We start from the raw sequence: 72,089 nt of genomic DNA, 5'->3' as shown, positions 1-72,089 counted from the left end.
CTTAACCGGCTGAGTGACCCAGGCTCCCCTAGAGGTGCCTTTCTTAGGGGTTCCTTGCACAGTTCCCACAATGGAAGGAGGCTAAAGAAAGTCAACTGGCGAATCTGGAAGGGAAATGGTTATGACCCAGGAGAGTAGAGATTGTCCAACACATTGGTGCCACGTTCAGGGTGTACGCAGCCCGTATGGTGACAAGGTATAGGTGCCCTGTGGTTGAATATAGTGTTCTGCTGGTCACTGTCTTTAAATTCTTAATAGTTTTTGAACAAAAAGCCAATACTTTTGGCCCCACATTTTTATTTAGTACTGGGCCCCACAAATGATGTTCCCTGCCCTGAGCACACGGTCTGCAGCCCTAAATGGGAAAACCATGCTAGATGCAGGGAGAGACTGACTGAGGATTGATCCCTGAGCCCCCTCAGTCTGGACGTGGTGCCACCAAAGCACATCGGCCACGTCAGATCAGGCTGCGTTAGCACCTGGCAATTGAGGACCTGTGACTTTCTCTTTTTGCAGTTCAATTATCTCAGTAAATGTGAAAATAGAAATGACAGCCCCACTTCCCCTAAACCTTAACACCTTGTGTGTGGCCTTCATGCTAAAGGTGGAGGAGGAAGACGGAGAAATGTGTTAAGGGTGGGGTGGAGCCAGGAAGTGGTCGGTGGATAGAGACGGTTGGGGAGGCTGGCTCCGGGAAGTCCAAGAGGGGAAATGTGTGGGTTGCTCTGACTTGCCAAAAATTCCATCACAATTTTCCACATCTCCCGTTGTTACATCTGCTTTATACCCGGCGCAAGGCTTCAAGAGGCAGGAAACAGCAACATTCAAGCATTAGTGGAGAATTTTTTAAGTACCTGGATTTAAGCTAGTCAGTGTATTATCTACTTGGTCAATTTTAATATATATATATTTTTCTGCTTGGCCTCATTACCATATTGCAACAGGATTGTTTTTTACTAGTTTGCACATGTTATCATGGATTTGGTTTTGCACGGTTTTTATGTGAAACTGAATTCTGGGAGCCAACTAACCAACCTGCGTGTCTACTTTTGGAACACAACTTGTTTGTAAGCTGGGACCGCGCGTGTTTAAAATTAGCAGAATACTGTATTATTGCGAAGTCCCGAAGATAGTTACAGAGCAAGAATGCCCTAAATATATCTTTAGGAGAATTACAGAGGTAACCAGTCTCCATAAGGGCCACAGTAATTGGCAACACTGACGACAGGGGAAATTTTAGGTACACAGTGGCTTTATGCAGTTTTCGTGCTGGCACCAGCTCTGGTGTCTATTTTGACAGCAGGGAAAACCAAGACCTCAGATGGAGATTCCTTGGCTGCTTTAAAGGTGGAGAGTATGAGCGAGTGGAAGGAGTCATCATGCCCCTGTCTTTGGGAAGCCAAGGATACCTCCTTGCTTGGACAGCCCTCTTCTTTACCACTCTGATCTCTGTTTTTATTTGTTTTTGTTTTTACTGGTGTGTCCAGACTAAGGTTTTTTGAAAGTAATCTGTATATAGTTTTTCTTTCTTATATCTTCCCTTTGCCCAGCTTCTTGTCTGAGCTGGGGTCAGCCCTGTCCTCATTTTCCCCTGGGAAGGATGCAGCAGGCAGCTGAGTAGAGTTAGTCTCTCTAAGTCTGATTGACTCTATCTTCCTATGCTCCTAAGCCTATGCTCCTAAGTCAGATCCAGATAGTCTGGAACAAACTCAAAGCAAGAAGGATTTCCCCAGGGTAGACAAGGTCTCCTGGGCCTGGAGAAAGTTGACCTATTTAGTAGGCTGAACCTGCTGGGGCACAAACAGGAAATGGCTTTCTTTTGCCTTCTGTCTTTAAACATACTCAGTTGAATTTCCATTCCTGACTCCTTGCCATCTCAGACTTACTTTTACTTTGAGGGTTGGGAGAATCCAGTGCCATTTAATTTAAAATGCCAAACCCTTCCCAGGGGCACCTGGGTGGCTTAGTTGGTTAAGGTCTGACTCTTGATTTCAACTTGGGTTGTGATCTCAACAGTTTGTGAGTTCGAGCCCCACATTGGGCTCTGCACTGACAGTGCAGGGCCTGCTTGGGATTCTCTCTCTCCCCTCTCTCTGTGCCTCTATCCCACTTGTTCTCTCTCTCTCTCTCTCTAAATAAATAAATAAACTTTAAAAAACTTAAAAAATAAGGGGCGCCTGGGTGGCTCAGTCAGTTAAGCATCTGACTTTGGCTCATGATCTTCTGGTTCACGAGGTTGAGCCCCATGTCCTGCTCTGTGCTGACAGCTCAGAGCCTGGAGCCTGCTTCAGATTCTGTGTCTCCCTCTCTCTCTGGTCCTCCCCCGTTCATGTTCCCTCTTTCTCAACAATAAATAAATATTAAAACAAAATTTGAAAGAAATAAACAAATAAATAAATAAAACTTAAAAAAAATGTCAACTCCTCTCCAGATTTAATCCTAAATCTCTCCCCTCCTCCAAAGGAAGCATGTTAAGGAGGGAGGGAGGAAAGGGTGTGGCTACTTTCTTCTTTGCTCTGCCCCCTTGTCCTCCCCACCAGTCTGCCCCAGAGGCAAGGAAAGGCCACCTCCCCGGAGTCACTGCAGTAGTTCTCAGTGAGCTCTCCCTCTTTCATCTGGGTGTGGACAGAATGTGTAAGGCTGCTTTAGCCTTCTCTTAGTTCGATGCCCTGAGGATGAGTATGTGGAAAGGAAGGCGGGAGACAAGGAGGGAGATGCACACACACAGGGCTCCCTGTGGGGGTCTGAAAGCAGAGAAACTTGCTTCAAGCTGCTTGGCATCCTGCGCCCTCTGGAGATGAGGCTGTGCTCTAAATATGTCCTTAGGAGAATTACAGAAGTACCCAATCTCCTCCGGGTTTGAGCCCTTTCTCTGAGAGGCAGAACTGGCACCGGGAGGCCACAAACCAGACCTGGTTGTAGAACGATGCCTTGTTGAGCGTGGTGCTGTAAACAATTTGAACTTCATTCTGGTTCGTGGTCAACCCAGTGCTCTTTAGAGTCTGGCCCTAGAGGGACCCACTCATGTCCACTCACTGGATTCCGGATGCCTGGAGCCAATGACCCAGCTTGGAAACCCAGACCACGGGCTGTCTTGACCCACATGTCCACTCCCTGAGGCGCCCTTGGAATAGATGGTACAAAGAAGCCCAGTCCCGAAGAGGCCATTTGAAGGCAGAGGACAAGAGCTGGTTCCCCACCACTTACATACGCTGGTGCTTTGTAGGCTGGGAAGGAGGAGGACATTCCAGCAGGGAGAGCTCATGTTCTTCACCAGCCAGGAAGATTTGGGGCTAGGAGCCAGCAATTAATTTATCGCTTAAAAAAAAAAATCAAGTGGCTTTTCTTTGAGTAGTTGAGTTGCTGAGAGAAAAAAATTAAAAGGTCAAAGTAAGAGTTTATCAAGTTATCTTTTTTCTCATATCATCTCTCATCCATCCTTTCAAACATCTATTTTTGTGGTCGTCGTCACCATTATTGACAGTCACTGCTTTTAGCTAATGGATTTGTTTATCGATTCCTTAAAACCAGGCATCCGCCACCTGCCTGTGATAGGGACTTAAGGCAAAACCAAACAAAGCATCAAAAAATAAAAATGAAAAGTTAAAAAGCCTCTCTGTCCTGGATGCCTCCAAAGCTGGAGGGAAGAAAACATATGACTCTCAGAAGCACACTCACCTTGGCCACAAGCATACATGTCCTAAATCCTGGCTACTCCACTTCTTGAATTAGAGGTTATTTATTGACTAGCACCTCACCGTGATAGGGATGAACTGGTCCAGTGGCCACTAACCCTGCACCCCCAACTTCCCATCAAAGGGAGATTGGGGATGGAGAGCATTGAATCAGAACTACAGCCACCCTGCCTGGACAACAGACAGAGACACTGCTAAAGGCTGATTGTATGTGTATTTGTATATGTGTGTGGGTATGTGAGTGTGGATGTATGTGTCTGTGTTATGTATGCAAAGGTGTATGAGTAAGTATGTGCATGTTATGTGTAATGTGTGTGCATATGTGTATGAATATATGTGTGATATATGGATATAGGTATGCACGTATTTTGTGCATGGATATGTATGTGTGCATGCATTATGTGTGTGTGTGTGTGTGTGTGTGTGTGTGAAAGATATGATGACCCGCTTCGGGAAGAGGTGTGTGGTGGAGAGCTAAATGCTTCTCAGTCCTGTGTCACAAAAATGCAGCCTGGAGCAAAGCTGTGGAGGCATTCTGGCCAATAGAGAAGACTGGCCCATACCAATAGTGAACAGTGGAACCACACCAAGAGGGAAGACAGGAATCACACCAATAGTGAAGTCTGGAACCACGCCAATAGCAGCAACGTTTTCTCTTTTTCTGTGGCATTAGACCTGGTGACTTCTGAGAACATGATTACTTCTCTCTATGCAGCGGGTGTCCTTGAGGGGCCAACATCAGCCCCCAGTGCTCCTGGAGGGCCCCTGAGCCCGAGCACTCTGTAGTCCATAAAGCACAGCAGGGAACCTGGGTGGGAAACCCTGGCTGAGAGGGGCTGCCTGCCCAAGAGGTCTGGTGGAGGATCTGCTGTGCAAGGGGCCATGAACCCAGGGCAGGGAGAGAGGGGTCAGAAAGCATTTGTAGGCCTCAAAAGGCTGCCACCCGATGGGGCAAAGGAACACTGGGGCTGCCGGAACCGTCAACTTTGCTCCCCGTTCACTGTCTGAAACTGCCTGACTCATAAGTCACTTGGACACAATAACACCTGCCATAATGCTATGGGGGAGGGGCCCTCCCAAATTCAGTGTAAAACACAGGGTTGGGTTACAAGGAATAATCAAGTGGTCTGAGTAGCCTGTGCAGCCAACTAACAGGTGAACCCGCCCGGATTTATACACCGCCCGGATTTATGCACCCAGGGTGCATTCCTGAGTTGAAGGAAGGGCTAACATTTCTGACACCCTGGCCCAGTGGTGGCCTGGGAGGGGCAGAGAGCTCAGTTCCTCACAGGGACTTCTGTGGGATCACCACAATTTCCTGTAGGAGCCCCGGAGCTGCCCCAGAGTCTCTGTCTCTGAGAAACAGTAAGATTCTACTTTGTGTTTGCTCCCTCAACACATCACTCATGAGGAGTGAGAAAGGAGCTTACATCCTCACAGAGACCGTTTTCCCTCCATGAGACGAAACAGATACGGCATCTGATTTCTGAAAGGCATATCACAGTATGGGCCGTGAGAGCGATGAGTCAGCCTGCTATCATGGGGCAGTCCTGCTTCATAATTTGGTGACTTCGGTCAGGTGAAGTGACCTGTGGGCAGGCCTGAGTGAGTCATTAGTGGTGTCCCCTGTGTGTCCCCTTCCAAGCAAGAGGCTGTCTGCTTGCCTTTGTAGCCTGCAGGGACATCATGAAATTAAGGAGCCCAAAGCATAGCAGGTCCAGTGAGGGGTGTGTGTGAGAGGGGGAGAGACACCAAAAGATGGAGAGAGGATGGATGAAAATGGATGTGACATGTTGGGCACAGGTCCTGGCATGTAGGATATGCTAAGGACATTGAATGCCTGAGGACTTTTTCTTTTACGTTTATTTATCATGAGGGGGAGGGGGGGGGAGAGAGAGAGAGAGAGAGAGAGAGAGAGAGAGAGAGAGAGAGAGAGAATGCCATTCAGGCTCTGTCCTACACTGTCAGAGTGGAGCCTGACACGGGGCTCTAACCCACAAACAGTGAAATCACGACCTGAGACGAAATCAAGAGCTAGGCACTCAACTGACTGAGCTATCCAGGCACCCCAAATGCCTGAGGACTTTTGTAGGTTTGGTTTTCAGGCTGAACTTTGGCCTTCCCCAAACATCAACTGGCTGAGCAAAGTGAAATGAAGTTGTTTATACTGGTGCCATATAATCACAACTCCGGGCACCTGTGTGGCTCAGTCAATTAAGCATCTGACTCCTGATTTCAGTTCAGGTCATGATCTCGAGGTTCATGAGTTTGAGCCCTCAGTTGGGCTCTGTGCTGACAGCTTGGAGCCTGCTTGGGATTCTCTCTTTCCTTCTCTCTCTCCCCCTCTCCCACTTGCTCTCTCTCTCTCAAAATAAATAAACATTAAAAAAAAAACACTTTGTTTAAAAAAAAAATTACAACTCAACTTCCTCCTACCCTTCCTGAAGAAAGAGGGAAAGAGTTTGATTCTTAAACTCTCAAACTAAAAGAGTTTGATTTTTAAAATTCCCACTCCAAATTTGATTCAATTTAAAAGACATTTCAAAACGACTTTGACAGTATTTACTCCTTTTGTAATAATTTTACAACCTTAAGACTTTAATTAAAAGACGCTGAACAGCCAAAGCAATCTTGATAAAGAAAAAACAAAGTTGGAGGCATCACACTTCTTGATTTCAAACTCTATGATAAAGCTACAGTAATCAAAACTGCATGGTATTGCCAAAAAAAATCCCCAGGTCCATAGATCAATGGAACAGAATAGACAGCCCAGAAATAAAAACCCATGCATATATGGTGAGTAAATTTATGACATAGGAGGCAAGAATACACAGTGGGGAAAGGACAGTCTCTTCAACAAGGGGTTGGGAAAACTGGGTAGCCACATGCAAAAGAATAACATTTGACCTCTGTCTTACACCATACCCCAAAATAAACTCAAAATGAATGAAAGATTTGAGCATAAGACCTGAAGTAATCAAACTCCTAGAAGAAAATATAGGTGATATGCTCCTTGACATTGGTCTTGGCAATGATTTTCTGGATTTGACGGCAAAAGCAAAGGTAATAGAAGCAAAAAAATAAACAAGTGGGACCACATCAAACTAAAAAGCTTCTGAACAGTAAAGGAAACTATCAACAAAATGGACATTGAGAGCTTATTTGGAGGTTCTAGGGAAGCAGAGAAGCACAGCTACTCATATACCCTTGACCCAAGAATGGCCCTCCTCTATCAAGGAAGTCTGTCCACTTCAGGAGGGATACACATGGAGTAGTGAGGGAGGAAGGGAACATCTGCGCAGCTGACCAGATCAGTCAAATTAACCCTGGTGACCAACGTCACTGGGGCGACAGATGTCACAGCAAGATTGCCCTCACACCCATATCAACAAAACAAAAAGGTAACCTACAGAATGGGAGGAAATATTTGTAAATCATATATCTGATAAAGGATTAATATCCAAAAAATATATAGAACTCATGTAACATACAATCTAATTAAAAATGGGTAGAGGATCTCAATAGACATTTTTCCAAAGAAGACATACAGATGGAAAATAGGTATATGAAAAGGTGTTCAGCATCACTAATCATCAGGGAAATTCAAATCGAAACCACAATGAGACATCAGCTTACACCTGTCAGAATGGCTCTTATCAAAAAACAAGAAAAAACAAATGTTGTGGAGCATATGGAGAAAAGGGAACATTTGTGCACTATTAGTGGGAATATAAATTGGTGCAGCCACTATGGAAAACAGATGCGGCGCCTGGGTGGCTCAGTCGGTTAAGCGTCCCACTTCGGCTCAGGTCATGATCTCACAGTTTGTGAGTTCGAGCCCTGCATCAGGCACTGTGCTGACAGCTTGGAGCCTGGAGCCTGCTTTGGATTCTGTGTCTCCTTCTCTCTCTGCCCCTTCCCAACTTGTGCTCTGTCTCTCTATGTCTCTCAAAAAATAAATAAATAAATTTTTTTTTCTTTAAATAAAAAAAATAATTAAAAATTAAAAATAGAACTATCATATGATCCAGCAATTCCACTTCTGGATATTTATCTGAAGAAAACAAAAACACTGTCATGAAAAGATATATGCACCCCCATATTCATTGTAGCATTATTTACAATAGTCTACATATGGAAACAATCCACCTATCAATGGATTAATGGGAAAAGTAAATGTGGTGTATACACACACATACATACACTCACGCATACAGGAATATTATTCAGTCATATAAAAGAAGGAAATTCTGCCATTTTCATCAACATGGATGGACCTTGAAGACATCATGCCAAGTGAAATAAGTCAGACAGAGAAAAGCAAATACCATATGATATCACTTGTTGAATCTAAAAACAAAACAAGACAAAACAAAACCCAAAAAACTGAGCTTACGATTCAGAGAACAGATGAGTGTTGCCAGAAGCAGAGGGTGGGAGATAGGCAAAATGGGTAAAGGGGGTCAAAAGATACAAAGTTCCAGTTATAAAATAAGCCATGGGGATGTAATGTACAACATGATGACTATAGTTAATAATACTGTATTGTATGTTCGCAAGTTGCTAAGAGAGTAGATAGTAAAAGTTCTTATCACAATTGGGGTGCCTGGGTGGCTCAGTTCGTTAAGCGCCCCACTTCAGCTCAGGTCATGATCTCACAGTCCATGAGTTACAGCTACGTGTCAGGCTCTGTGCTGATGGCTCAGGGCCTGGAGCCTGCTTTGGATTCTGTGTCTCCCTCCCTCTCTGCCCCTCCCCTACTCATGCTCTGTCTCTCTCTGTCTCAAAAATAAATAAAAACATTAAAAAAAAAAGTTCTTATCACAAGAAAAAAGTTTTATAACTATACATGGTGACAGATGTTAACTAGACTCATTGGAGTAACCATTTCATATTACATCCAAATATTGAGTCATTTTTTTTGTATGCTTAAAGCTAATAAGATGTTATATGCAATTATACCTCAATAAAAAAAAAATAAAATAGGAAACAGAAAAAATACTTCAATCAACTCCAATACAGGATTTGCAGTTATAGTATACTGATTTATGATAATTATGGAATCATTGAATTTAAATGATATATTTGAGATACAACTGCCTTGAGTGGAAATCAAAGGAGTTTTCAACTGTGCCTCCTTTGAGCTAGTTGGTCTCCTTTTTCTTTTTCTTTGCTTTTTTTTTGGGGGGGGGATTAGCTTTTTTAAGTTTATTTTGTGAGAGACAGAGGGCATGAGTGAGGAAGGGACAGAGAGAGAGGGAGAGAATCCCAAGCAGGCCCCATACTGTCAGCTCAGAGCCCCGCGCAGAGCTTGAACTCACTAACCATGAAATCATGATCAGAGCAGAAACCAAGAGTCGGACAGTTAACTGAATGAGCCACCCAGATGACCCACTTGCTGTCCTTTGTTACGAGATTGGTTCAAGGAGCCTACACCCAAAAGTGGTGTGGCAGTTTTTCAGTCTGTCATCGGTTCTAAACGGGGATCTCATGTACTTTTCAAAGTCTATCAGCAGGAAATAGACAGGGACAGTTTAGAGAGGTGTGGAAATCACGAGGAGGAGTGTGGCTCCCAGGGCTGTTATGGAAACCTGGAAGAAGAAGAGAAGAGGTATAGAGATGGCTTCCTCGAGAAGAGCTGGATCCTCTGGTTGAGGGATACAGCTTACTCAAAGTGACCTTGCCCAGAGGGAGCTAGTGGAAGAAATCCCCTGACCCACCTCCTGCTGAGGCTCCCCATCAGTTGAACCCACCTGAGCCCAGAGGAGGAAAGAGAATTTGGTGTGTCCATCTGGGTCAGCCCTTGGGTAGAAAGCAGGAGGAAGCGCAGAAGATAGATCTGGAAGGTCATCTGCGAGAGGAAGATTTTCCAATTTTAGATAGGTATCTTTGGAATAGAGAAGTCAATGACCTCTCTTCAGGTGTGTAAAATATAAAGGAAATGACATCTAAAGAAGAATTAAAACCCAAATGTATGGTAAATGGAAGAGTTGTAAAAATGTAACATTGGACTTCTAAGGCTAAAGTGTTATTTTATCCCCAAATAGTTTTTAATGTAATAGAAACAAAAATATAATCACATAAAATCCACATCATCATGTCAGTTAAGCTGCCCTATGATCTGGGTACACACTGCAGGGGGCTGTGTGTGAGCTAAGTGCCTCTGACACTCAGGATGAGGGGAGGTCAAGACAACTGCTGACTAGTACTCAGTACTAGTACTAGTACTAGTACTAGTACTTAGGATCATGGTTGTTCTGCAGATATTAGATAAGAAGGAGAAACTTTGAAGGCACATGGTTGAGCCAGCTTTCTCGGGGGCAAGAAGTGAAAACATGGAGTCTTCTTCAGTGCCTCACTAGGGTGGGGGTCTGTGATTAGGAAAGTTTCTGAGACTTGCTTGCCCTTTTGACACCTGCTGGCCAAGACTTCCTGTGACCTAATGCTGAGCCAGCCCAAGTTATGGCTACAACCAAAGGGTAAAGAAGGTAACAGGGAAAAAACAGGAAAGGGAAGAGAAACCAAATAGCCAGGAGACCCGGGCCAAAGCAGAACCATGAGCAGATGCAAAGAGACAACAAGATTATCTACACGGAGAAACAGGGGCCAGAAAAATGGGGAAGTGGAAAACAGGGAGATGATATATTGAGACTGTGGGTTTGGATGGTAAGCGTGTTTATTTTAACAACTGCTGATAGGTTGGGTTTTGCCATTAGAACAAATGCTCGCTGCCCTTTGAAATACTGATCAACTCTCCAATGATAGAAATGACTTTCAACTCACTTTTTTAAAGCTTATTTATTTATTTGACAGAGAGAGAGAGAGCGAGCAGAAGAAGGACAGAGAGAGAAGGAGAGAGGGACCCAAGCAGGCTCTGTGCAATCAGCACAGAGCCCAATGTGGGACTCGATCTCGGTTGGTGAGAGTTTGATTTCACAGTTCAAAATCAAGGTGTCAGACACTTAACCGACTGAGCCACCCAGGCACCCCTCAACTCACTATTTTTGAAATGAAAATATATTTTACTAATGAATTCTAAAGATTTAAAAAAAAATTTTTTTTAACGTTTATTTATTTTTGAGACAGAGAGAGACAGAGCATGAACGGGGGAGGGTCAGAGAAAGGGAAACACAGAATCCAAAGCAGGCTTCAGGCTCTGAACTGTCAGCACAGAGCCCGATGTGGGGCTAGAACTCATGAACCAGGAGATCATGACCTGAGCTGAAGTCGGCCGCCTAACCGACTGAGCCACCCAGGCGCCCCTCTAAAGATTTTTTTAAATAAGGGGTGCCTGGGTGGCTCAGTTGGTTAAGCATCCGACTTCGGCTCAGGTCATGATCTCCTGGTTCGTGAGTTCTAGCCCCACATCGGGCTCTGTGCTGACAGTTCAGAGCCTGAAGCCTGCTTTGGATTCTGTGTCTCCTTCTCTCTCTGCCCCTCATGCTCTCTCTCTCTCAAAAATAAATAAACATTTAAAAAATATTTTAAAATGTGATGAAGCAAATAAAAGTATGGTTTTAGAAATAACCCTCAAACTTTTAATTCTGCTTGAGAGTGGAAGTGAATAGTATTCACTTGAAAATGTGTCTGAATTGAACCCTGGTGGATTTCCAGGCCAAGATCATGGGGGCCCAAGGAGTGAGTAGTGAGACCAAGCACAGATGAAGAACGACAGTGTCGGGGCTGGAAAGGTGGGCCTTGTACCGTGTAAACAGAAGACTTTCTCTCTTCACTTCATGGAAGAGTGTAATGAAATGTAGGCAAAGATGCTTCAGGTGTAGGAGGTACTATCTTTTGTCATATTGCATTTAGAGTTTTTATTAAAAAATCAGTTCAGTTATCTTGCCAACAGGAAAACCAAGGAACATTTAGCAGGTAAGCAGATCTGAACTGTAACACAGGCAATGATTTATGAGAGAAAACTGTATATGAGAAGATGTTCTTCCTGGTATTTGTTTTCTAGGGGAGTGGTTGTTGAATGACCAGGCATTGTGAAATTAGAAATTCTTATGCCATATGCTACAATGTCTAGCTTCAAATCAGTCAACCTCGTATCAGGTGTTCTGAGGCAATATAAGACAAGTAGTTTATAATCTAGTTAGAGAGCAATATGGAGGAATCGATGAGAAAATAACACAAGGCAGGATTTAACAAAAGACTGAATTGTGTAGTTCTGGCTGTTGGCATGACAAGAATTCAGAGAAAGGCCCATGTGGTGTTGACAGGTCTCAAGGAATTTGGGAAAGATGCCAGCTAGGCCTGGAAGGATGGAGAGAATAGGAGCACCACAAGAGAGAGAATATGCCATTTGGGGGGTGGGGGCAGTGGGACCATGGGCACAGAGGAAGGAGTACAAACCAAATATACTGAGCACAGGGCTGACTGAGGGTTCTGAGTGAGGGGGCTGAGGGGTCAGTGTCTGGGATCTGAAAACATCATTTAGCCGTCTGGAATAGTTAGTACTAATTCTCAAAAACCATTGGTTTCTGAAATATTTGGGTCACATGAGAAAGAAGCTCTTTGTGAATTCAGCCCCATGAGGTACCACCTGAGAATCATTCAGATGCCAGCTCCATTCTTCCTGGAAGCTAGTGGGGATGCTTAACAATAATGACACTATCTCCCACTGATGAGAATGTTGATGCTAATAATAGCAATTGGGATTGGCAATTGTTGACATATCTTGGATTATAATTAAAAAAAAATCACAACCAAGGAGCTTTCAAATAGCCACAGACAGTTTCTTCCCTGGTGAATTCATCAAAATATTTGTGGAAGAAATAATACACAAGGTCTTCCAGAAAATTGAAGTGAAGGGAATATTCTAAACCCAATCTATGAGGTCAGCATTACCCTAATACCAAAACCAGGAAAGCACACAAGAAAAGAAACTACAGACTAATATCTCTCATGAACATAGATGTAAAAATTCTTAACAACATTTAGCAAATTGAATCGAACAATATACTGAAAGGATATTACATCACGACCAAGTGGAATTTAACCCAAGAATTCAGGATTGATTTAACATTCAAAAACCACTCAACCAGTGTGGCTCGGTCAGTTAATTGTCCACTCTTGATTTTGGCTCAGGCCACAATTTCATGGTTTGTGAGATGGAGCCTGACAGCGCGGAATCTGCTTGGGTTTCTCTCTCCCTCTCTCTCTGCCCCTCTCCCACATGCTCACGCTCTCTCTCTTTCTCTCTCTCAAAATAAATAAAAAAACATTTTAAAAAACCCACTCAAACATTATCCATATCAACAGACTAAAAAGAAAAACTGTATGATAGCCTTAATAGACATAGAACAAGCATTTGATAAAAACCTAACCTCTCTATTCCTGACTAAAAACTCTCAGCAAAGTAAGAACAGAAGGAAACTTCCTCAATGTGATAAATGGCATCTATGAAAAACCCACAGCTGACATCACACTTGAATGGTTGATGATCAATGCTCTCTCCCTATGGTCAGGAATAGACAAGGAAGTCTGCTCTCATTCCTCTATTCAACTTTGCGCTGGAGACAATGGGGAACTGCAGTGGTTTGTTCCAACCACCACTTGGTTTGCCCAGTTCTCCAGAATCCCTCACATGGTTTTGAGAAACTGTGTCACTTCTAAACATCTGGCAGTTTGTGCCCTTTGTGGGGGGTGGAGTTGGACTAAGGTGTGGATCTTGGGAGCTTTAACTACAAAAACAACAAAGAATTAAAGAGTGTTTTCATACAATTTAATTGTGGTTTTAAAAATCCAGGAAGAGGGACACCTGAGTGGCTCAGTCGGTTAAGCGTCTGACTTCGGCTCAGGTCATGATCTCTCAGTTCGTGAGTTCGAGCCTCATGTTCGGCTCTGTGCTGACAGCTCAGAGCCTGGAGCCTGCTGTAGATTCTGTGTCTCCCTCTGCCTGCCCCTTGGCCGTTTGCACTCTGTCTCTTGCGTTGTCTCAAAAATAAACAAATGTATTTTTTTTAATTTTATATAAATTTAAATTTATATTTTTATTTTAAATAAAAAAATTTTTTTAAAAATCCAGGAAGAATGAACAGATGGTAATTGCATTAGCTCTTGTTATCATCAGTAACCATAGGCCTAGTGGTCCCACACCTGAACCCCTTCCAGGGTGTGGGACCCCCTTCTCTCTAGCTGAAAATGCCAGATCCTCATTCTCCAAGTCTTCTTTGCTGCTAGGGCCTGAGTACAGACTATGGGCTTCATCCCCCGCCAATGGCCCCAGCCCATATTTTGACACAGGAGGGCATTGCAGACAGGAGGCTGGCAGAGGAGGCAGTAGCTACCTACCTTGCCCAGCCATAGAGGAGATAGGTGTGTGTGCTACTGAGCAGTGAGCTGGCTTGCCTGCAGTGATCTAGGCACTGCCTTGTCCTTGGTTCCTTCTGGATTTTGACTGTCTGCCAGCTCAGCCTTGCTACCTGAGTGGAATAACTCCACTCTGTGGCAAGAACTCTTCTTGCAAATTTCTCTCCATCATACAGTGTCCTTGCTCCAATTCAATCCCTTCATTTGAAGCAGTGTGTCTATGGCACACGTGTAAGTTTGTTGTTTAGCATCCATCCAGAGTTGGTACTGGACCTAGCACAGGAAGATGCCAGAAAGTATATGAACGAAGCATTTCTCATAAAAACAGCAATGTGGGTACGTGTGTATGAACACCATGAAAGATTATATATTCATTTTTAAATGGTATAGGTCCCATCTCAATTCATGGAATTTCATAAAATGAGCCAAGACTTTTACAGATGAAAGTGCTGTTAAAATCAGCACTGCTTCAGAAATGAGGACTTTCGAGGTCCAGAATGACTGCATGCTTCACCTGAATTTCACTTAGTATGATTGCTACCATGCTCCACTGCCTCTCCCTTTGCTAAGGGCATTTATTTGACAAACATAGTTATACTATGAAAAGTTTTCAATAAAAAAATTCCTTGATCATTTGAAATAATTAGAATTCTCATTTGCTGCTCATGGGAAAGGAAATTGTTACAAAGATTATTTGCAGTATCTACTAAGCCATATCATATCCTATGACCCAGAAATTCCATTCCTGGTATAATCCAACAGAGATGTGTACATATGTGCACCAATATGTACAATGTTCATGGAAACTTAATTCAATAGAGCCAAAAGGCCCTGGGAACAACCTAGATGTTCAGCGGCAGAGTGAATACATGTGGTACATTCTCACAATGGGAAACTATACAGCATTGAAAACGGACCACTGCTGTAGGACACAAAAATGAATGTCACCAAAGGAGACACAACAGAAATACAATGTGCATGATTGCATTTGCAAAAACTTCAGGATGAGTCTCTGGTGTTAGAAGCCACAACAGTGGTAACTTTTGGGGAGTAGAAGGGGTTGGCCATGGGCATAAAACAGGGGCTTTTAAGTGCCAATCATGGTCTGTCTTTTGACCTGGATTATTAATATGTTTACTTTGTAAAAATTCATCTGACTGTACACTTATGATTCTTATACTTTCTTGTATGTGTGTTAAGCTTTAATAAAATATTTTAAAAATCTCTGAAAACTTAGGTAAACAAGGACAGTTAATTTATTTTACAGATAAGGAAACTGAGGCCAAAAAGTTATAAGACTTAAAGATGAAGTCCTTAATCAGTCAAACTGAAGTTCCCAAAGTCCACACACTGAAGCATGTGCCTTTGGTCCATGGATGCCCACTCTGGCCCCACCAGGGCCTTATTCCCAGGTATCTGTAATGATTTTAGACATACTTCTTTTTTTATAGATTTTTAAAAATGTTTACTGATTTTTGAGAGAGAGGAAAAAAAAAGTGTGAGTGGGGGAAGGGCAGAGAGAGAGGGAGAAAGAGAATCCCAAGCAGACTCTTGGGATTCTCAGCAGAGAGCCCGATGGAGGGGCTAGAACTCACCAACCATGACTTCACAACCTGAGCCAAAGTTGAATACTTAACTGACTAAGCCATCCAGGCACCCCAATTTTAGACATGCTTCTCATACCTTTGGGGATCCATCACTTTAGTCCACAACATATTAGAAACAACCAAAAAAATCTTCCAAATATATGGATGTGCTGGAAGAGATGTCTAAACCAACTTTGTAATGGCAGAAATGAAAATCAGAAGGCCAGAACTCAAACTGCATATTGGTGTGGGGCCACTTAGTACAGGGAAAATGCCTTATCCACCAGTTATAACTCATGAGAACTTGCTTGTGTTAGAGCAAAGTACAAATGTTCAGATGTTTAATTCTCTGACAATTCCCAATCCTCGTGAAAAGTTCAGATTCTTACTGCAAGTAGGTGGAACCAAATAGAACATTTCAGAAAGAGCTCCACAAGAGTCTCAGGGGGTTGCTGAGGCAAGAGGCCAGAAGTCACTCTGTACACAGGTCCAGGGATTGGGCTCAAAGGAGCTGAGGTAGGAATGAAGCCAGGCTGGGGTGGGGGGGGCTGCCCTCCAAGAGCCGGATGGAGGGCAGGGCAGCTGGGCGTGGTCACAACCCTACCAAGTCCCAGTGAGAGTTAAAGGAAGGACAGAGATCAGTCATAGTGCATCCTAAGTAGTTTGAGACTTTATAGAATGAACGGTTTTCTAAAACACTGAGAGCACAATCATGTGTTCCATTTCTTGCTCTTTGGAACAATGGCAGGTGGAAGCCTCATCAGCAAGCCTGGTTTCCCCAGACAAGGCAGGGAGTGGGGGCTTATGTACAAAAATTATTTGCAGTATCTACTAAACCATATCCCAGGGAAGAAGGTGGCTGACACTATCCTTTTGTTCAGATTAGGTCTCCCTCACTGGGCTGGCCATGGGCTCTTCTGGCCCTGCCCCCTGTCCCCAGGGCTGAGGCAGTCTCTAGGAGCTGGACTGGTTGATTCACTTGCCCTGTCTTGTGAGGACACAGAGGACGCAGAGTGAAGGGTGCCTTGGAGGAAGACCCAGCTTCTCAGAGTCTTATGAGGATTTCTTTCTGAGCTTAGAAAATGAACATCTCTGAGCTTCCATACCATCTCTGTTTTATTCCACAAGCAACTGTCCCCAGAGGTTTTGGACTGACTTTTTCCAGTACTTTCTCAAAGTGCAAGTACAGCTAGTGGAAACAAAATGTCACACGTGAATAAAAACAAAAATCAACAACATAGCCCAGAGTTAGGAACCATGTGCTACAGGGCTTTTGGGGGGGGGGGGTGCGGATAGAAGCAGGCAGACAATTTAAGAAGGCAGGTGTTGTCACAGTGTGGGGATTAGCAAATTTGAGGTTTAGGGAGAGCAAAATACGGAGGGAATCTCAGAGATGGGAGAATTATAGTAATTATAATTATTTTCTTTCTCTCTGGTATGCACAGAGTAAAATAATAATTCATTTTAAGTAATGGGTGGGTCCTCTGGTGAGAGGAGGGAGGGACCAGAGCTCTGAGAGGGGAATGTTCACCAGGGTTGGTTACAGGGATGAGGAAAATACTATCCTGGGAGCATGATCCTGGGACTCAGAATTAAAGGTAAGCACCCCACTGTTTAAGAAAACCTTTGTCAGCCTTTTGGGGCCATATTTGTAATGTTAAATTAGTGTTTACATAACAGGCGTAGATTTAAGAAGTAATTCCAGCCACTATAAGCACTGTTCAAACTATTTTCCCTCATTCAGACTTTGCACAGCGATATTAACTGCTGAGGTCAAACTTCAAGGGAGATGGCTTGAGCCTCCGTCCACCAGGTGTGGCTGTGCAAGAGGCACCAAACCTGACTCGAGGGCTTGCCATTCACACGGGGGTGACATAAAAAGTGCATCATGGAGTTGGGCTGTACCCTACCTGCGAAAGTGTATGTGGGCAGCTGTGGCAGGCCTTCGGCACTGCCTGGAAGTTTCTTGCAGGTTCCTTCTCAGCCCTTTCTCATGATACTGTTAAACACTGGCTTTTCCAAAGTTTCCTAAGAGTTGTCACTTCACCTAGAAGGTGACACTACCTTCCCTTCACTGAGAAAACCCAGCCTCAGAGATGGAAATCACAATAACTTCCTGCTACTTAATCCAAAACTGTATCTCTACCTCACCTGCCTTTCCCTGTTCCTCCCCCCTTCAGCTTCAGGGGAAGCTGAAGCCCTCTTCACCTCACCCATGCTCATTATCTGATGCCTTCTTAGGAGTAGGACCTCAGTAATAGGGGAGTCCCTCGGACCACACTTGTGGTCAAGGTCTTCTGCACTGAACAAGGAGTCTATGGAGACAGGGATATGTGTCCACCTGGGTCCATGCCACCTCTCTTGTAGCACATACTCTGGGTACTAGGGACCCCAGAATCTCCTGTCCAGATGGCCCTGTGGGCTTTTCCCCCAGGTCCAAGTATAGACCCCCAGCCGGAGGCATGGTAAGGAGGAAGCTGTTCATGAGGTAGGGCAGAAGACAGATGAAGTTGAGTATTTGGGTTTCCACATGTGTGCACATATTGCCTCACAATGCCCAGTGCAGCAAGGGGTGAAAAGGAGCAGGTTAAAGGCTCTCCTCAGGTTACCATGTCTGGGGCAGAACTCTAAGGGATCTGAGAATACTAAATCCAGCTCTGGCCTTCTGAGTTATGAAGGCATGTTTGCCAAGATAGAGGGTTGAATGTATTCTGTTTTACAGTATAGTACTTGATTTGTACATTTAAATCTCAAGACATATGGTATGGAGGCTTTCATGTGTATTCTTGCCCTGGACCCTGCAAAGGTTAGGGTCGGGCTTATTTTCAATCACATTTTTTCCTGCTTTCCATGCATCTGTCAGGGGAAAAATAAGCAAACAACTGTGTGAACAAAGCTCCCTCCCTCTCAGCCCCCATCGCCTGGCTCTCTCCTTCTACACAATGATTGTTTAAATAATGAGGCACTCAGCAGATCATCCCTGCGGGTCTGCAGTGCTTGCAAAACAGTGACGAAGAAGAAACTGTCTCTGCCCAAATGTGGTACAACCCACAGGCATTTACCACACTGTGTAGTAAGATCTGTGATGGAGGAAACCAGTTGCTGTGAATGCCTCCTTATCTGACATCTCGCTTGGCTTAAAGAGTGGAAACAGAGATTAGAGAAGGCTCCCGATAGATGGAACAACAGGGAGAAGTTCACCTCCCACCCAGTCCACGTGAACCCTGATCTCACACTCCGGAGAGGACGACAGTGACCTCCGAGGGGCTCCAGCACCTTCTCATGGCAGTGGGTTTCTCTGGGGCCGCACATCCCCACAGTTCAGAAATGCACTGCACACTCTACTGCCTGTTGTGGTGGCTGTACCTTGGGGAAGTTGAGGGTCTTGACTGTAGCTTCAAGGTTTTGTCACATCACCAAGGAGTCCCCGCATCACCTGGAGCAGTGAGCAGTGACTATCACACTTCACACAAGTTCCCAAGAGAAGATGGGCAGTGAGTCTTCTGTCCAGTAGTGTGATTCCAGATATCCACTGTGTTTCTTGAGATTTTTCGAGATGGTAACATGGGTGCATCAAACGACATGGGATAGCTTAACAAGTATATTATGCATTTTTAATCATTAAGTGTTAACTGGGATCAAGACTCTGGCTGAGGCTGCTTCCCTGCCAGGCCCCAATGAGGGCATGAACGCTCCGGTGGGGGCTCCAGCAGCTTTTGCCAAAGGAAGTGTGGCACTGGTGAAGGACACAGGAACGGCAGGTCCCAGCAAGGATGCTGGAGAGGAAATACACGAGGGCTCATATTGCAGCAGAGATGAGACGTGCCCCGCAACTTCTCAGGAATAACTAGGGAGGGGACTTGGGAAAGGCCCCGCCTCAACACGCAAGCTAGCAGGTCATGGGTCATCGGTGTAAATTTATCTTTAGCAGTAGGCATGGGAGCACAAGTTATACACGCAGCAGATGCATACAGTCTCTACATGTGCCAACACTGCAGTGCTGGGTGCTGCCCAGGTGGACATAGGAGAGGTTTCTCCCCAGCCCAAAGCTCCTGCTCCCTGGAGTGGACATGCTCCCACCTTCCACTCACTCTCCTTGCTGTTATCTGTTGGTGCTCTGCCGCTCAGTCCTTGATGACTCTGACAAATGAGTTTATATGCAGCTGAGAAGACAAATACAAGGTCTCTCTCATGGGGCGCCTGGGTGGCTCAGTCGGTTGAGCATCCGACTTCGGCTCAGGTCATGATCTCGCGGTCCATGAGTTTGAGCCCCGTGTCGAGCTCTGTGCTGACAGCTCAGAGCCTGGAGCCTGTTTCAGATTCTGTGTCTCCCTCTTTCTCTGACCCTCCCCTGTTCATGCTCTCTCTCTCTCTGTCTCAAAAATAATAAAATGTTAAAAAAAAAATTAAGGTCTCTCTCCTATCTCTATCCTTGTCTCCATCCTCAGGGCTTGGCATAAAACACACAATCAACAGGTCCTACATGACCGAGACTGGTAGAAACATGGAACAAGATGTTTTAACCAGACCACAGGGATACAGGAGGCTGAAAAAAAAAATATGAAGGGTGGGTGGGAGTAAATGTGACCAGAGGAGGATGGCTAGGAGAAAAGCTGCTTCCAAGCATAAGCAGGTGCTGTATATGTCAAGGCCCAAGGGAGGAGGGAGCCAACTGGTCAGTTTTAATGGACAGAAGGGAAAACTGAATGGAAATGTGGAGACCTGGGCAAGAGGCAAGGCTGGAGACACGGATGGGCAGGTCTCTGAAGGACTCTGAAACCATGTTATGGACACTGGACTTCATTGTATGAAACATAAGAAGCCACTGAAGGGATTCAAGTAGAGGGTGTGATCTAAAGATGCACATCTGTATTGTCAAAGAGACCACCTGGAACCCCAAATGGTGACTGGTTTTGAGGGACCAAAGGTGGAAGCAGGGAGACAAATAAGGTGATGTGGGAGTCTGAGAGAGAGATGGTGGTTGGTGTAGGGTTATGGTGTGAAGGTGGATGAAGGAGAGGAGTCAAAGGTGGCTACCTGGTTTTTGGTTTGAACAACTGGTAGATAATGTGGCATTTACTGATAGGAAAGACTGAAGAAGAACATATTTTAGAGGATCAAGGAGGATGATAAATTCTGTTTTTGCTATACTGAGTGTGAGATCCTGTAAGCATCTTGAGTTTATATCTGGGTGGGGAATTTTATATCTGGCTATGCATCTTTGGAGAAAGATCTACGTAGAAGAAGCAAAGCTGAAAGTGGTCTATATTTGGATGGTACCTGAGGCTTGATGAGTTGGAGAAAGGGCTGGGGTAAGTCCAGACTGAGGAGGACAGAGAGACTTTGACCAAGCATCAAGAACACTGAGTGTCTCAGGAGCGAGCAGGGAGATCGTGGCTCATTATTAGAATCACCTGGAAAACTTTAAATATATGTATCTGCTGGGGGAATAGCACTATATGACCTGCACTGGGAAAAACTGGTGGTAGGACTAGATAGAAACCATTTGGTAGAGGATGATAACTGTAAGAGAGAGAACAAGTGGTTAAGAAAGAGGAAAATAAAAGGTTGGTGTGTTCCAGATCCCCAGGGAAGGGCTTCAGGAAGAAGGGCTCAGCCAAGATCAGGACCTAATTCACCACGGGAAGACAGATGGCAGTGCATCCACTTGCTTGACTCCTTAAAAGTACAGATTGGTATTTGAACTCAATAAACATTTACCAAGGGATTATACGAAGGAGCCCAACAGAGCCTGCAGTGGTCAAAGCCCTCAGAGAAGGATGCGTAGGGGTGAGAAAAGGGGAGGAGGAGGGGAAGGAGGGTGCACTAGATGGCAGAAAGCTTTTTGCTGGAAGTAGCATCTGAACGGAGGCAAGGAGCTAAGCATTCCTAGGAGAGGAAGAAATGAAAGCGAAAGTATGATGAGTTAGAACAACCTCCAGTTTAGGAAATAGAGTTAGTCCCTGGATGGAGCACAGGGAATTAAGTGTTTGGAACTAAGCAAGAGAAGGGGGGCAGAGCCCAGTTATATACCAAGGTAAAAATTCTTTGGCTTTCCTCCTGTAGGTAAAAGGGCCTTGAAGAATACAAGAAATCAATGGCATGATTAGAGTTATGATTCAGATAGCCCATTCTGGCAGCCGGTGTGAAGGAAGGCTTGGAGTCAGGGAGGATTAGGAAAAGATGGAAGCCCAAACTTCCATCAGGAGGCTGTTGCAGGGACCCAGATGAAGGAGGATGGAGTCATCAGGGTAGGAGTAAAGGAAAGAAGTGAGCTGAGGGGGTGGGACAGTAGAGAGAGGGGCCTTGGGTCAACACCCAGTTTCTGGCTTTGGTGACTGGTTGGAGGGGTCAGTCACTGAGATAAAGAATAAGGAAGACTAGATTTAGAGGACAATAGGGTAACAACTGGGGCACGGGAGAGAACATTTTAACACCAGGAGGGCATTCCTTTCTCCAAAGGAGAAAAGATGTCAGTAACATTATAGCTAGTTTCCCTAACTGTTCTCTCTTAAATCTACCTTGTTCTGCAGCCTATTTCCTTCAAATACCCAGATTCATACATGTACATTTCCTGTTTTAGAACACGGTAGCTTCAACTAGTTACTGCAGGGCATTTGTTCATTTGAATTACTTCATTAAAAACAAAATTTGTACCAACGACTTGCAAGGCAGTATGACCCAGGAAAGGTAAGTGAATAAAAGATAACTAGCCTTCACCTCATAGAACTTACATTCTAGTAGGAGCCAAAAAAGACATGGTTTAACCAACTCCTTACAATCCATATAGTATATGGCAAATAACGGGGGAGAGGGGATTGAAATTCATAATTAGGTTTTAGCAGATCCGTGAATTCCCTGAAATCCACTCGTAAAATTCTGTCTACACCTGTATACATTTGGTGGGGGTAGGGAAGGGACTTACATTCTCAAAGGGATCTGGGGGTCCTAAAAGGTTAAAAACCACTCTACCCTTCCAGTCCATTTGGACACCAGTGAATATACACAAATTTCTTCCACATGAGAAGGCAGAGACCAAGGGGAATGCCAGCACCACTGTTCAGTCTGTTCAGTCCACTCCGAACAACCCTACCTCTACTCTCAAATATTAATGTTATTATTATTATCGATTATTAATTATTCTTCTGACGTGAGAAAAGGCAACACGGTTATTAATAGAACAACCCAGTGTTTGAAAAAAGATGGAGATCTTCTGTTCCTCAGTCACTGCGGATTTCCAAGCACGTGCCCCGGTTCAGAGCGCCGGAGTAGCAGCACACCGCCTGGCTGACACCATCCAGCCCCCACGGAAGGGACTGCTCCGACCTCCGCCTTTTAGATTTGGCCGAAAGAGGTCCGCGAAGGCGCTGGGAATCCAGGCCAGATTTTCACACATGAAGGCGGAAGTAAGAGCGAGCCGGAAGTTCCAAAACCCACACAGAGAAGGTGGGGGGTGGGGGTGGAGGAAGACTCGGTAGGGATGGCGGCTCAAATTCCAATTGTGGCCACCACTTCCACTCCGGGGATAGCCCGGAACAGCAAGAAGAGGCCAGCTAGTCCTTCCCACAACGGCAGCAGCGCTGGGGGTTACACCGCCAGTAAGAAGAAAAAAGTGGCTGGCGCCAGCTTTACGCAGGTATGCTGTGGCTCGCCTAGCTTGCGCGTGCGCGGGGCCGTGCGGGGCGGAGCGAAGGCGCGTGCGCAGGGCGGGGCCGAGCGAGGGCGCAGGCGGCCAGGCGCTGATGGCTCGGCGAAGGTGCGGGACCTTGCTGTCTTGCCTCCGGTGGATGCGGATCTCATTTGCGGTGCAAATGAAACATTTTTTTCCCTAGTGTGGACAAGTGGGATTTGGTTCAAGCACCAACTGCATTGCGTTGTCCTTGAGAGCAGGAGGGTGGGGTTGTTAATACCGATTTAGTAGCCTGATCATCCCATCGTCGAGGTCGCATTTAGATGGAGATTCAGGACTTTGCTCTTTCAGTCAACGTGTCTCACCTTCGTCCTTTCTTTGGACGTTTACCGAGTGTCTGTGAGGTGCAAAGCGCCCTAATGTCCTACATGTAGGAATACCAAGAATGACTTCCTTCATCCTCAGAAAAGTACTTTGTTGACTCTGTTTCTTCGTCCCAAAGTGGGTTTGGTCTTTCCCAGTGGAGTTGTTGAAAGGATTCAATGAGGTCATGGTCGGAAAGCCCTGAGCACAGTGCCTGGCACAGGTTTCACGGTATCTGGGCAATCTAGGTTCCACAATTCCAGCAAAGGATTTTCTGCAGAGGAGTGTTTTGGTTAGATTAGTATTTTGGTTAGATTAGTATTTTTCTTAGCTTCTGCTTTTTTATTTAAAGCAATAAGAGGGAAAAGATAGAGTGTTTTTCTTTGTCCTCTACAGCACATAGCGTGGCATCATTCACCAAGAACCAAGAGCGACCTTCTAGAGATGTTAAGTGTCCGTTGCATTTTGTAGCTGTAATGGGTAGTCCTCCCCCCTACCCTTTTTAAATACTTTATTGAGATAGGACTGACATGCAGTAAAATGCACAAACCTTGAGAGTACAGATCAATGACTTTTTATATATGTATATATCTATGTGGCCAGATCAAGAGAATTTCCAAGAGCCCCTGAAAATTCCCCAGTGACCCTCTCCAGTCAGTACCCTCCCTGTCACAGGTAACCACACATTGATTCTGTTTCTTCGTCCCAAAGTGGGTTTGGTCTTTCCCAATGGAGTTGTTCAAAGGATTCAATGAGGTCATGGTCAGTGTTCTGATATCTCTTACCATAGATTGACTTTGCTTTTTGAACAGAATATAAATGGAATAAATAGAACATACTATTTTGTGTTTAAGTTTCTCTGTGAAACTGTTTTTGAGAGTCATTCATTCATTCATATTATCTGTATCAAGTATCTGGTACATTGTGTAAACATACCACAACTGATGGACATTTGAGTTTACATTTGATTGGCTTTTATGGATAAGCTGCTCTAAACATTCCTATAGAAGTCTGTGCAGACACAGGTTTTCATTTCTCTTAGGTAAATGGGTAATAGTGGAATTAATTGCTGGATCCACTATTTAGATACACTTTTACCTCAGAAACTGTTAAACGGCATTTCCCAAAGTAGTTGCACTATTGTGTATTCTTGCCAGTAAAGAATGAGAGTTCCAGTTGTTCTATGCTCTCAACAATACTTGGCATCATCTATCTTTAATTTTAGCCATTCTGGTGGCTGTGTACAGGTATCTCGTTGTAGGTCAGAAGTCCTGGTACAGTGTGACTGACGTTTGGTTCTCTGCTCAGGGTATCACAAAGCTGAAATCAAAGGGTTGACTGGGCTGGTCTCATTCCTTGCCACACAGCCTCGTCCATCTTCAAAGCCAGCTGTGGAGAATCTCTTGCATCCAATCCCTGTCACATACAGATGTTTCTGACTTCTCTTGACACTGAGCTCTGAACCCAGATTTAAGGATATATATGATTGGGGCAGGCCCACCTGGATAGTCTCCTTTGTGTGAGGTTGGCTGACTTGAGACCTAAATTATATCTGCAAAACCCCTTCACAGTGATACCTATATTAGCGTTTGCTTGAATAACTGGTAGAAGGGGTATGAACACTAGAAGCCAGGAATCTGAAGGGCCTTCTTAACAATTCTACCTGTCACATTTATGAAACAATTAGGAAAATACAGTAATTTCTAACCATGTACCAAAGTTGGTTATAGGTATTCTGTGGTATTGGTGCCCTAAGGTGGTGAGAGACAGGAAGATGAGGACTCATGCAGGGACAGTAGTCACAGAAGGAAAGGTGGGGAGGCAGAGGGATTTGAGGTGGATTCTGAGGGGTGGTGGGTCTGAATGGGGAGCGCCTTCAAGGGCTGGAGCTGTGCACACATATCAGATTGCTTAAGGTTTTATCAGTGGGAAATGAGTGCTCTTTATATAAACAATTGTATTTCTTGAGTTGAAAGGGACTTTACAGATCTTTCAGTATCTAAATTTCCTAAATTCAATAGTTTCAGCTATTTTGTTTCTTACAAAAAAGCAGTGTCTGTAAAACTTTCATGGGATTTAAAAATTTACAAGGGACATTTATATACGACATTAGAATGCTTTTTGAAATTGGTTAAAATAACTTGATATTGTGGATTCTTAAGGTGGGTTTTACTTTCTAGAATGTGCATGCTGTTTCTCAAGTAAAATTGTGTACGTAGATGAAATTTAAAGGGCTTTATGTTTGGAAGTCTTCAGGAGTTGAACAGAATATGTTTTAATGTTTTTGTTTATTTTTATTTTTTGAAAGAGACAGAAACAGAGACAGAGTGTGTGGGGGGGAGGGGCAGAGAGAGAGGGAGAGAGAATCCAAAGCAGGCTCTAGGCTCTGAGCTGTCAGCACAGAACCTGCTGTGGGGCTTGAACTTGTGAACTGTGAGATCATGATCTGAGCCAAAGTTGGACACTTAACCTACCCAAGTGTCCCAAGGATATTTTTGATATTCTGAGCAAAGCATTTATAGAAATTCCTTTATGTCAGTCCTAGGAAATAGTATTAAATAGTTTAATAGTACTAAAATAATTTCATTATTTCATCAAAGTGAATCTTTAATTCAGCAGAAATTACTGTTCGTGCTTGCTAAATTGTACAACTGGATTTGTATTTTCCGTGTAAAATACGGGTGTTGATCAATAATGACATAATCTGGAAAGTGCTATTTCCCTTTCACTCTGGTTATGATACATTGAAATAATTAGTGTTAACTTAGGTTGGCGAACAGATACACTTGCTAAAGTGAAAAAAATCATTATAAATAATAATAATTAGTATCTATTGAGATTTACTGTATCCCAGGCAATGTGTGCTGAGCACTTTCTAAGTACTATCTTATTTAATTATTATTATTATTATTTAAGTTTATTTATTTTGAGAGAGAGCAAGCACGAGTTGGGGAGGGGGAGAGAGAGAGAGGGAGAGAGAGAGAGGGAGAGAGAGAGGGAGAGAGAGAGAGGGAGAGAGAGAGAGAGAGAGGGAGAGAGGGAGAGAGAGGGAGAGAGAATTCCAAGCAGGCTCTACACTGTTAGTGTAGAGCTCCATGCAGTGCTCCAACCCACAAACCTCGAGATCATGACCTAAGCCGAAATCAGGAGTCGGACGCTTAACCAAATGAGCCACCCAGCGCCCCTAATTATTATTATTTTTTTTAAGATTTTATTTTTTAAATTATCTCTACACCTAACTTGGGGCTTGAACTTCCTACCCCAAGGTCAAGAGTCGCATGCTCCACTGCCTGAGCCAGCCAGGTCCCCTACCTCATTTAATTCTTAAAATAAACCTCTGTGAATTGTTATTCTCCAGATAAAAAGACAGGATCATAGAGAGAGAGAGAGAGGAGTAACTTTCCCGAGATCACACAAACTACACACAGTAGTCAGGATTGGAACCCAGGTGGATTGTCCAGAGTCCACATTCTCTTTTCTTGACTGCCTCTCTTGATATCACTCTTATCACTCTTCTACCTTGGAAGATAGAATTAAATATTTGATAGAACCAAATCCATGATACAGAGAAATGCTTTTGGGGGGGTTGATTAGATCAGTATACGGCATTGTAGACTTTCCAGATGCATATTGAAGTTGGTAGAATCTACAGAGAAACCTAATTGTCCTGTCGCCTGAGTGTTACACAATAGACTGATATGTGATGGTTAAGCAGTGAACACAACATCTAACTAAATATGTTAAGCAGCAGCAGTTGCTTGCTCCTTGAGAAGGTTATTATTATGCAGAGTGTAGTTGATCATAGACTCTTCTGCAGTTGGAGGCACCAGAGAATGCTAGACTGATTTGTTCGTCCAAAAAGTAATCATTCTACCCCGACTTTAAAAGAAAATCATGATAATGTTAGATTTAGAAGTTCCTTTTTTCTATTTTTAAAGTGGACATAAAAAGTCACCCACTTCTTCCCCGACAGCTTGTGTTTTCTACGTGGAGATACAGTTTTTCATCATTGTCCTTGATGTATGACATTGTGGACCCTGCTTTCACTTAGCGTTATTTCATGAATCTCTCTGTGTTGACAGACTTCTCAAGGGATTGAGTGCTCTTATTTAATCGACTTGATTGAATAGTTAGCTTGCTTCTCACACTTGAGCTATTTTCAGTAACCCTACCACAACGCTATAGTTTTGGTTTAGGCTCAGCGATTTGATTCTAGAATACCGTTAGATGGATGTAACTGAGGATTTGGGTTTTCAGTGATAAGACATTTGTCTCTCTTCTTTGTGACCACGTTATCCTGAAGTCTGGGTCAGTTATGCAGGCTGCCCTCCAGAGAGATGTAGCTGTTATTGGGCGAGCAGAGGCCTTATGGACTGCAGGCCTGTGTTGCCTTGGTACGGCCAGGTATCTCCTCCCTGGGCCTTAGGTCAGCTCTTCTCGAGCTGCACAGAGGGGCAGCCCTGAGTGCTAAGTATTACTTCTTTCTTCTTCGTAGGGTGTTCATGTCTCAGGGATGGGATGGCTCATCTCATGAAGTCTCTTGGTGTTAACATGGTTTAGTAATGTGGAAACTGCACATCACTCAAAATGTTATTTGATTGTGTTCCAGCCTCACAGACTTGATCCTCCCTTTGACTGCAGGCCGCTCCCTCTGATCGCATCACTAATAGGCACCAGGCTCTGGGCATGGCTGAAGCCCTGGGGAGGGAAGAATGAGAGCGCAGTCCCGGGGAGGCTGGGGTGAGGGAGGAGAGAAGGGCAGAACACCCAGTTGTGGGCCCGGAGTGGGGGTGTTCTCTTGGAGCCTGGTGTGAGAGGGAGGAGAGCCATGAGTTTGCCAGGCAGGAGGCAGCTCTGGAGCCATGTGGCTCGGGTCTCGCTGGGATGGCTTCCTTTCTCTGCGCCTTCCTCAGCCTGGCTCCTCACTGGCCCTGCTGACAAGGGAAGGACAGAGGATGGAGGGACCAAATGAGCAGGTGGGGTCCGCTTTGAAAATCAGGGCCTGAGCACAGCACCTCCGTTCCCTTGTTGCCCCTTCTCTGTGGTGCCGCCTGGAACGGCGGCGATGCAGACTTCTCGCCCACCCTTCCCCCCCCCCCCCCCACCCCCCCACCCAAGCAGATGCACCTGTCTGACGGTGCCTCCGCTCCCCTGGCAGAGCTCCCAGACCTTCCCACCTGCACACACTTGCTGAGGTACCTGCTTTTCTCGGTGGCCTCCCCAATCTCAGCGAGGCCTCTCTGCCCGCCAGCGTTCCCGTTTCTCCCTGGGGCCTGGGAACAGCCTGCATCAAAGAGCGCCCCGTATTCCTTCCCAGGATTTCACTGTGCACACAGCACCTGATTCCACTAGGAATCAGGAAAGAGGCATGCAGAGAAAGGGAGAGATGCCATCTTTCTGCAGTTCCTGCAGGGGAGGAAAGCCTTAAGGCTATTAACCTGAGGCTGGTGGCTGCCAGCTGAGCGTGTTCTGTGGATGGTTCTGTAATCATTGGGGGGGGTGGGGGGGGGGCTTGGGGCCTGCTTTTCCATGTCCCTCTGGGATCTCTCCTTGCTGCCTTAGCAGCTCCGTTTGTTTATTCTCTCCCAGGTGGAGACATTACATAAGTAGTCATTTTCTTAATGAAAAACCCCAACAGTATGCTTTTCTGTTTTGATGTGATGCTCCCTGCATGGTTCTTGGGGCTGTTTTCCTGTCTCTCACGTACTTTAGGCCTTCCTGTAGGTCCAGCCTCCTGAAAGTCCATGCCCATCAGCCTGCTCCTCATGGAGTAGTCCCGTAGCCACCCTGGTTCTAAGCTTCTTGAGAAAAGTACCCCTTTGCTTCTTCTGACAGCAGTGGGTTTTCTTAGACCTGTTCATCTCATGTGTCTTCCAGCCAGTGGGCTAGGCTTCCTCCTTTGCCTTTTGAAAGAGCAGGTGACTGTCACTCTTCCTGACCTGCATGCCAGCTATAGCTTCCTCTCGAGGTCCGTGGAGCCCCTGGCTCATTCGCCGTCAGGTTAGCAGCTGGCTGTACCCCAGGGGAGAGATCTCTCTTGGCCACTGTAGTTTTTAAAAATTTTATTTATTATTATTATTTTTAATATTTATTCATTTATTTTGAGAGAGAGAGTGTGTGCACTTGAGCAGTGCAAGTGGGGGAAGTGCGGAGAGAGAGGGAAAGAGAAAATTCCAAGCAGACTCTGAGCTGTCAGTGCAGAGCCCCATGCAGGGCTCGAACTCACGAGTTCTGAGATATGACCTGAGCTGAAATCAAGAGTCAGATGTGTAACCGACTGAGCCACCCAGGTACCCCTGTTTTGTTTTGTTTTGTTTTGTTTTACTGCTCTAAATATTTCAGTGTGGATGTCCTAAAACCAAAGGCATTCTCCGACACATAACAATAGTACAGCCATCCAATTTAGGGCATTCACAATGAAGCAACACTGACACCGATACATAGAACATACGCTTGTCTTTGATCTGGTCCAGGGTCCAGTCTAGGATCACACATTGTGTTTAGTTGTCATATGTTGTTAGCCTCCTTTTATGTAGAGCAGTTCTTCGGTCTTTATCTTTCACGACCTGACACTGTTGATGCGTACTGGTCACTTATTTTATAGCATATTCCTCAGTTTGGGCTTGTCTGATATTTCCTCGTGATTAGATATGCGTAATACATTTTTGGCAGGAGTACAGAAGTGACACTGTCCCCTTCTCAGTGCATCACATCCTGGCACACGATGGCCACATGTTCTGTTACTGACAGTGTTAGCTTGGAGCACTTAGTCAGATGGTGTCTGCAGGGTTTCTCCACTGTTTGTATTAAGGTATCCCGTGGGGAGATACTTCGAGACTAGCTTTTTTTTTTTTTTTTTTGAGACTAGCTTTACTCATTCATCCATGTTTATTTGTTAACTGCTTTATTGAGTTATAATCCACATACCATAAAAGTCACCCTCTTAAGTGTACTCATCAGTGGTTTATAGGATATTCACTGAGTTGTGCCACCATCTAATTTTAGAATATTTCCATGACCCTGAAAAGAAACCCTCTTCCTCTTAGATGTCTCTCCCCATTCCCCCAACCTCCCAGCCCCTGACCATCTCTGATCTTAGTCCCTTCACGTAAATGGAATCATACAATATGCAGCCTTTTGTGTGTGTTTCTTTCAGTCACCATAATATTTTCAAGGCTTATCCGTGGTGTAGGATATATCAGTACTTCACTCCCTTCTATGGTTGAATAACACTCCATTGATGGACAGGTAGGTTGTTTGCACTTCTTGGCTATTATGAAAAATGCTTCTATGAACATGCACGTTTTTGCACAGACTTATTTTTTTTTTTTTAATTCTCTTGGGTATACACTTAATAGTTGAATTACTGGGTCATAGGATAATCCTCTTCACCATTTTGAGGAAATACCAAACTATGTTTCAAAGTGGCCATACCCTTTTACATTCTCATAAGCAGCATATGAGGGCTACGGTGTCTCCACATCCTCGCCAGCACGTTATGTCTTTGATTGTGGCCATCCTGTATGTTGCCATGTGAGTGTGAAGCGGTATCTCATTGTGGTTTTGATTTACATTTCCCTAATCACCAATGATGTTGACCATTTGTAGGTCTTCTTCAAAGAAATGTTTATTGAAATCCTTGACCCATTTTAAAATGGAATTGTCTTTTTGTTGTTGAGTGATAACAATTCTTTATATATTCTAGATCAGTGTTATTTGTTTTTTTTTTTTGCTCAAAGTGTCCTTAGCTAGTGGGGACCTCTTCAAATTGGCTTCTGTGTCCTTTAATATACCCCCATCAGTTTTTGAGTGCTGTTATGGACTGAATTTATGTCCCTTTAAGATTTTTTTTTTTTTCAAGAGAGAGCAACAGAGACAGCACAAGCAGGAGAGGGGTAGAGAGAGGAGGATAGTCTCAAGTAGGCTCTGTACGGTCAGTGCAGAGCCCAATGTGGGGTTTGAACTCACAAAACTGTGGGATCATGACCTTCTTTGAAATCAAAAGTCAGATGCTTAACTGACTGACCCACTCAGGTGCCCCTCCCTTCAAGATTTATAGGGAGTTCTAACCCTAGTACACCTCAGAATGTAACTGTATTTGGAGATAGGGACATCACAGAGGTGACTAAGGTTAAATGAAGTCATAAAGGTGGAGCCCTAATCCCTTACGACCATTGTCCCTATGGGAGGAAGAGACACCAAGGAGGGGAGTGTACAGAGGAAAGGCCATGTGAGGACACAGCAAGAAGACAGGCATCTACAAGCCAAGGAGCGCAGCCTCAGGAGAACCCTGCAGACATCTTGCCCTGGACTTGTAGTTTCCAGACTGTGAGGAAATAAATTTCTGTTGTTTAACCCACCCAATCTGTGGCATTTTGTTATGGCAGCCCTAGCAAACTGATACAACTCTTTTCTTACTTTTCTCGAACCACAGGCTCATCTTGTACTTTTCTGCCCCAGCCCTAGAACCAGCTATTTTTTTAAGGATCAGTAGTTCTAGGAGAATAACTTTCAAAAACCAGGATCTGAACACAGGTGTGCCTGTTGTTTTCCGGCCCTCTCAGTGGAGAGAGTTAGCAACTATTGGTGTGTTTGTGTATGTGTGTGTTCTTCCCCCTTACTCTCTGTATCTCTTTCTCGATCTATGCTGTGTTAAAACCATGAGTCCACATTGCTAACCTCTGATTTCAGCCCCGTAGCACAGGCTTCATTGTAGCCTTCCGTCATTCCTCATCTCCTCCTTCTTAGACTATGTATATAGGAGTTTCAGAATTCTTAACCTGCACCCTTGTGAGAAAAAAACCTACCAATTGTTTATGGTCATTTTTGCCTTTAGCCTTAGGTTATATTGCTAAAATACTGTGTTCAGAGGTCACTGGAATTCTCTCTCCCTTCCTCCCCTTCAGTGTGGTTATGTTTGTCATTCAAAATACAGTTAGGGGGGCGCCTGGGTGGCGCAGTCGGTTAAGCGTCCGACTTCAGCCAGGTCACGATCTCGCGGTCTGTGAGTTCGAGCCCCGCGTCGGGCTCTGGGCTGATGGCTCAGAGCCTGGAGCCTGTTTCCGATTCTGTGTCTCCCTCTCTCTCTGCCCCTGCCCCGTTCATGCTCTGTCTCTCTCTGTCCCCAAAATAAATAAACGTTGGAAAAAAAAAAAATTTAAAAAAAAAATACAGTTAGGTTGATTTGTTTTCGTTTGTAGTCCATTTTCCCTACCTGCTGCCCATCCTTGTTGGTTTTATTACTATTATTATTACTTTTTGTTTTTAGTATGTGAAACTTTAACATGGTTCAGAAGGTCAAAACTCTACACAAAGCTGTACTCAGAGAAGTTTTACTCCTGTCTGCCCTTCCCATCTCCTTGTCCTTTCTACCCGGTTCCCCATGCCCCATAGGTAACCTGGCCCTGTCATTTCTGAGTCATCCTTCCTGTGTTTCCTTGTGTTCGGCCACTGCATTCCCCCCAGAGAGGATTCCTTACAATAAACTCCTGAGCATGTGCATCTTAAGATATGGATGCTGGCACTGAGTTACTCTGTGCTGTCTTGTTTCTTAACTCTAGCCAACTAGGTAATCAGTTAGCTGTTATTTGGAACCTACTCTGTGCCAGGCACTGGGTTAGATGCAGGGGACGGAAGACTGAGCCATACAGTGAAGCAGGCAGGGTGTGTCCCTGCTCTGCCTTCTCACTCTGTGAGTCTCGTCTCTCATCTGCTCACCTGTCTCTTGGTCTCTCCTTCTTCTGGTCTGTTGTTCCCTATATCATAAAGCTGCTGTTTTTTCATCGACTAAGACATAAACACGAACTATCCATCATTTATCTAATTTATAATAGATATTAGTCTTACAAATAGTCAACACAAAATGACATTGACAACTGGCTAAACCTATACAAGGTAACATTGATTATTGATTAAATGTGATGGGAAAATCAAATTTTCCTCATCACATTGGCTCTCCTAGGATACACGTACCTGGCAGAAATGTCATGACCATGAAGGAAAAAGTAGAAGGGCAATAAAAGTTATGTACAAAATGCTAAATCTAATCTTTGTTACAAAATTAAAACTGACCTGGAGTAATCCCAATGAAAATAATCTTAGTAAAGCACAAATGAGCACGGGAAAATTGGAAACTGTTTGTGCCATATAGAAAATGACTCAATGGATTTTGTACCAGAAAATACAAAAATACAGGAAGATGGGGGAGTGAACCCTGAGGCAGGAGAGGAGGCCAGGGTGTGTTTCTAATCTGAAGGTCAGTGGGGCCCACTGGCCTGCTGTAAATTGCGGACTCACACCGGGCTTGCATTTAAGAGTGTGTCACTGACTGTGCTGGAGAGAAGGGAGTGGGCAAGGTGTGCACCACAGGGCCTGTCCTCAGGCCGAGAGCTGAGGACGGTGCAGATACAGGCTGAGGGCCGAGGGAAGGACTCATGGGACAGGGAGGGAGAGACAAGAGATAGAACATTCGTGGCTACAGATGGTGGGAAAAGGTTGAGAAGTTGGAGGCCTCTTAGCTCCCACAGAGTTGACACCGAGCTGGGCTCTGGAATAGAGAAGAGTTAGGAAAGATCGTGAAGGGGGAATGAGTTGAGGGGCATGCCTGACAGAAGAGGTGGTATGGACAGAGGAGGGGCACAGGCCCACATGCAGAGACCTTGGCAGAGAGTCTGGGATGGTCTTTGAGAGGAGACTGTTCAGAGAACCACTGCAGCAGAGCGAGCGGCCCCGTGGCCCCCACATGGATGTCCCTGCGGGGGTGGGGGCAGTGGTGATGGAATTTACACACACACACAACCAGCACTCTCCTACACTGCTGCTGGGAGTGTAAAAGAGGGCAGCCATTTAGGAAAATGAGTTGGCAGTTTCCCTATTACCCAACCATTCTGCTCCTAGGTATTTACCCAAGAGAAGTGAAAACACAGGTCCGCACAAAGGTTGGTACACAATGTTCACAGCAGCGTTATTTATAATAGCCAAAGACTAAAACTGCCCCAAATGTTCATCAGCAGAGAGTAGATAAACAAACTGTGGTGGCGTTCCTCTGCTGAGTGGCCACAAATACAGGGAAACAAATTACTGACCTCTGCAGCAAGACTGCAGGTCTCAAATGCTCTGTGCTGAACTAAGGAAGCCAACACAAGAGTACCCGCTGTCAGATCCCATCTCTGGGAGATACCACCTGAGGGTGGAAGGTATTGACTAGGAAGAGGCCTGAGGGAACTTTCTGGGATGATACAAATATTCTGTATCTCGATAGGGACATAGATGAAACAAGTGTAAATATTTGGCAAAACTCCTGAAACCTACACTTAAGATCTGTGCATTTCATTGTATGTAAATTATGTATCATTAAAAAAAAAAAAACCAATATGGTAGTCTGGAAATCACATTAAAAATCAGAAGTGGTTCTTAGTTTGGCTTGTTTTTTTTCTAGGTGATGGTTGACTTAAAAGGTTTTTTGTTTGGGATGCCTGGGTAACCCAGTTCGTTAGGCGTCAGACTCTGGGTTTTGGCTCAGGTCATGATCTCACAGTTTGTGGGTTCGAGTCCTGCATCGCTGCTGTCTGCTGTCAGCACATAGCTGACAGCTGTCTTGCTCCCTCTCAAAAATAAATAAACGTTAAAAAATAAAAATAAAAATGTTTTTTGTTTTAAAGTATTTAGCCTGCTTGTCAGGATGCTCTGGCTCTAGCCAGCTGACCTGTGGACATTCAGCCTCCTCTCCCTCTCTCTGTTCCTTCCTCCGAATGCCTCTATCCTGCTGCTCCCCTTAAGCATAAGAGCTGTAGCCTGGGTTTTCTGGCTGATGACACCCTTACAAGGGCTGGAGCGTTTTTTGTCTCAATGTTTTGAGACATAGTTTGACAAGAAAGATCAGCAGGTTTGAATCCAGAGGCAATCACTGTGTGGCCTTGAAGCCATACCCCTGAGCCTCTATTTTCTCTTCTGGAAACTGGGGATAAGAGCAGTTGTCCGAGTTAAATGAGCTGGCTCAGGTAGGACACCCATCTCTAATGCTTGGCACATTGAGGGAACCGGGAACTGGGGTCCTGGCTGTCTCTGCTGTGGCTTCTGCACAACAGGGGCTGCTCCCAGTCTGGCATGGCCTTCTCTGGTGCAGGCCACCTGCTAGGGCTCTGGGACAGTGTCTTTCTTCACATGTCCTGTGGTATCATCTTGTGTCTTGCTGGGAGCCGAGTTAGGGAACTCACCTAGAAGAACCTGACCTCAGACTATCCTTATTATATTTTAAGGGTATCAGCATGGAAGCCATGAGTGAGAATAAAATGGTGCCCTCTGATTATAGTACAGGACCTATGGAAAAAGCTGCCAAGCCATTGCCATTTAAGGATCCAAACTTTGTGGTAAGGAGGCTGCTAGGAGACGGGTGGGGGCAGAAGGAGGGCCCTTCCCACTGATCTCCCAGTGTGCTGGTTCCCAAGGATTTGGGTGTCTTTTGTGGAACTGGTTAAAGCTACTATTTTGAGGGTGGGTCATTTCCATGATTCTTCACCATCCCTTTTCATTGGTTTTACAGAAGTTTTAGGTGAGGCTTAAAATAATTAACTGAAGGAGGAGTGCTCCTCCTTAGCATAAGTAAATCTAACTTATGTTGCTCTAAAGTAGAAATAGGCTACTCTTCTTTTCATTCTTAAAGGATATAATAATTATATTATTATAGAGACTCATATTACATCATTAGAAGTTTTTCATTAATTAGTTTTGAAAATACAATATTACCAGTGCCCGCAACAGACTTTGTTATTCTTTTCCACTTTACTTTGTCATTTTTATAGAATGACAACAAAAAAGAAATTTCCAGAAGGTTTGCCGTGCCATGATGGGAGGCTTACTTGGGTTTTCCAGGATCTCCAGTAATTTATGAGGCAGTGACCTGCCCTCAGAAGGGAGTTTAGAGATGTAGTCATGAGTTTAAATCTAATTTTGTAATGCATTTCTTTTAAAGTAATGGGAAATTCATGAGTGAATTCTATAAAGTTAGTCCTAACAAAGGATGTGATTTTCTATAAGCATGTTAAAACAAACAAACCACCTTTTATTTCTATTCTATCACCAACTAACTCATGGGTTTTGATAATCCAAAAGTTGTGTTTTTATAAGTAAGATTAAAGTGTACAGTGTCATACTTAAAAATTAAAAAAACAGCCCTTGGGGCACAAGAGAGCTGACAGAATGAGGGCAGTGTTACAGTTATGAATGAGCATGATTCAGATTCTGAAATGGTAGCCTCCACTGAGTTTTCTTTCTTCTGATCCACGTCTTTAACTCAAGCACTCTGGCCACGGTGGCGCGGTAGCTGGCAAGAAGAACAGAACCTGGAAGAACCTGAAACAGATCCTCGCTTCGGAAAGGGCATTGCCATGGCAACTGAACGACCCTAACTGTGAGCTGTCTGGAGCCTTTCATGTTTATAATGTTCAGACTAGCAACTTCTAGCAAACCTACATGATTTGGCTGTGTCCTCATTAATGTAGGAAACGACTTTTAGCCTAAGAATTCTATAGTTGCCTCACTATAGGGAGATACTGTACGTATTTCCTCATAACTGTATCTGTGTTGAACCTGTTTGTGTCATCATGCGTGTGTGGTTTTTGGTGTCACCGTTAACATTTCCGTCTGGAGGAATAGGTCCTGATATGGTCGTACTGGCGTTTCTGTCAGGCAAACTTCTTACTCAAGAGTCTCCCCTTAAAATGTATTTTCCAAGGCTGCCCAAGATTTAGGAGGGTTTCTAACAACTAGCTTAGAGGCTAACTGTTTTGCTTTCTGGGCTGTTGTTTTTCAGAGTAAATGCTTTATGCTGCAGTATTTTCCAATCTGTGTAAAGCACTGTTGTAAGTTCTGTTCAACTTCATCGGAAAGTAGAGGTCAAATCTCTGTCTGCGTCCTGTCCCATGGCACATCTTTCACGGGGGTGACTCAGATGGGTGACAAGTGAATTAGTCAGCAGTCCGGGTGTGGACATTCCGGTGTCCGGGTGCGCAGACCCAATTAGGGGGTTGTTTGGCATCGCCCTCAGCCCATGTAGCCTCTGACAGTGAGAGTGGCTTGTGGGCAGATGAGCTCTTCCGGTGGTTCTGCTGGAGCACAGGCTCCCTGGGGACAGGGCAGGGCTGCATCCAGAGCCTGCAGTTGGTCTGTGACGTAATGCATTATCCCCCTGGAGAGTTTTGGGAGCACTTGATCGCAGAATATTAATTTCAGAAATATTATCCAACAGCATTTTAGGAGAGAAAAGGAAAGGGATCTGAATATTTTAAAGCCAGCCTAGTTATCTTCTTTCCTTTTTTCTTTTTTTCCTCCCATAGACTTCAGTATTGATGCTCCTCCATCCTTCAAACCAGCTAAGAAGTATTCTGATGTTTCAGGTCTTCTTGTGAGTATAATTACATCTCTGTCTCCTAGCACTGAGTTGAAGAGGAGATTTCACAATACTATTTAGACAGTGTTGATATTGACCAGCCCTGACCCTGCCTGGAGCCTGCATACTTTGAATAGGTAATGGGTTTGTGCTGAAGCACTCGCAGGCTTATCTTAGAGTGGCTGCAGCCTGGGGCATCCGTGTGGGCAGGCTGGAGGGAAGATTGCTCCAGAAGGTGGGAGACTCGAGTTTCACTTCCCCTTCCTTTTCTCATTAATATATGAGATAACATGAATGAAACAATAATTTCTTTTTTAACTGCTGAGGTTTAAAAAATTTCTCGCATCTTAGAAATGATCGTACTCTAAAAAACAAATTTAAACTTCTCCAAAGACTAAAGACACACTATGGTAAAGGCAATGATTTTCAAACTTATTTGTAAGCATTGGAAACATTTTATGCATCGCTTTTCCAAGTGAAATCTCTGACAGAATCCCTGGGAGCTCACTGATCCAGTGTGGTCCCGTGTGGATCTGGTCCTCTGTCCTCCCCAGTTCTGTGACCCCTAAAGTGCTTCTGGGGAACACAGTTCCAACACCAGCAACGTTGTTGGACAAGTAAGACTTGGGCAACTTGCTGAATTTGGGAACCTCAGAGAACCTCATCTCCTTCAGCCCCGCTTCCCCGTCCTTTTCACCACTCTTATGTTTGGAAGATGGGCCTTTTCTCATAACTGTAGAAATAATGAGGCACACTTCACTTTTCAAAACTCATAGACATCATTTAAATGCTTTACATTTTTATAAAAATGTAGGACTCCAAACATCTGTAACAAACTGACTGAACTAATGGGCTACATTTTACATTGGGGAAGATTTGAGGTTTTTTTTATATTTTTGAAAATAATATTAGTTATACTTTCTGAATCAGTTGTGTATTATAGCTTTTCCTCCGGAAAGCACACACTCCTCGGTGCACTACAAACTTTCTAACATAGACCCTTAAACAGTGATCACAAAAAAACAACAGGGAGAGTAGAAGTGCTGTAACACAGCGTGTGTGTGCATGCACATGCGTGTGTGTGTGTGTGTGTGTGTGTGTGTGTGTGTATGTGTGTGTGTGTGGTGGATTCTTTTGCCCTCCATTCAGAGTACATATCCCCTTCTAACCTTGGAGGGGAGTTCAACTTGTGAGCAATGTTGTAGTCCTACGCTGATTTGTCTCCTGCCTGAAAATAGTCACCTTATGTATTTGACCCTTTTTTTTAATAGTTGTTCAGAGCAGGAGAGCTAGTCGGGCAGCAGTTATTCTCTTACGGTTCCAAATGGACATTTCTCCTTGGAGAAGCTAGGGTTTATGGGCAGGTAGCTTTATCCTCACCACTAGGCAGCTCATGGGCTACTGCACTGGTTTGCACACATCAGGAGGCATGAGAATCGTTTTGAGAAGCACTGTTCCAGGTCCCTTTGTGTAATGGACAAGGACTTGTCATGTCATACCTAACCTAAAACTTCTTGCCGCACTGTATGTAAGAATTAAGAAAATTTGAATATACAAAGAACTCTACCAAATCATTCAAAGACAATCCCATAGAAGGGCTGGCTAAAAGGATATGAATACAGTTACAAGGAAGAAATGCAGATGACCAGTAAGTAGATATTCAGTCTCACTGATAATAAGGGAAAAGCCTCCTCAGTAGAAAAGAGGGGTGCCTGGGTAGCTCAGGCAGGTAAATGTCCTAGTCTTAGTTTTAGCTGAGGTCATGATCTCATGGTTTTGTGAGTTCAAGCCCCACGTTGGGCTCTGTGCTGACAGCAAGGGTCTGCTTGGGATTCTCTCTCCCCCCCTCTGACTCTCTGCTCCTCCCTACTCGCACTGTCTCTGTCTCTCTCAAATAAATAAACTTAAAAAAAAAATCATCATTAGGGAAGAAATGAAAATGTTTTCTCCAGAGGCAAGGGAAACAAAAGCAAAAATGAACTATTGGGACCTCATCAAAATAAAAAGCTTCTGCACAGCGAAGGAAACAATCAGCAAAACTAAAAGGCAGCTGATGGAGTGGGAGAAGATATTTGCAAACAACATATCAGGTGAAGGGTTAGTATCCAAAATCTATAAAGAACTTATCAAACTCAACACCCAAAAAGCAAATAATCCTTTGAAGAAATGGGCAAAAGACATGAATAGACACTTCTCCAAAGAAGACATCCAGATGGCCAACCGACACATGAAAAAATGCTCATCATCAGGGAAATACAAATCAAAACCACAATGAGATACCACCTCACACCTGTCGGAATGGCTAACATTAACGACTCAGGCAACAACAGATGTTGGCGAGGATGCGGAGGAAGGGGATCTCCTTTGCCCTGCTGGTGGGAATGCAAACTGGTGCAGCCACTCTGGAAAACAGTATGGAGGTTCCTCAAAAAATAAAAAATAGAACTACCCTACGACCCAGCAATTGCACTACTAGGCATTTATCCAAGGGATACAGGTGTGCTGTTTCGAAGGGACACATGCACCCCAATGTTTATAGCAGTGCTATCAACAATAGCCAAAGTATGGAAAGAGCCCAAATATCCATCGATGGATGAATGGATAAAGAAGATGTGGTATATATATCTACAATGGAGTATTACTCGGCAATCAAAAAGAATGAAATCTTGCCATTTGCAACTACGTGGATGGAACTAGAGGGTATTATGCTAAACGAAATTAGTCAGAGAAAGACAAAAATCATATGACTTCATTCATGAGGACTTTGAGAGACAAAACAGATGAACATAAGGGAAGGGAAGCAAAAATAAAAACAGGGAGAGGGACAAGACATAAGAGACTCTTAAATATGGAGAACAAACAGGGTTACTGAAGGGGTTGTGTGGGGGGGGGGGTGGGCTAAATGGGTGAGGGGCATTGAGGAATCTACTCCTGAAATCATTGTTGCACTATATGCTAAATAACTTGGATGTAAATTAAAAAAAGAAAAAAAAGAAATGAAAATGTTTGGTTATAAATGTCAACATAGAGAAGTGGATATCCTCACACATGGCCCTTTTGAGGTGGGAATACTTTGGTCTGGGTTATTTGGAAGACATTTGGCAATACCTATTGCGGCAGAAAAGCTAAAGCCTGGGACCCAGCAGTCTGCCTTCTAGGGAAGCAGTGTGTACAAGGAGCTTCATGCAGAAGTGATTATGAGAAAATGTGATGGTGAGCAAAATATTGGAAACAAAATCAAGGTCAGTCAACTGGGGTGTGGGGTTGGGGGTGTTTTCATACTGTCCTGTGAGGCCGACGTGTATGCAAGAACATGGATAAACTTCCAAGTTGTATCGTTTACTGAGGGTGCAAAGTAGTAGAAGCAGCATTGTACCACTTATGCAGAAACTAACACCCACTCACAAAAATATACTGGGTAACTTCTCTGGTGTGTTTGTATATGTGTGTAAGGGTATATACAAACAAGGTCTGGAAGCGTGCCCACTTACAGTGGTTTCCTTGGGGAAAGGCAAGGGTTTTTGGATGGTAGAGGGTTGGAAAAGAGGACTTTAGTCTTATTCATAATGTTTTCTTCCTTCCCTTTCTTTTCCTTTTCCCTTCTCTTCCCTTTCCTCTGAATATGTCCATTTGCTGCTTATGTAAATTAAAGTTACATAGGGGCACCTGGGTGGCTCAGTCGGTTGGGCGTCCGACTTCGGCCCAGGTCATGATCTCACGGTTCATGGGTTCAAGCCCCATGTCAGGCTCTGTGCTGACAGCTCAAAGCCTGGAGCCTGCTTTGAATTCTGTCTCTCTCTCTCTCTCTCTCTCTCTCTCTCTCTCTGCCCCTTCCCTACTCACACTCTGCCTCTCTCTGTCTCTCAAAAATAAACATTGAAAAAAAAATTTTTTTTTAATTAAAGTTCCATAATTAAAAATGAAGCCCAGCTCATGTTAACACTGGCACACCTGTCCGCTGGGCGTGGGCAGGCAGGGAGGTGTGCAGGGTCACACCTGTGTTTAGCCCTCATTACAAAGCGATGGGAAGTACAGTGGTTCTGGGTGAGCAGTGAACACTGCCGGTCACCTTGCAGCCAGGGGAGCCTTACAGGTCTTTACTGGCGCCCCACGGGAAGGCGGTCATTGTTGTATTCAGGCTCAAGGCGTGGAATCCGAGGAGGGCAGACTGGAGGAGTGCAGCTTTTCCCTTGTTCACCTCTGGGGTGTCACTTGGCCTCCTCCCTTCTGCTCAGAATACTAGGTCAGGTCCGGTCTGTGCGAGCTTTTGTTGGTAACCTTTCTGTCGGTGCCAGAGTATCTCTGTATTCTGCGTTATTTATTCCTCAGCCTTCTTGGCACCGAGGTCTGAACTTGGGCGGGCCGGCTCAGCACAGTGTGGTGGTAGGAGTGAGGCAGCCACAGAAGTGGAGCCAGGCCAGAGCTGGTTCATATATGGAGGCCAGATGATCAAAGCCAGACGCACAGGCCTGCACCCCTGCTTGGAACTGCGGTAGAGCCTCCCCTGCCAGCCAGTTCGTCCGGCCGCTGCGTGGCCAGGAGCCCTCAAAGGGGACTTGTTGCTCTCTCTACTTAAGCCTTCCTTGATATTACTGTCATTACAGGAAATGTGGTACAGAAAGCAAGATCTAGATTAAGCCAAAGGATTGAAGTTTTATTTTATGGAGAGTTTTAATGAATCTTTAGGAATAATCTCATTTTCCTGACACATTGGATGTTAAATAGCTTCGGGAGATCCCCTGTGGCTGAATTGAGGACTTTTTATAGAGAGTGAGAAACCTACCACTGACTCCCTTCAGCTTCCTGCTTCTTCAGCCTTCCCTCTCCCCTGAAATAACAGCACTGCTGCATGTCTGGGGGCCACACAGAGCTGATCTGCGCTGAGCAGACAGTCCACACTCGAGTAACTGGACGTTATCTGTCTAGACTTTAATGGCATCTTTTATAATTTTTTCAAGGAGTTCCAAATGACTCATCCTCATGTTTTGTTTCAAAATCTGTAGAAGCCACATGACTTGAGGTAATACAGTCAGTGAATTTATTTTCTCCACTTTGCATGTGGGGAAAACACACTAAAAGATAATTTTGATATGTCAGTGGGAAGTGAGTTCTGTTTTCTGTGATCATCCTGATAGTCCATTTGTTCATTCATTCATTCAGTCATCACTCGCTGTGCAAACACCACCTGAAGGCCCACCGTGCACTCCGTATTGCACTAGGGGCAGAGATGCGGTGATAAGCAAAGCACAGGGTTCCTGCCTCATGGAGCCTCTCAGCCTAGACCTTAGTCAAAGAGTTATGCAGATAATAAGTGTAAGAGTGAGAGACAGATGTGGGGAGAGTGGGGGAGCAGATAAAGCTTCCCTGATGAGATGACTGGGGGCCGAGTCCTGAAGGACAAGCAGGCAATTAGGGAGTAAAGTGGCCCAGTTGGGGGCCCCTCCTCAGGAAAGGGCGAATGGGGCATGAATGCAGGGAGGGCCTGAGAGCCAGAGCAGTTGGAACCAGAGTGGGGACGTGTGGCTGCGGAAGAGGCTTGGGAAGGAGGAGGGCCCAGGAGGGCTTGCCGGCTCTGAGGAGCAGTGCTTGAGGATGTGGCCCTTTGTCCTGAGGAAAGAGAGCAGCTACTGAGAGATCTGCTGAGGAATGAATGACATGATCAGAAGCACAAGTTGTGAAGATGGCTCTGGTTGCAGTTGTAGGGCGGTGGTCCCTTCCAGTGGGAGGGTGGGTGTGGGCGGCCCCTCCAGCTCTGCGGTGTAGCCCAGGGAGCCACAGGAGTGGCACGGGGACGGTGTGGAGGAGCAGGAGTGGAGTGCACATGGGGCAGGTGTGGTGTGACAGGGAGGGGCGAGTGTGCACGGCAAGCCCCTGTTCCCTGCCTTGGGGGATGGAGCTAGAACATCTGTTTGAAGCAGGGGGCGGGGGGAGAGAGAGAGAGAAAGAGAGAAAGAGAATCCCAAGCAGGCTCCACACCATCAGTACAGAGGCTGATGCAGGACTCAGTCTCACGAACCGTGAGATCATGACATGAGCCAAAATCAAGAGTCAGACACTTAACCGACTGACCTACCCAGGAGCCCCAAAGCAGGGGGGGTTTGAAGGCAGGGACCAGGGAGGGATGATCCTCATGAATTCCACTTTGGACCTGTTTCTTCTAGCCTTTGTGACACCAACCAGAAGAATCGTAGTGTCTGATGTGGTCACTCCTCTTCCCTTCGTCCATACCCTGAATTATTTCTCAAGTCTGGGAAGATTAACCAGTCTTTGCCAGAGTGAGCAGTTTAGCGTTCATGGTGACAGAGGAAGGCAAAATGAAGATATTTTACTTTAAGTACAATAGAAAAAAACTTTAAGCTTGAACTTAAAATGTTCAGCACTAACAACAATTTTCTGCCTTTCCCTGTGCCTGTTTCCCACCCAGGCCAACTACACTGACCCCCAGAGCAAGCTGCGGTTCAGCACCATTGAAGAGTTTTCCTATATCCGGAGGCTGCCATCTGATGTCGTCACTGGCTACCTGGCCCTGAGGAAGGCCACGAGCATCGTTCCCTGAGCCTTGAGAAATGGAGATGATGTGGAAAGCTGTTTCAAAGGCAAACTCTGGACTCATGATTTTGTTTCATGGAAACAAACTCATTGTGCTTGTCAATCTGGAAATGTCAGTGCTGTGCCTTGGAAAGAATGTTTGGCTTTAATTTAAGGGGTTTTTTTTTTTGTTTTTTTGTTTTGGTTTTCTGTTTTCCCTCCAAGTGGGATGTTTCCTGTTGAATTAAATTATACTTCAGTTGTTGCCTCAAGTCAACTTGTTTGACGAGAAAATATAAAATTGTGCTTTTAACTTAACCCATGTACATCCCTGGATTTTGCTTCAACGTTGTAAACTGTCTTATAACACATTTAAAGCTCTACAATGAATCCTGACAACAGGGCTGGGTTATTCCTGGTGACTCCCACTTTAGAGCAGATTAGTCCTTCTTTTTGATCAGAATGCATGGAGGAGGTCCAGAATTGGGACTGGAGAAGACAGAGCTGAGTAATCGCCCTGTTGCACTGGGCCAGCCTCTTCCCAGCCTCCAGAACTGAGATACATGTCTGTTGCTTAAGCCGCCCAGTCTGTGGCATTTTGTTATAGCTGCCTTAGCTGGCGAAAACACCAGCCCAGGCCCCATTTCTGGGGTGTGGGGTGTGAACACTGACACCTCCTCCAAAAGGGCCTTTGTCCTGGTACCGGCTGCTGCCCCTCTGACCGAAGCCTGCTCTGGAACAGCAGGGTTTGTTTCCCCTTCCTATGAGAGACGGAAGCACTCCTGGGCCTCTCCAAGCCCACTCCCATATTTCTCTAGGGAGGACAGTGGAACCAGACCCTGGGGCCTGTGGGCCTGAGCTGCCTCTGCTTTGGGGGATTAGGAGGCCAGGTGCCTTTTCTTCCTGAGGGAACACCCCTTCCACAACCCTCTCCTGGCTCAGAGAAAGGAAAAACAAAGCTGGGAGAGCAGCCTGCTGGACAGGTGGCACCTGCCCAGAACTTGGCTTCCTTTTCTCCGGGTACAGCAACCCCTGCATCATCCAGCACCTTCCCAGTGACCAGTGGTGAGGGTGGCAAGGTGGCTGTGTGGCTCTCCTCTCCCACGGAGAGGGCCTAAGGGAGGGCCAGGACAGGTGGGAACCTTTCCTAAGCCCACAAGCACTGAACATCCGAGCCTCTGGGGCAGGGGTCCTCCGGCCTGAGACCCACTGCTGAAACTGAAGTTCTCTGAGACCGGAGGCTGCTTCTTGGGCTCCCACTTTACCTCTGGCGCTTGCTGCTAGCGTCAGCCTCGGAAAGCCCCCCAGTTTCCCTTTGGGTGGGAATAAGGAGTAAGTGAGCCAAGGGCCCTTCCGGTTTCACTTCCACCTTCTAGTAAACAAAGAAAACTTCGGGCAGGTCCACCTCTTTTCCACGAAGGCCCCCAAGTGGACATTTTAACCATTTTTAGAAATGGAAGTCCTAATCGTTTCTAACACTTACATTGCTGGGCACTACCTCAGTCCCAACTGTTCAGAATCTCCTGGACCGGGGTCCAGGGTGAAGGAGAATCTCTGCCTGTACGCGTCCATCACAGGGGCCCATAGACCATTGCTCCTGCAGGCCTCGCAGGGTTTTGGGAGGTGTGCACGTGCACACGTGTGCGGTGAACCCTCTGTCACTGTCACCTGGGACCCATTAAGATGCAGATTCCTGGGCCGAACCCTAGACTCCTGACCCAAGGAGAGTGAGACCCAGGCATCTGCATCTGACAAATGTCCCTGGGTGAACGTGACATGTAGAAGTGTGACAGCTGCTTCCTTCCACAGGCAGAGGGAAGCACGTGTGCCATACACCTGGCTTCCTTTCCTGTTTCCCTTCCAGGCTTTCCCTGCCGGCCTCTGCACAGAGGGCTGAGTCCCACAGGTCAGGTCATTTCTCTCACTCCAAGCAACAGGGGTCCAAGCTGAGCCAAACTAAGCTTCAAGCTGTGGACACTTCCAATAAGGAGTCCAGGCAGGTAGTTGCGTGCTGTGTCCCCCGGCCCAGAGGCTCCCAGCCCTGGCTGCACGTTAGCCTTACCTCTGGTGCAGGGGAAGGTGGGGAGAGGTATGAAAATACCCAGGGATTCTGATTCAGCTGGCCTGAGCTGGCGCCTAGGCACAAGAATTTCAAACTCCCCAGATGATACTAATGTGCAGCCATGTCAAGAACCTTTGCTCTAACTACAAAGTGAATATTGCACACGGGGTATTTTTTCAAATCCGCAGATCAGCTGCCTCTTGCATTACAGGGCCATGGGCAGTTTGGAAATGTGTGTGTGGCAGGGGGCGGGGGGTGGTTAGGATTCCTTTTCATGCAGCATCCCAGCACATTGGAGATTCCTCCTTCTTCCCTCTTCTCATGTTTAATCAGTCCCCATGTCCCCATGTCCCCTCTTTGCTCACACTGATCCTTCCTCTTCTGTCTAGTCCTTTTCCTACCCAACTTCAGGAATACATCACCTCCTGCCTGGACATTTTCACTGTCCTCCCAACTCTCTTTCCAATGGTCTAATCTCCACCCCTCTGCTTTCCCCTCTGTGAGCAGAGGGCCGTTCCTCAACTTCAGATGAGAACTTGACTTTGCCCATCATGTCCAATTTGTCTCAGGTACCTTGTCAATTCTGTCATTGGCCTCTAATGTCCAAAGGATACACTCAGCCCCTTAAAAAAAAAAAAAAAGAAAAAAAAAGAAAAAAGAAAAACATTAGCTGAGAAATCAGATTGTTTTCATAAGACCAAACTGAGGTCCAGTCTGCTCAGAGTAGAGTTTGACTCTTTCCCAATATCTGTCTGATAACTTGTCTTCACTTTAAGAGGAGGAGGACAATCTACTATCACATATAGATTAGAACCTCTTGTAATGTTGGACAAGTAATCTCCAAGGCCCATGTGGATGAGAGGGACCTATTTTGCCCCCATCTCTGAAGTTAAAGGATACATCCGTCTGGATTTTGAATTTTGTTTTATAATTGGGCCAAAAGTGTTTTTGGTGGGAAATCTCATTTCTGAATCCATGGCCATTGGAAAGAGACATCAGACTCTTGATCCTGCTTCCAGTGACCTATAACTGAGTTGGGAGTGCCTAACTTAGTAAAAATAAAGGGTAAAGAAAGAAATGGGTGGAGTAGTGAGTAAAGAACCTAACCAAATAGGACAGAACAAACAGGGCAGGAACCTTGCGAAGAGACTGGGAATGATGTCCTCTTCCAAATGCATGAGATGATGAGTGTTATTTAAAATACTCTTCTACTGGGGGGCACCTGGGTGGCTCAGTCAGTTGGGTGTCCGACTTCGGCTCAGGTCATGATCTCATGGTTTGTGAGTTTGAGCCTCCCGTTGGGCTCTGTGCTGACAGCTCAGCGCCTGGAACCTGCTTCAGATTCTGTGTCTCCCTTTCTCTCTGTCCCTCCCCTACTTACACTCTCTCTTTCTCTGTCTCTGTCTCTCAAAAATAAATAAATGTTCAGCAATAGCCAAATTATGGAAACAGCCTAAATGTCCATCAACTGATGAATGGATAAAGAAATTGTGGTTTATATACACAATGGAATACTATGTGGTAATGAGAAAGAATGGAATCTGGCCTTTTGTAGTAACGTGGATGGAACTGGAGAGTGTTATGCTAAGTGAAATAAGCCATACAGAGAAAGACAGATACCATATGTTTTCACTCTTATGTGGATCCTGAGAAACTTAACAGAAGACCATTGGGGAGGGGAAGGAAAAAGGTTAGACAGGGAGGGAGCCAAAGCATAAGAGACTCTTAAAAACTGAGAACAAACTGAGGGTTGATGGGTGGGGGGAGTGGAGGGGAGGGGAGGGTGGGTGATGGGCATTGAGGAGGGCACCTGTTGGGATGAGCACTGGGTGTTGTATGGAAACCAATTTGACAATAATTTCATATTTTAAAAAAATTTACTACATGTAAACAAACAAACAAACAAATAAATAGAGAACACAGTAAACAAAGACCATATAGGTACAAACCAAATATTTGGGTATTTGATATCAAATTGATTAAATACATAAAAGCATTAAGTACAAATCTGGAAAGCTAACTTTATTAAAAAGAAGCAAGTCCATAGTTTGTAATTAAATGAAGCTGGAAGAGATTGTTTTACTTTACATGTCAGTCATTGGTATATAAGATTATACCATTGTGTTTTGAGAAAAGTCTAAAAATATATGTTTCTACGTTTACATCATTTGAAACTTACTAACATGGCCGATGGCAATCTATAGACCTAATAACTACATTTGGGTAAAAAAAAAATTTTTTTTTTAATCCTCTTCTATCGGATAGGAATGTGTAGGCCTTATTTAGATACTGATTCAAACAGAAAGACTTAAAACATTTTTGAGATCATTGGAAATTTGATATTTGATGATATTTGGGAACTCTTATGAATAATGGTCTTATAATGTTAAAGGAAAGAATTTATATCTTTTAGAGACACATACTGAAATATTTATGGATGGAGTGATATGATCTCTGGGACTGGCTGCAGGACAGTATGGGAGAGAGGAAGTGGATGGGGGTGGTGCTGAAACAAGACTGGCCGGGAGTCAACAACTGTTGAAGCTGAGTGATAGGTACACAGAAGTTCATTATACTATTCTGCTTTCATATGTGTTTGGATTTCTCTATAATAAAATGCTTTTTTAAAAGAATATGATATTTTTAAAACTAAAAGTTAAAATAAATGTTTACCTAACACTGGTGGTCTGCATTGGCTTGACGTGACTTGTGGCCGTTGGAAGTTTGAGAACTGCTGCCTGAGTGGTATGAGGTCCTGAACAGAGTGAATACCCAATTCCTAAAGCATTCCATGAAGAATACGCTGGAAGGAAAGAGCCACAAGGCAGGTGAAGTTGCCCTTCAGTGCACTCCGGCGTCCCAGCATGCTGGAAGAGCAGCTCCTGAGGTAGGCTCAGGAGTAGTGGGGCCAAAGACATCAGCTTCAAGTTTCTCCTGGTGTATAAATAATTTGTACTAGAGTGGGTTTGGGATGCATTAGAGCAACTGATCTACTTCCCAATAGAATCTATAATATTTATACATGTACACAGATAAAGAAATTAGATCATCAAAGAACTAAGCACATGGACAGCTATGGTTCAAGGAATTGCTTTCATGGAATTTCAATTGCACTTATGATTTTGTGCCTGTATTAAGGAACTGCATTGAAAGTGGTAAAGAGACACAGCCCTACAAAAATCGCTACTGCATCTGATACAGAAATCTCTCCCTGGGGCTCCCCCACTGCCCTGAAGGGTGAACTTCCTGATTTGGCCCCTACACACAGAGCCTGACAGCCTGGGTTTGAATCTCTTTTCTATAACTGACTAACTCTCTGGTTTTGGGCAAATTACTAACTTACTCCCAAATTCTTCGTGTTCTAATCTGTAAAATGAGCATCACAATAGTATCTACCCCACAGTTGCCAGGATCGAAGGAGAAAATGGCAGAAGAGCATTTAACTCAGTTTCTGGCCCATGTGCCTGGCATGTGTGAACTGTGATCACTCACCTCCCTCCCGGCTCTGCTTTAGAAAGGGGGATTTTTTCCTAACTCACCGATGTACTCCTTCTGCCTGATTACTTTTTCTCTTTTCTTTGGCTCCTCAGACTCTTAGATCCATATTTGCAGCCCACTTCTAGTAATTGAACATCATATGATAGACACTTCTGTGTCCTCATATTCCTGCTGGCTCTATCAACTGTTTCCTTGTCTTCTTCATTGCTTATCTTGGTCATTTATTCCATCTTCTATTCTGTGTATTTTTATAAGCTGGCTCAATTTTTTTTATGGTGCAAGGGCCTGAGTAAATAGCTAGCTAAGTCAATAAGCCATCTGTGACTGAGGCCAGGGGAAGAGAAGAGTCATGGGGGTGGATAGTAGAGGACTCTGATGAATGAGCTCCGTCAGAGTAACAGGGAAAGGAGGGGCAGACAGAAAGTACCCACTGGGGCTCTTCAGAATAATTACTGCTTTACACCTCCCTTGGTATTCACATGTGTGCTACCATAGTCTCCCTGTACTAATGGACCATAAAATCCTTAAACACAGAAAAGGGGTAAGTTGTCTACTTGTTTTGGTGGCAGGGTGGGGTGTGAAAATGGGGCAGCTTTCTTCCCACGGCAAACACAGAACCCCTGGATTCAGCCAGGTTTTCTTCTATGACTCAGTGGCCTCTGTCCACTGGTGCTTCTGTCTCAGCTGCACACAAAGCCTTTCCCAGGAAGAGGTAGTGTTTTCCTGGCCAACAGGATGCTGACTGCTGACAGGCACACCGTGTGCACCAAACACGCCACTGTCTTCCACTTAGGGTCAGAAAGATGAGTCACCTCCACCAGCCCGGGGGCCTCAGAGCCTTGGATCTTTCCAGTGTGGATGCAGAAGGGCATGGCCTGGGGCTTTGTGATACGGAATACTGCAAGGGCTTTTTTTCCCCGAGATCCTACCAAGGACTTGGTGACTGATATCTCCCCTAATAACAACTGTGGAGGAAACTGCTAACTAGAGATAAAGATGACAGTTTCTGGTCTTTTCAAAGAAAAAGTCCCTTTAGAGACAATATCAGACCTTGAAAATGAGGTGTCCCAAAAGTATACATTAGCACTATTCCCTCAAACTCCTTGCTTGCTTGTCTGGAAAGTTCTGCAAAGAAACATAACCTAAGTATTGTGCCACTCATTACCATTTTCCTCAAATTTGATGCCACTGTCTCTTTGCTTCTGGAGTGGCAGGGGGCCAACAGCTTTGGCTCAGCCTCAGAGGCAAACGTGGTCACAGGAGCATAAGAGAAAGGCAAGACAACACTCTAGGAATAAAATGTACACATGGGGACTCATGGGTGCACGGACGGGCCTGGGACAGCAAGGCCAAGCCCTCATAGTAGCACCACCTGGGCCAGGGCCCTTCTCAGAGAAGGTGGCTGAACAGTGTGGATGTTCTCTGTCAGAAAGCTGATTTCCTAGGCCTATGGTAAGGTTCATCTTTAACTGCAAGAAGCCTTTTATGTATTTTCCTTCTTTATCTTTTTTCTCTAATAGAAAAAAACCCACAATATACAAAAAGTCAGATTTAGATATGAAAACCACAAATGGTAGTTTGCTAAGTGAATACAAAAATCACAAAATCATAGATGCACTCCACTTTTGTAGTAACCAAAAACACCAATAAGAAAGGATGTGAAAAGATTCATGACAAGGAGTGAATAGTCTCCTTTGGAGAAGGGAATGGATTTGGGGTAGGAGTTATGAAGAAGGGGACCCTTATACTTTCCACTCTGAAATCCTGGAATTTTGGGTAAGAGCACATAGTAATGTTAAAAGAGTTATCAAATCAATTTAGGAGCTCCGGGTTGGGAGTATGTACTTTCCCATGGAACTCGGGCTCATCCCTGAGGCGGGACCCTCCTTCCCAGTCTTCCTCGGTCCTTCAGGAGCCCCCACCCATGAGGACACGAGACCCTCTCCATCCTGCTCTATGTCAGGGTGCGCTAACTCCTTCTGACTGCACAATGACCACACCTAATGGAATATAGAGCACACCCCACTCCCTGTTATTTTCATTCAATGCCCATGGCAGTCCTACGAGGCAGGTACAGCAGCATATCCACCTCATACCTGAGGGACCTGAAATTCAAGGAGCGTAACTGCACAGCTCCTAGGAGGCAGGCAGGGCAGTGAGCCAGGCTCCCACAGGCCCCCTCCACCCACACACAGGGTTCCTTTCAGCCCCTGCTTCCTCTGGCAGGAGAAGGTTGGTGTGGAGCCACCTGAGGAGAGCAAGAAGGAGCACACGGACCCTGCCTGGATGTAACATGAGAACACCACATAAATGTACATTCTCATGTAATTAATATTCTGAGATGGTTAATTTTATGTGCAACCTGGCTAGGCCACCGTACCCAGGCATCCAGTCAAACACCAGTCTAGATTTGCTGTGAGGGTATTTTTTAGATGACATTATTATTTAAACCAGTAGACTTGGGATAAAGTATATTATTCCTCATAACATGAGCGGGCCTCATCTAATCAGTTGAAGGCCGTAAAAGGCTGAGGACCACCCAAGAGGAGAGAATTCTACCTCAAGGCTGCCTTTGGACTCAGTATCAACTCTACCCTGGATCTCTAGCCTGCTGGCCTGCCATTCAAATTTCAGACTTGCCAGCCCCATAATCATGTGAGTCAAATTCCTTAAAATAAATCTCTTTCTCTCCATATATACACACGTCCTACTGGCTCTGTCTCTAGAGAATCCTGGCCAATGCACTTTCCCTAAAGGGTGGACACATTTAATTTAAACTAGCTTTTGTCGGTATTACCACACCTAGCAGTGAGACTGGTTCATCTTACATGCTTTATAAACGTTTGAGTGAAAACCAACAGCTAGACAAAAAATGCTCAATTGGCTTTGCCAGATGTGATTTTTATTTAAACTTTTATTTTGTTGCCTTATGAGTCATTGCTTAAATTAAGGGAGGGAGGGTGGGAGCAATAAGTGGTAAGATGTCTTCTATTTATGGCTGTGACCCATCATCATTCCAGAAACTATAGTTTTTGTTTTGTCTTTTAAATCAGAGTAAATGGGGACCGGCAGGGCCATAAGAAAGGCTCTAGTGCCTCTCCCTCCCTCTCCAGGAGCCCTGCACCTTTCGCTGTGCAGGTCCCTTCTATAAGGAGGGGCCCAATCCCATTCCGTCCACGCACCCCCCACCAGTACAGGCAAATGCTCTCTTGCTACCAGAGAGACATGATGCTGAGGCCAGCATTAACTCAGTTAGGTGCTCTGCCCAGCAGTATTTGCATTTTACAAGAGCTGGCAGAAGAACCCAAAGAAACAGCTTCCAATAGGGCAGCTTCATGCTCCCACTTTAACCAGGAAGGAAACTAAGGCACAGGGATGTTGGACAGTGTGCCCACGGCTGCATAGGTGTCATGGTCCAAGCTGGCCATGAGGCGGCTGGGAAGAAGAAAGGTGTCTAGGAGAATGTGCCTGGCTTCTCTGGAATCCCCATTCAGCAAGCCTTGCCGCTTGCTGGAGAGGAGATCCTGATGAAGGGACTGAGACTTTGCATCTAGCTTCACAGGGCCACGTCCTGGATGTGGAGGAGGGCTTTTTCATACCCAGAAGTACTCCTGGCCTAATGTCTCCTTTCACATAAGTTGCATTGAACACAACGTTCATTTCCCACAACGTGGCAAGTTCATTCCCTGTCTCGTATTGCTTGGAGAGCTCTCTTATCCCTCAGCACTTAGCCTAGTAGTTAGCTCTGCCAGAAGCTTCCCCATGTCTTCCCTGCCCCAGAATCCAAAGTGCACAGGCTCTGTGTTTGTTGCCTGGCACAGTCACCAGGCTGTCTTCAAGGGCAGGACGTCTGACGCTGAGCAGTGTCTGGCCCACGGTAGGGCCAGTAAAAGTGAATAAACCAGGGATTATTTCCTTTTCACGGGGGGAAATGACTAGAAATTACTAGTACTCTTGTCTGATGCATAATGGGCTTTCCATATTTATAGAATAGTTCTTAAGAGTGCTTGGAATAAATCCACATTGACTTAAGTTATGCTGTGGTGAGAGGAGGCAGTATTACCGTCATTCCTGGGTAAAATGTCAATGGCCATGAGGAAATTTTTTTATAGTTCATGAGATATTTTTCTGATTTTTGAGAATGTTTTTAATTTTAAGTTTTCCTCCCATAAACTTTCTAAAACCATTGGCATTCTTTTTGCTTCTCTAGAATCTAGTAATTGGCACAAAACTCAGCCCCAGATTATGTCCTATAAGTATTTTAAACTTGAAATACAATGTGACATGATTCCAGGGGCCTGGCAATAATTTAAGATAAATAAGATCCATCTGGTCTCAAAATTTCTGGTCAATTCAACAAATTAAAAATCACCTGGTTTAGACACTTGGTATTATTAACCTTGTTCGTTTTCATGCATTCACACATTCATGTGATGAATGGAAGCCTGCTGTCATAGGAGGGTTAGTAAGGTGGCCAAGGAGGTAAGACACTGATAAGGAGTAGGTTAGGAGTGCACTGATTGGTGGTTAGGAAGTGCATGGACCAACCCTAAAAGGACACACTAGACTTTTGACAGTTGTAACTGTCAGGGAAAACTAGGGAAAAAGAAGTATACAAATAATGTTGTAATTGGGCATCTGGGTGGCTCAGTCGGTTAGGTGACTGGCTTTGGCTCAGGTCATGATCTCGCAGTTCGTGGGTTCAAGCCCCGTGTCGGGCTCTGTGCTGAACACTTGCTCAGAGCCTGGAGCCTGCTTCAGATTCTGTGTCTCCTTCTCTCTCTGCCCCTCTTCCCCTGCTTGTGCTCTGTCTCATTCTGTCTCTCAAAAATAAATAAATGTTAAAAAAGAAAATTTTAAATAGAAAAGAAAAATAATGTTGTAATTAGTGAGGCCCAGTAGGGATGGGATAGGCTAGATCTTAAGCAGGAGGGTAGAAAAGGAAAGGGGACAACTTAAGTATGGAAAATTTTCTTTGGATAATAAATAGCCATTTCATGTAGGAAGTAAAAATAAATTTGTAGTATTTTTGAAGAATAAAGGGACAAGCCACAAATGGAATGGACAGTGGCTGGTCCCTAGGCCAAGCTGGAGGAAGGCAGCCTGTGGCCTGGAGAGTGACTCAGGCAGGCGGGATGTGGCTCGGGCTGCCTGCAGCTGCGATAAGGAAGACAGGATGGGGCACTGCAGAGGACATCCTGGAGCAGACTGGGGACTTTCCATGCAGGAGCATATGTGGAAACCCACAGCCTGAGAGAATTCTGGCCTGCATGCCAAGCAGAGTCCTTGGGTGTCAGCAAAGAGAGGAGTGGAAATGCTAACCCTGCACCACAACGGCACAGGGGAGATTGGGAAGGAGGTATGGCTACATCCAGTGCCTTGTACACACAGCTTCACTACATAGCTCCTGCCTTCCAGAGCCCTGCCTTCCGTAGCTCTGCTGACTCCTTTTCAGGGTAGCCTGGGTGCTCCATGCTCTGTAGCTCCCAACCCGTGGACTCAAACCTCAGGCACGTTTCTCCTACCAGACTGATTTGTGGCATATCTGTTTGATGCTTGTGCCTTGATTTACTTAGGATGCTCCTTTAAGTGGGCTCACATTTTAAACATAGCCTCTGCCTGCTAAGCAAATATCCTTATTCATAAATGACTCCCACCTGAACCACCAACTCCCACCCCCAACCCCTGAACCTCCCTCTCCCAATAACCGGGCTTCCTTGCAGCACAGTCAAAACCCTTCCTGGGCATCCAGGTGGGACTGGGCACAGACACCTGCTCCCACCTTGGAAGAAATTTTGTCACTCAACAGAGTAAATCACCGGGGATTCCTGGGAGGTAATAGGTGCCTGCCTCATCAGGTTTCTCCAATTCTTAATTCTGTCGTGGAGTCTGGAGTTCAGGCCCCTCCCCAACTACCTCTTCTACACACACATGGGGACTGGGGTTCTGGCGTAGCCTTCAGGGAGCTCTCCACTTCCCCAGTGAGGCAACATTATCCTATTAACTTCCACCGTGGTAAATCACAGTGATGGCACATGCTCTTGATAAGACGTGATGAGAATAGTGCTTCACCTCTGTGGTCTTTCTTCCAAAATCTAACAAGCTCAGTCCATTTATGAGAAAAACCTCAGACAAATCCCAATTGAGTGATGTTCTACAAAACAACTTACCAGCACTCCTCACAATGGTCCAGGTCATCAAAAACCAGGAAAGTCTGACGAAGCATCACAATGGAGAGGGGCCTAAGAAGACAGGATGACTAAATGTAACATGGTATCCTAAGTGGGATCCTGAAACAGAAAAAGGGTATTAAGCAAAAACTAGGGAAATCTGAAGAAGGTATGGGCTTTAATTAAAAATAATGTATCAACATTGGTTCATTAATTCTAGGAAATATGCCATGTTAACATAAGAAGTTAATAATCAAGGAAACTGCATGTAGGTTTATGTGGCTACTCTTTATCTTTGCAATTTTCTGTACATGTAAAACTGTCCTGGAATTAAAAGTTTATTTTAAAAATAAAGCTTTTTACAAACGTCATCCTAAAACCCCCAATGGGACAGCAGCTGCTGGACCACATATCACTGAAGACAATTTTATGCATGGATCCTCAATGCTGCCTTTCAAACTATAGGTATGAGAAAGTATCAGCTAGTTCCTAAGTGAAACCTACCCACTTCAGTCTTCTTTACTGCTGTTTCAAATATGTACTATACAATCCATGATCAATTTACTTTAAAAATTCTGGTTTGAAAGAGCCAAATTATGGAAGGAGTGCAAATTTCCATCGAGTGATGAATGGATAAAGAAGATGTGGTTTATATATACAATGGAATACTACTCGGTGATGAAAAAGAATGAAATCTTGCCATTTGCAACAATGTGGATGGAACTGGAGGGTATGATGCTAAGGAAATAAGTCAGCCAGAGAAAGATATCATATGATATCACTCATGTGGAATTTGACAAAATCGACAGATGAACAGGGGAAGGGAAGGAAAAATAAGATAAAAACATAGAGGGAGGTAAACCATGAGAACAAACTGAGCGTTTCTGGGGGTATGGGGGTGGGTTAAATGGGTGATGGGCATTAAAGAGGGCACTTGTTGGGATGAGCACTGGGTGTCATATGTAAGAGATGAATCACTGGGTTCTACTCCTGAAGCCAAGACTACACTGTATGTATGTTAACTAACTTGAAAAAAATATGCAGATGAAAAAAATTATGGTTTTATTTGTTTCTAATTCAAAGAGTAATATGTTATTGGGGTGCCTGGGTGGCTCAGTTGGTTAAGCGTCTGACTTTGGCTCAGGCCATGATCGCACAGCTTGTGAGCTTGAGCCCCATGTCGGGCTCTGTGCTAACAGCTCAGAGCCTGGAGCCTGCTTCGGATTCTGTGTCCCCCTCTCTCTCTGCCCCTTCCCAGCTCACAGTCTGTCTCTCTCTCAAAAATAAATACACTTAAAAAAAAGAAACCACAAAGAGTAATATGTTACTTGGTGTGACTTGAAAAAAGGAAATTTTTGCCAAAATTGTTTCTCCCTGAAGTAATAATATTATTTGCAGAACTTCCCTACAAAGCATTTTTGGAAAGGACCCAAAATGCTCACCGACTCCACCATATTCTACCGTGTAGGAATTGTGGTAATGAAGCACTAATTTCCAGGAATAGCTAGATGCAACAAAACCAAATAAGCAGATTCCTCAACTTACTGTGTACATGCAAAGTCTGGCACATTGTTTCCTGGAGTAATTTGTGTTACTGTAAATAATAGAGGCTGTAAATACATGTTAACTCTGATTTCATCCATCATGTGTTTCTTGTGCTGTTGTTTTATGGGGAACGGTAGGATTTGAGAAGGTGAGAGAGATTATCAAAGGGAAGTGGGGAGAAGCTTTTGTTGTCCTTTGTAGAAATATCTCAAATACTAGTGCCTTCATTTGCCTATGTGGCACATAAGACATCATTCTACCATCGTGGAATTAAGTTGTGAAACATTTTCTGTTGGATGGAAAACAAACAGGCTGGCAAATGCCTTTGAAACACTGACAGACACACCACAAGCCCCGTCACGCGTACCTGCCCCACCTCTGAAATACTAGCATCTATCTCTTCAGCTCTCTTGGTTCTGGGCTTCTTCACACCTCAGTCCTGTCCCCCTATTTTTTACCCTTTGCCAGCTTCTTCCTGGTTTCCTGTTCTTCCTGTGCAGCATGTACTCTTCCCCAGTGTAGGAGTCAGGACAGAAAACCAGGAAGGCTGCCAGCATGACTTTCAATGAGTCCTCTGGACGCCCCATCCTTTGTCAAACGCTCCTCACAGTCTGTCTCATTTAGTTAGCAATGGCTTTGGCATTTCAAAATGAAACAAGGATTAGAAGGCTCAGAACAATCAGCCGGTCAAAAAGCTGCAGCGCAAATGAGTGACTGCAATATCTTGAAGCTCATTTCTGAGCAACCCCCCACCCAGAGCGGTGGCCTGAGGAGATTCTCTCTTTAGACAGTTTGCTCAGTTCCGCTCTCCTGGTGACTACTGATCCACAGTTTAAGCAAGCCTGGCTGGTCTGCTCCTATTTGGACGTCTAGTGCTGCTTTTCCCCATAAAGCAACATCTGAGGTTTCCTAGAGCCCCTGTGAGCTCCATGTTGGCAACTCACACTGCACACGGTCATGCTGTGATGTCCGATTGTTTTTGCCACTCTGCTGTAAATTCTGCGAAACATTCTCTGCACATGGACTCATCCCCATGCTGACAAAGCAGAATTACTGACTGATAATAATTTCAACATCATTTTATAGCCAGGCCTGACAACGAAGTGGGAAGTGCTGGATTTGGAGGCTGAGATCTGGGTTTAAGCTCCAGGCCTTTACTTGCTAGGGTAGGTTTCAAGAATGGTCAGAAATCTTTTTTATTTTTTAATTTTTTTTAACGTTTATTCATTTTTGAGGGACAGAGAGAGAGAAAGAAAGACAGAGTGTGAGCAGGGGAGGGGCAGAGAGAGAGGGAGACACAGAATCCGAAGCAGGCTCCAGGCTCTGAGCTGTCAACCCAGAGCCCAACGTGGGACTCGAACTCACGGACTGTGAGATCATGACTTGAGCCAAAGTTGGATGCTTAACCGACTGAGCCACCCAGGTGTCCCAAGAATGTTCAGAAATCTTAATGTGCTCATCTGAAAATGAAGGTAATAATCCCTGAATATTGTGCAGCTTATGTGAAATTCCATGTAAATCAATTTTGTGAGGTGCTACATGTATGAGGTGCCTTAGTAGTCACAATATAAAACTTTACAGAAGATGCTTCTTGAGCAAGCTGAGGTATGCGGGCAGTTTTAGAACTGTCAGTTTCATTATGATATTCAAAATGTGATTCTTAAGAAGGACTTTTGCGCCTGTAACTTGGCTACCAATTGAATATTTAAAAAAATTTTTTTTAATGTTTATTTATTTTTGAGACACAGAGAGACAGAACACAAGCAGGGGAGGGGCAGAAAGGAAGGGAGACACAGAATCCCAAGCAGGCCCCAGGCTCCAAGCTATCAGCACAGAGCCTGATGTGGGTCTCAAACTCACAGACTGCGAGATCATGACTGGAGCCAAAGTTGGACAATTAACCTACTGAGCCACCCAGGCACACTGTCTACCAACTGAATATTAAAAAGAAGGTTGAGAATAGCTAGAATCAAAAAAACAAGAAATAACAAGGGTGGACGAGGAAGTGGAGAAAAAGGAACCCTCACACACTGCTGGTGGGAATGTATATTGGTACAGCCACTGTGGAAAACAGTATGGAGGGTCCTCAAAAAATTAACAATAGAAATATCATATGATCAAGTAATTCCACTACTGGGTATTTACCCAAAGAAAATAAAAACATTAATTTGAAAAAATATATGCACCTCTATGTTTACTGCACTATCATTTACAATAAATAGTCCATGTACAGAAGCTATCCAAGTGTCCATACATAGATGAATGAATAAAGAAGATGTGGCATATATATGATGGACTATCACTCAATCATGAAAAAGGATGAGATTTTGCCATTATGCGACAACATGGATGGACCCAGAAGTATTATGTTAAATGAAATAAGTGAGAGAGAGAAAGACAAATGCCATATGATTTCACTTACATGTGGAATCTAAAAAACAAAACAAGTAGCAGAAATAGATCCATAAATACAGAAAATGAACTGATGGTTGCCAGAGGGGAGGATGGTGGGGGGGGTGGGCAAAATGGATGGAGGGGAGTGGGGGATACAGGCTTTCAGTTATGGAATGAAGAAGTCACTGGGGTAAAATGTACAGCGTAGGGAATGTAGTCAATGGTACTGTGATAGCATTGCAAGATGACAGATGGGAGCTACACTTGTGAGCACAGCATAATGTACAAACTTGTTGAATCACTACGCTGTGCTCCTGAAACCAGTGTTAGACAGGAAAGCCCTTGAACTGGTCAGGGCCAGACACATCCTTTACAAACTGTCAACCTATCAATCTAAGTAAGAGAAGAAATAGATAGGAGTCACAAGTTCTTTTATGTGGTCTAAGCCTTTGGAAGGGGACGTTGGGAAGCAAGCAAAAGCTGCTGCGGCTGTAGTCATCATCAGGGCTGCTCATTCTTTGTGTTCTCTGAATGGTATCTTTAGGTGAGCTGAATTTTTATTTTGATGCCCTTTTTTGGTCACGATTTTTCTTGTACAATTAGTGTTTGTTGTATTCTAAGAAACCTTTGCCTTCCTCAAGGTCATGAAGATATTCTCCTATGCTCTCTTTTAGAACCATCAGTTTCCCTTCTCTATTTATATTTGTTATTCATCTTGAACTGATTATTTTGAGTATGTTAGGGCTCGTATAAATGCATATAATGACATGTATCCTTCACTGTGGGTACAGAGTATTTTCACTGCCCTGAAAATCCTCTGTGCTCTGCCCATTCATCTCTACTCTCCCCCAAACCCCTGGCAACCTCTCATCTTTTTACTGTCTCCATAGTTTTGCATGTTCTGAATGTCATATAGTTGGAGTTATACACAGCCTTTTCAGATTAGCATCTTTCACTTAGTAATATGCGTTTAAGTTTCTTCCATTTCTTACCATGGCTCATTTTTAACCCACTCATTTCTTTTTAATAATAAATAATATTGCATTGTCTGAAGGAACCACAGTTTATTTATCTATTTACCCACTGAAGGTCATCTTGGTTGCTTTCAAGTTTGGGCAATTATGAATAAAGCTGATATAAACATCCATGTGCAGGTTTTTTGTGGACATACGTTTTCAACTGCTTTGGGTAAATACCAGAGAGCATGACTGCTGGATCATGTAGCATGTTTTGTAAGAAACTGTTAAACTGTCTTCCAAAGTAACAGTACCAATTTGCATTCCCACCAGTAGTGAATGATAATTCCTGCTACTCCTCATCTTTGCCAGCATTCTGGATTTCGGCCATTCTAATATAGGGGTAGTATTCACTTTTTTGGTGTGCAAAAAAATTCCATTTTGCATGGAACTTAAAAAATTGAGATCGAATATATGTACAATAAAGACCTTTTAAAATTGAACCATTCAGTGATTTCTAGTATACTCACAATGTTGTGCAACCATCACCTCTATGTAATTTTAGAACATTTCCATAATCCCCTACCTAAAACTGTATCCATTAGCAGTATCTATTTCTTGTTCTTCCCAGCCCCTGGCAATACTTTCTGTATACTATACTATACAATACTATACTATACTATACTTTCTGTATCTATGGATTTACCTATTCTGGATGTTTTCCATAAATGGAATCATGTAATATGTAACCTTTTGTATCTGGCTCCTTTCACTTAGCATAATGTTTTTGAGGTTCATCCATCTACAGTATCAGTATCAGTACTTCAGTCTTTTTATGGCTGAATAATATCCCATAGTATGTATGGATCAACCACATTTTGTTTTCCGTTCGTCAGCTGAGGGGCCTATAGTTCATCACCTAGTGCAACTATGAGCACTCACGTACAAGTTTTTGTTTGAATACTTTTTTCCCAATTCTTTTGGGTATATATCTAGAAGGAGAATTGCTGAATCATTTGGTAATTCTATGTTTAAATTTTTCAGGAACCATCAAACTGTTTTCCACAGTGGCTGCATAATTTAAATTCCCACCAGCCATGCATGACAATTCCAATTTTTCTTCAATACTCTCCGACAGAGTTTATTTTCTATTGCTGCTTTTTGTAATTATCATAGCTATCTTAGTGGGTGAGAAGTGATACTGTGATTTTGATTTTCATTTCTCTGATGACTAATGATGTTAAGCATCTTTTTATGTGCTTGTTGGCGATTTGCATATCTTTGTGGGGGAAATGTCTTTTCATTTGAAATCAAGAAGTGTGTCCTTCAATTTTGTTCTTTTCAAGTTTATTTTGGCAATTTGGAATCTCTTAAGATTCCACCTAAATTTTAAGCTTTTTTCTATTTCTGTAAAAAAAATGTTATTGGGATTTGTATAGGGATTGCATTGACTCTATGTATTGTTTTCAGATAGTACTGTCAGTGTAACAATATTAAGTCTTACAATCCATGAAAATGGAATGTCTTTCTACTTACTGAGGTCTACTTTAACTTCTTTCAGCAATGTTTTGTAGTTTTCAGCATACAAGTCTTTGGCCTACTTGGTTAAATTTATTCCTATGTATATTATTCTTTTCATGCTTTTGTAATGGAATTGCTTTCTTTATTTTCAGACTGTGTATTACCACCATCATGAACATGATTCCAATACCCCAACATGTTCCCTCTGACCCTTTGTATGAAATAGTGTTTTTAATTTTTTATTTGTTTGCTGCAAGTGTATAGAAATACAATTTATATTTTATATTTGTGTATTGATTTTGTATTCTAGACCTTGCTAAATTCACTCATTAGTTCTAAATAGTTTTAATTTCTACTTTCCAATCTTTATGCCTGTTTTCTTTGGCTCTGTTGTTCCAGTGAATAGTGATCTTCAGTACAACGTTGAATAGAAGTGGTGAGAGTAGACAACCTTGCCTTGCTCTTCATCTTAAGGTGAAATTTCCAATATTTCATCATTATGTATGCTGTTAACTGTAGGTTTTTTGAAGTTCCCTCTATCAGGTTGAGGAAGTTCCTTTGTTATTCCTAGTATGCTGAGACTTTTTATCATGAAGAAGTACTAAATTTTGTAAAATGCTTTTTCTATACCTATTGAGATGGTCATATGATTTTTCTTTTATTCTGAGAATGTGATGAATTATATTGATTGATATTAAAAAACTAAAACAACCTTACATTCCTGGGAAAAATTCCCAGATTTTGGTCATGTTGTATTATCCTTTTTACAAAGAATGCTAGGCTGAATTTGCTATTATTTTGTTAAGTATGTTTGTGTCTGTGTTCATGAGGGATATTGGTCTGTGGTTTTCTCTTCTGGTAATGTCTTTGTATGCTTTTGGTATTAGGGTTAGGGTAGCCAAAAAATTTAAAAATTGGGACATGGTTTCCTCTTCTATTCTCTAAAACAGTCTGTGTATGATCAGTATAATTTTTTCCTTGCAAGTTTGATAGAATTTACCAGTGTAACCATCTGTGACTGAAAAAAGGTTTCAATCATAAAAGGATTTTAGTTGCACACTCAATTTTAAAAATCATGGAAATTTTCAGATTTTCTATTTCTTCCTATGTCAGTTTTGATAAGTTTTTTTTTCAAGAAATTTGTTTATCTAACTTGTTAGTATTTTTTAGCATAAAATTGTTCAAAACTCTTCATTATTTTTATTAACCCTTTATGCCTGCAGGATTGCTAGTGAAACCCCCTCTTACTCCTGATGAAATTTTTGTTTTCTCTGTTGTTAACTTACTTGATCTGGTATTACTTTCTATCAACTTTAAGGACCTTCTTTACGTTTCTTTTTTTTTTTTTTAAGTTTATTTATTTATTTTGAGAGAGAGAGAGTGCGAGCAAGAGACAGGTAGAGAGAGAGGGAGAGAATCCCAAGTAAGTTCCACACTGTTAGTATGGAGCCCAGTGTGGGGTTTGAACCCATGAACCACGAGATCATGACCTGAGCTGAAATCAAGAATTGGATGCTTAACCGATTGAGCCACCCAGTTGCCCCTTTACATTTCTTGTAGTGTGAACTTTACAGAGATGATTCTCAGCTTTTTTTTAAACCTAAAAAAGTCTCATTTTACCTTAATTTTGTAAGATAAGATATCAGTAAGTTACTGATCCTAACTTGCAAGCATTTTCCTTATGGCACTTAAGAGGTTTTGTTCCACTCTCTTCTGACCTCCATGGTTTCTGATGGGACATCAGCTTTAATTTTGTATGTATATAATGTGTCCTTTTCCTCTTGCTTCTTTTAAGATTTTTCTTTAACTTTGTTGTCAGCATTTTGACTACAAAGTGACTGAGTGTGATTTTCTTTATATCTATTCTGTTTTTGGCTTGCTCAGCTTCTTGGGTTTATGGGTTTATGTTTGTTTTCTTTTGTTTAATGATACCCTGTCATTTAAAGCTTGGCTGCCTCCCACCCACAATGCCTTCTTCTATAGCAGGCCTGCTCTTACACCTATCTGCACCAGGCCAGGTGCTTTCCTCAGCTGGGGCTCTGGCTTCACAATCTCCACCTAAATTCAGTTAATCAGGGCTTCCCTGTATCTACAACTCATTCACCAAATAGACGTGTTGGATTCTTAGTTCATCTAGATTCATTTTGTTGCTATCCTGGTACTGAAGGCCCTTGGTATTCTTCTTCATCCTAATCCTGAAGAAGAACTGAAGGTGTTTCTTCTTATTCTCTTCATTCTCTATATACGAGAAATCATACTTCCTGCTTCATAAAAGTTACATGTGGCCATGTGAATTGATTGACCAATGAAATGTGTGAAGTGTGAATGCTTCTGGGCATATATCCTTGTGTATGATTGGACACTGTCACTCTGTGTGGTAAACTGAGTAATAGCCCCCAAAGATGTCCACCTCTTAATCCTTGGAACCTGTGAATATATTACTTCATAGGAGAGACAACATACTGCAGATGTGATTAAGTTGAAGGTCTTGAGGTAAAGAGAGTATCCTGGTTTCTCCAGGTGGGTCCAGTGTAATCACAAGGATCCTCATAAGAGGTAGGCAGAAGAGTTAGAGTGAGAGAAGATGTGCCAATGGTAGCAGAGGTAACAGAGAGAAAGAAAGAGATTTGAAAATGCTACACTGATTGCTCTGATGGAAGATGGAAAAAGGTATGCAGGTGGCCTCTAAAAGGTAGAAAAGGAAGGAAATAGATTCTCACCTAAAGCCTCCAAGAGAAAAGCAGCTCTACCAACACCTTGTTTTTAGTCTATTTCAGACTTTGGCACCCATAACTAAGACAGTAAATCTGTGTTGTTTTAAGCCACTTAAATTTGTGGTAATTTGTTATAGGAGCAATAAGAAACTTGGGGCACCTGGGTGGCTCAGTTGGTTCAGCGTCTAACTCTAGATTAGGTCATGATCAGGTCATGATCTCACAGTTCTGTGGGTTCCAGCCCCACATTGGGCTCTGTGCTGAGAATGTGGAGCCTGCTTGGGATCCTGTGTCTCCCTCGCTCTCTGTCCTCCCTTGCTCTCTCTCGCTCTCTCTCCCTCCCCCCCACCAAAAATAAACTTAAAAAAAATCTTAAAAGAAACTAATACACTCCATCACAACAACGGCAATGATCCCCATCGGGGAGACTTCAGCCTGCATTCTTGAGTGACACAGAGCAAAGCAGAGTCCCCAGCTGACCATGACACGCTTGGAGTATGAGTAAGAAATAAAACAGTGTCCTTTTAAGCCATGGAGATTTTGCAGGTATTTGCTTATAACATAGCTATATGTCAGTACAAATCCCACATAAAGAATTTTACTCTGTATAACTATTTTTAAGTTTATTTATTTTGAGAAAGAGAGAGAGAGAATGGGAGAGAGCAAGTGGGGAAGGGGCAGAGAGAGAGGAGAGAGAGAGAATCTCAAGCAGGCTCCACACCACCAGTTCAGAGCCTGATGCAGGGCTTGAACTCATAAAGCAAGAGATCACGACCTGAGCCGAAGTCGGATGCTTAACTGACTGAGCCACCCAGGCATACCATACTCTGTACAACTTGGCTGTGGGACATGAAGACACTTCTCCACAGGGCCTGAGAGTTCAGGCCTCTAGAAGTGATGAAATATCTGGGCTATTCTGACAGGAAGCTGAAGGGCAGTTTAGAGCTGCTTGAGCAGGTCTGTTGAGGGTCGGGTATGTTATAGCTCCTCGGTGCCAAGGTTTATGATGTTCTGTTCCTTCTCTCGGGGAGTGCAGTCTAATAAGAGGGAGAGTCTGCACAGGCAGGAAGCCCAGGTGACACATAAGTGTAGATTTAAGTGTACCTCAGAGGGCTTTGGTGGTGGTGAAGACGAGTTGCTATGGGGGAGAGAGAAACTCGCAGAGAGAAAACAGCATCTCTCAACCAGAAATGAATTTTGCCGGATGTTGCTGCTCAAAGGGTTGGAGCTGAGATCTTCATTCTACTTTAGTAAGAACATGTCAAATGACAAAAGCAAAAACGAAAAACAAGCTGAAAGCACATGCTTCTACAGACAGGTACGTTTCAGGGGCTTTTCCTGGGTTTTCTATCTCCTTACTTCTCTGTAGAAGAGGGCAGTAGATGCTCTCAAAGAGCAATCCAACTGTGCTAAGATTTTATGGTATCGTAATTATGACTTTGCTTTCGCAGAAAGGGTAAAATGTGTCCAATGCACTGGCTTCTAAGGCAGTCAGGAACGTATGACATTTTTCAAGATTTCCCTTAGGATCAAAGGAAGATCTAATGAATCATTTCATCTAATGCCCTGTGAGGGCTAACTGGTCCTGACCCTGACTCTGGGTCCAGGAAAACCTGGGGGTGGGAGTGTGTTTTCTAGATTCTGAAGTAAAATATTTCAGGAGCTGGACTGAGTCAGGAGACCCTTCCTAGGGTGGGGCTGGAGGCAGCCAAGGAAGGTGTACCTGGAAGAGTGTGAACCATGACCAAGGGAGCAAAAGGTAAAGCAGACACGAGGAAAGCACACCCACCACAGAAGGTGAGCCAAGGAGCCTCTGGGAAAGAGTCCTAACAACTAAAATTAGAAATCTGGAATCAAGTCTAGTGACTGAGTGGCATGTGCCCAGTGAGATACAGTCTGTCGTCAGGAGGTGCTAGCCTCACAGCCTAGGAAGGCCTGTGGCTCAGGGAATCAGGAGGTGAGGGAACTACTTGAACTTCACATGGAGGCGCCCCTGATTTATGTGGACATCCATCCTCTTTCCAGCCTTCCTTATTGGCCCCATATAAACCTTAGCTGTGAACTCCCCTTAACTCATTTGCTTGAGGGCCTTTGCACTGGCTCTTCTTTCTGGTTGAAAGGCTCTTCCTGCACATATCCACTTGGCTCACTTCTGCTCTTCCCTCTTTTCTCAAATGTCCCCTTCCCCGGAGGCCTTTCTCTGACCACAGTTGTAACCTGTTCCGCCTGCCCTGTCACTGCCCACCTCTCCTTATTTTTCTGGCTTTTCTTTCTCTGTGGCATCCATGTGACCTCTGGTACACAGTGAAATTTACTGTGCTGCAAGGGCAGCAGGTCCCTAATTTTGTCACAAGGCATGTGGTGGCCCTTTCAGAGTCTAGGTTTAGAAAGAGATACTAGGGGCGCCTGGGTGGCGCAGTCGGTTAAGCGTCCGACTTCAGCCAGGTCACAATCTCGCGGTCCGGGAGTTCGAGCCCCGCGTCAGGCTCTGGGCTGATGGCTCAGAGCCTGGAGCCTGTTTCCGATTCTGTGTCTCCCTCTCTCTCTGCCCCTCCCCCGTTCATGCTCTGTCTCTCTCTGTCCCAAAAATGAATAAACTTTGAAAAAAAATTAAAAAAAAAAAGAAAGAGATACTAGAGAGGCATAGTGTCAGAGAGCCAGCCCTAGCTGCCTGCCACCTAGGGGCTAGCTTCCAGTGGCACCAGGAAAAAGTGACATTAATCTCCTCCTGCCTGTGCCTCCTGAGAGTTTGTCCCTCCACCTTTCAGGGCTTCACATATGTGAGCTCATGCAAGTGCCACACAGCGCTGCAGGTGCACACCATTCACTGTATTCTCCCCACTGCATGGGTGAGGTGGGGAGTAGATACCTGGCCTTCTCATAGGCAGGCTAGTGGGCTATATACGATGTACCATGGCCTAGTCCTCTTGGTCCAGCTCTCTCTAACCCCCCATGTGACTGTATGTGGAGATGCAGCCTATAAGGAGGTAAGTAACGTTACATGAGGTCATAAGGGCAGGGCCCTCATCCTATAGGATTAATGTCCTTCTACAAAGAGACAGCAGAGCTCTTTCCCCTCCCTCTCCCTCTCTCTCTCTCTCTCTCTCTCTCTCTCTCTCTCTCTGAGAATACACATGGAGGAAAACTATGTGAGGACATAGTGAGACAATGGCTGATTGCAAGCCAGGAAGAGAGTCCTCACCAGAAACTGGCCCTGTCAGACCTTGATCTTGGACTTGTAGTCTCCAGAAATGTGAGGAAATAAATTTCTGTTGTTTCAGCCTCCCAGTCCTCTGTTATGGCAGCTTGAGCAGAATAGCACTGGAGCCACCATGAAATCAGCCCAGTGTGGCCCAATATGGTCCGTGGATCCAGGCTCTGGGGCCTCTGATTTTGAGGACGATGGCCCCTACTGTGGTTCCCTGACCCTGGATGCAGGCACGGGAAGGTACCTGCCTGTCTTCCCCATCCATGGCCTGAAGTGCTCACTAGTTTATAGTTTAGTCATTGAGGACTCTGGAAATGGGTTCTGCTTTTCTCCCACAAGCTGATAATAATCTTCCCCAGAGGGATGCCTGGGTGGCTCAGTCGGTTAAGCATCCGACTTCAGCTCAGGTCATGATCTTACAGTCTGTGAGTTCAAGCCCCGCATCAGGCTCTGTGCTGACAGCTCAGAGCCTGGAGCTTGCTTCAGATTCTGTGTCTCCCTCTCTCTCTCTGCCCCTCCCCTGCTCATTCTCTGTCTCTCTCTGTCTCAAAAATAAATAAAAACTTTAAAAAAAAAGAAAAAAATAATCTTCCCCAGAGATCATGTTGAAGTCTGCAATGAAAAGTCCTTCTTCAGACCCCACCCTCTACCCCAGAACACTCACAGCGTTCTGTCTCCTATTGTTCTCATAGTCCTCTGGGGCACTGAGGAAGTGCAGGCAGCCTAGACAAGGTCCATATGGGGCTTGTACGGAGTGGGTCTCTGCTTGGAGAGGAACACTGAGAACTGCCCCTTGGCATAGGCCACTCCCCGGGCCTACACACCATCCCCTCCTTCCAGTCATCCAGGGCAGAGGGCCTTTGGTCTGGGGAGCTGTGCTTCCTGGGTGACGTTGGCAGCTTATGGCATCAAGGCTACAGCTATATCTCCATATGGACGCTGATGCTTTGGGGTTGGGGTCTAGTTGGAATACTTAGTTACCTTAGTTTAGCTTAGGGTGGGGGAGAAGAGGGAAGAAAAGGAAGGACAAAGTGGAGGAGAAAAAAGGGTCAGGAAGAAAAGGGGGAACCAGGAGTCACAGGAATCAAAGCACAGAGAGGTCAGATCCCATAGAGCCAGGCTGGGAGGTCACTGTACACAGTGATGCCCGTCATCTCTCTAGATGATCCTCCGATGACGGGACATGTGAGTTCCCAGTTCAGAGCCACTGCGCTCTCAACATCCTCATGGGTTTTGCTGCCAGGGTCAAATCACAGAGGAGGGTGTTTATGGAGAAAAGGCTTTTAGAGCCTTGACTCATTTTGGATTGTTTGGGAAGGTTTTTTTCAGCTCCATGTGTTTTTGAAAAAGCAGAACAACAGTCAGGCTGACATCATCTGGTGTTAATGGGAACACTATAAACATTGCCACTTAAAGTCAAGCCAAAGCATTATTTTACAAAATTATTTAATCATTTGTTCCAGTATTCACTAAATGGTACAAACGTCAAGGAAGTGTTCAAAATGAAAGAAACTGGTGTATTAAGGAATAGATGAATTTATGGCAATGATAATAATAACAACAACTCCCCCACCCCCCCACCCCCCCACCCCCGGTCAGGCTAAGTACGCAAGGTTCTGGATTTCTTCCAGGGGCTTCCACAGAGCAGAGGAATGTTTTTGCTGTTCACTTACACAGCTGAGCTGGCCCGTTGCCATGACAGGCAGCTTTGTTTATTTGGTTTTCACTTTTCCGCATGAAATATGGTCCTGTCTTGATTCTCCTGCTTCTGGGGCTGAGTGTTTCTAGCTAGAATCCTCTCTGTTCCTGTGCAGAATGAGTCCCTCCGCTGGTACTACTGGTGGGCAGCTGGCAGCACTGCTGGGGGCAGGGAGTCTGCACGCACATTCAGGTCATAGATCACAGTTTCGGAGTTAAACCTTTGTTTGGGGTAGCACTCATTTGGCTTTTAAGCTCGACGTGACTTGGTCGTGAACCTAGTGGGCTGCTTCATCTGGGGAATTCATGCACGGGCTCTGTCTCACCACCACCACCACATTACACAGTTCGCGGGCATGCTGGCCCGTGTGTGCCCACAATCCCAGCAAACGTTCCCCTGATGGAGGACGCTGGCCAGAGGCCCGATATCAAGCTGAGTGCCTACATCAGTGCTTCTTATATCTGCTCTGAGCCAGAATGACAGTGAGGGTGGATGGAGAAGACAGATGAAACACAGTACACGTCATAAATAAATAAGCTCATCATATAGTGTATTAGAAGGTGAAATGCTGTGGGAAATTAATATCAAAGTAGAGCGGGGTAAAAAATGGTGGGTGTGTGGGAGGAGTTGATCGTTCAAAATAGAATGGCCTGGGTTTCTTAGAATATTAAACATGCAGCAATAAGTGACCTAGTATTGTACTCTTGGGTGTTTACCTTAGAGAAATGAAAACTTGTGTTCTCACCAAAACCTATACATGAATTTCCAAAGCAGCTCTATCTGTAATAGCCCCAAACTAGAAACAACGCAGATGTCCTTTGCCATGTGAATGATCAACAAACTGGTGCCTCCTTTCGGTGGAATACTTACTACTCAGCAATGAAAAGGAATGAACTATTGATACATTCGCAACCTGGAGAAATCTCCAGAGAATTATTCTGAGTTAAAAAAAAAAAAAAGTCATCCCAAAGGATTACATACTATATGATTCCATTTATACAACATTCATGAAATTACAGAATTACAGAAATGGACCACCGATGAGTGGTTGCCAGGGGGACGGGGACAGAGGGAAGTGTGTGTGGCTATAAAAGGGCTGTATGAGTGATCCTTGTGGGGACAGAGATATTTTGTATCTGGACTGTATCAGTGCAATGTCCTGGTTGTGCTACTGTACTATAGGTTTGCAAGATATTACTGCTACAGGAAACTGAGGTAATGGGCACAGAAGATCTGCTTTATTTCTTGAAGCTACATATGAATCTTACAGTTGCCTCACAATAAAAAGTTTAATTACTCCAAAAATAGGGTGGCCCAGGTGGGCCCACTGAGAAGGTGACATTGGAACTAAGATTTGAAAGAGATGGTGGAGACAGACATGCATTTATCTGAGTAGACAGTGTCCCTGGCAGAAGCCCTACTGTAGAAGTGCATTTGGCATTCTCAAAGGGCACCAAGGGGCAAGGTGAGTGAATAGGAGGGCATAGGAAATAAATCACAGGGGTAGCTGGGACCAGATCCCAAAGGCCCTGGTGGGCACAGTAAAGTCCTGGGCTTTCACTCTTGGTAGTCAGGGGAGTTATGGGTCATTCTGGGTAGCAGAGTGACATGGGCCAACTTCAATTTTAACACACCCCTTTGGCTGTTGAGTGGAGAATAGACTGTGGGGGCTTGGACAGAAGCCGGAAGACAGTAAGGAGGCCACTACAAGCACCCTGGATGACCCTAAGTGTCTCCTCTGCCTTGGCAGGCCCCGTCTGTGTCCTTCCTGAATGTGTGTGCACTTAAATGTTTGGTCAGGCATGCAGGAGCTTCTT

The 72,089-nt window shown here is 44.3% G+C and overlaps 1 protein-coding gene across 1 annotated transcript; it reads left to right on the top strand.

The window, feature by feature from the left end:
- The first annotated feature begins 23,011 nt into the window (after positions 1–23,011).
- On the top strand, positions 23,012–44,823 carry INO80C (INO80 complex subunit C). Its single transcript, XM_047828648.1, has 5 exons — positions 23,012–23,234; positions 35,849–35,959; positions 36,888–36,999; positions 37,925–37,992; positions 44,402–44,823. Exons 1-5 carry the CDS (start codon positions 23,079–23,081, stop codon positions 44,531–44,533), a joined length of 579 nt encoding a protein of 192 aa, XP_047684604.1. The 5' UTR covers positions 23,012–23,078; the 3' UTR covers positions 44,534–44,823.
- The last annotated feature ends 27,266 nt before the right edge of the window (positions 44,824–72,089 follow it).

Source organism: Prionailurus viverrinus, chromosome D3, assembly GCF_022837055.1.
Source record: "Prionailurus viverrinus isolate Anna chromosome D3, UM_Priviv_1.0, whole genome shotgun sequence".
NCBI classification, from domain to species: domain Eukaryota; kingdom Metazoa; phylum Chordata; class Mammalia; order Carnivora; family Felidae; genus Prionailurus; species Prionailurus viverrinus.
The sequence above is the reverse complement of the archived record's forward strand: the minus strand, read 5'-3'. Positions and strand labels throughout refer to the sequence as shown.

Bases quoted from the DNA above. Each gene is read 5' to 3' on its own strand.
- INO80C (XM_047828648.1), top strand. From the start codon at position 23,079: ATGGCGGCTCAAATTCCAATTGTGGCCACCACTTCCACTCCGGGGATA. The intron at 37,000-37,924 runs GTGAGCTGTCTG...TTCCTCCCATAG, and splicing joins GCAACTGAACGACCCTAACT to ACTTCAGTATTGATGCTCCT. The intron at 37,993-44,401 runs GTGAGTATAATT...TTTCCCACCCAG, and splicing joins CTGATGTTTCAGGTCTTCTT to GCCAACTACACTGACCCCCA.